The 72089-nt window shown below is 42.5% G+C and overlaps 1 protein-coding gene across 1 annotated transcript; it reads left to right on the forward strand.

Moving 5' to 3' along the window:
* The first annotated feature begins 5780 nt into the window (after positions 1-5780).
* RCBTB1 (RCC1 and BTB domain containing protein 1) lies at positions 5781-55763 on the forward strand. The gene is made up of 12 exons (XM_075851784.1): positions 5781-5914; positions 8965-9132; positions 20705-20855; positions 22129-22295; positions 23121-23279; positions 25249-25356; positions 27064-27203; positions 29973-30163; positions 30436-30562; positions 47624-47775; positions 49084-49214; positions 54232-55763. Exons 2-12 carry the CDS (start codon positions 9007-9009, stop codon positions 54370-54372), a joined length of 1593 nt encoding a protein of 530 aa, XP_075707899.1. The 5' UTR covers positions 5781-5914; positions 8965-9006; the 3' UTR covers positions 54373-55763.
* Positions 55764-72089: the final 16326 nt, after the last annotated feature.

Raw genomic sequence — 72089 nt, forward strand, 5'->3', positions numbered from 1 at the left:
GGCAAGGGTCAGCCTTCTCTGGTCCTGGCAGTTAGTGCTAGAGGTCAGCTGTAATACACAGCTGACACCTACAGTGTATGGAGCAGGCTCAGTACCCTCCACACTTTAGCTCCTGCAAAATGATGTACAGTGTTATCATGGTGCGTCAAAAGGTTAAATGAATTCTGCTACCACAAGAGGGAGCTCACTGTATACAAATGTAATATTGAGTTCAATAAGAGCTTTAGAAATCTCTATGCAGTGAGCTCCCTTTCGTGGCAGCTGCATGAAGACAGAATTTATCATGCAACTCTGTGGCTGTGTAAAAAGAAGCAGGCCGTTTGGAGCTCTGCATCACAAAAACAGAGTTTAACCCCTATAATGCTTTGTTTACATACACTATTTGGCAAAATAATATGTACACCTGACTATCATACCTACGAGCTTGTTGGGCATTCTATTCCAAAATCATGGCAGTTAATATGTAGTTGGGTCCCCTTTTGAAGCTATACAAGCCTCCATTCTTCTGGGAAAGCGTTCCACAAGATTTTGGAGTGTGTCTGTGGGAATTAGTGCCCATTCATCCAGAAGAGCATTTGTGAGGTCAGGCATTGATGTTAGACGAGAAAGATCTGGCTCTCAATCTGCATTCCAATTCATCCCAAAGGCGTTGGATGGGGTTGAGGTCAGAGCTCTGTGCAGCCACTCGAGTTCCTCCACACCAAACACATCACACCATATCTTTATGGACCTTGCTCTGTGCACAGGGGCACAGTCATACTGGAACAGAAAAAGGGCCAAACCCCAAAATGCTGTCACAAAGTTGAAAGCATACATATATGTAAAAATAAAACCTAGATTCGTCCATCAGACTGCCAGATAGTGATTTGTGATTTATCACTCCAGAGAACACGTTTCCACTGCTCTAGAGTCCAGCGGCAGCGTGCTTTACACCACTTCAGATGATGAATTGCTTTGTGCTTGGTGATCTTAGGCCCCATGCACACGAACGTGCCCGCAATCACGGCCCGCGATTGTGGGCACGGCCGGCCGCTGACTGACAGCCGCATTTTCGGGCCGTGCTCCCATACAAAATATGGGAGCACGGCCCGCAAAATGCGAAAGAACGGACATGTTCCATAATTCCCGGAACATTTCCACGGCACGGACACCCTTCCGTAGTGCTACGGAAAGGTGTCAGTGTTCAATGAAAGTGAATGGCTCTGTTTTTGCGGACCGCAATTGCGGTCCGCAAAAACGGAGGTTTTTTGCTGTCGTGTGCATGGGGCCTTAGGCTTGTGTGCAGCAGCTCGGCTATGGAGTCATTTCATGAAGCTCCCAACACACATTTTCTGTGCTGATGTTACTTCCAGATGGAGTTTGGAGCTCTAGTGAGCGATATAACAGAGGATAGGCGATTTTTATGCACCACTCAGCGGCCTGTTCTGTAGGTTTGCGTGGTCTACCGCTTCGTGGCTGAGCTGTTGTGAGTCCTGGATGCTTTACAATAATAGCACTTACATTTGACCGGGGCAGATCTAGCAGATTAGAAAGTTCCCAAACGGACTTGTAGCAAAGGTGTCATGCCATAACATTGCCAAGAGTAAAGTCACTTCTTTTAAATGGAAAGAAAATAAAGAGTAAAGAAAAAAGAAAGTCACTAAGCTCTTCAGTAGCACCCATATTACTACCAATGTATGTCTATGGAGATTTGATAGCTGTGTGCTTGATTTTATGCACCGGTTTGGGGAATAATTAGTAAAGTAAGTTATAATTTACCAAAAAGAGTCCAGCTACACTGGCACATGCACATTACACTTAGGCAGCCAAAGACAGTGCACCGCACTTTACTGTACATACGCAGCATACTGTCCTCTGCTTCAGACGCCCGATAGCGCTGTCAGGCTCATCTCAGTAAGTTAACTTACTAATTATTCCCCAAACATCCGTTTTAGAGGTCGGCTGGTTTGAAACACTAAACCCCATGTACACCACCACATGCTGACAGTTTACTGGCTCCAAACTTATGGACCGGTCCCTTTAACTGCTCTAGACACCAGTAGTATGACAGAAATATTACCACTAACCCCTAAACCACCTATGTGACGTAATTTATGTAGAAAGTTAGCAAAGTCCATATAGTTAGGGGAATTATTTCATCCCTTTTGCAGGCACCAATTCATCTGCAAAACCAACCACACGTTCATTACCTCACCCTCACCCGGGCGTAACTAGGAAACACTAGGCCCCATAAAAACGTTTGAGTGGGCCCCCCTCCCCAAGGTGCCACACACAGCCCATCCTTGTAGACAGTGCCCCCTGTAGACTGTGCCATACGCCCCCCCCCCCCGTAGACAGTGCCACACAGCCCCTCTGTATACTGTGCCATACAGCCCCCCATGTAGATAGTGCTATACAGCCCCCCATGTAGATTTCGCCATACAGCCCCCCCTGTGGACTGTGCCATACAGCCCACCCTGTAGACTGTGCCATACCGGCCCCCTTGTAGACTGTGCCATACCGGCCCCCTTATGCTGTGCCATACATCCCCCCGTAGACTGTGCCATACATGAGTAATTAGATTTTGCTGCAACTGAAAAAACACACAGGGGACTGTTTGGAAATATTGTCAGGTCATGTATTACCGCATGGTGGGGGTACAAGGGGTTAAAACTATCAGACAGGTTCCCAGTAAATATACAATGAATTGAAAACCATTCCATCTGCCCTGCAATTTTGTTATTATAAATATATTGTCACGTTGGGTTCATGGACCCACTGGGCCGTACCGCCTTGGCGGTATGGCAGCTGGCCAACAGGGCACAGGTAACAGTCTATAGTTCGTGTAGAGTACCTGTGGCAGCTCGGACAGTAGCAAGGCAGGCTCGGCTCGGATTAGGCAGCAGGCAGAGGTCAGGCGTGGTGTAGCAGGACAGGTGTGGTATGCAGCAAAGCACGACACTTGACCAGGATAGCACGGGATACAGGATACAGGTATGGGAAACACTGGGAACTGGAAGACACTAGGAGACCATTTGCATAGACATACTTTGGGTACGACACCGACGCTCAGGCATGGGAAGAAGGGGCTGGGCCCTTCTTATAGTCCAGGGTGCTCTGGGAGCAATCATCTCAATCTCCCACCTGTGTGCGCTTTGGCTTCTTAAGTCTGGACTGAGCTCACGAGGGCACCCTGGTGGTCACTGTGGAACAGGATGGCCGTATGTGCAGGCATCTCTGGAGAGAAGGGCGTCGAATAGATGGAAGGTGTTCGTGGTCAGCGACCACTGACGTTACATATATCCTATATAATTACAGCATCAGAAGCAAGCTCTGACTTATATACAGTACCAAGCTCACTAAATATATATATATATATATATATATATATACACACACACACCAGAACCAAGCTCAGTACATATATACAGCACCAGAACCAAGCTCAGTACATAAATAAAGCACCAGAACCAAGCTGAGTACATATATATATATATACACAGCACCAGAACCAAGCTCAGTACATATATACACAGCACCAGAACAAAGCTCAGTACATATATACACAGCACCAGAAACAAGCTCAGTACATATATACACAGCACCAGAACAACGCTCAGTACATATATACACAGCACCAGAACCAAGATCAGTACATATATACAGCTCCAGAACCGAGCTCAGTACATAAATACAAAACCAGAACCAAGCTCAGCACATAAATACAGCACCAGCACAAATACAGCTCAATTTAGTGCAACCCCTGTCGTATAGGTTGGTACGGTATAAAACTACAGCTCCCAGCATGGTCTGAACAATGGTAAGGATATGCTGGGAGTTGCTGTTTCACAATTAAGAAAAATCATACCACCCATCATCTCGCTGCAGATCATACAGTAACTACAGTACTGATTAGAGGCAGAATAAACATTTACATTTAGTGACTCTCCGGTGACGTCTTTTCAGATTCTAGTTGTTCGTTTTCTCTTTTCTTCCCCATCCGTTCCAGACCTATATGACGACGTCTCCCGGCCACAGCCCATTTCTGCAGTCTGCCGCTCAGATGTCTCCAGCTTCTCACTTTTCAAACATTTCTGCACCTATAACGAAGATAAAATTCTCATGGTGCCACACACTATGCCCTAAATATAATAGTTCCATACACTACACCTCTAATTATAACAGTGCCATACATTGTCCCTGATTATAAAAGCACCATACACTGTGTCCCTGATTATAATAGCACAATACACATTGTCCCTTCCCTGATTTTAATAGCACCATACACTGTGTCCCACACACACACAGTGCTCCTTGTAGATAGCGCCCTACATAGATCCCCCTGTAGATAGTGCCCTACATAGATCCCCCTGTAGATAGTTGCCCAGATACAGCCCCCTGTAGATAGTTGCCCAGACATAGCCCCCTGTAGATAGTTGCCCCACATATAGCCCCCTGTAGATAGTGCCCACATATAGCCCCTCCTGTAGATAGTACCCTACATATAGCCCCCCCCCCCCCCCGTAGATAGAAATCCACAAATAGCCCCCCTGTAGATAGTGCCTCACCTATAGCCCCCATAGATAGCACTCCACCTATAGCCCCCCTGTAGATAGTGCCCCACCTATAGCCCCCCTGTAGATAGTGCCCCACCTATAGCCCCTGTAAATAGTGCCCCACCTATAGCCCCCCTGTAGATAGTGCCCCACTTATAGCCCCCCTGTATAGTGCCCCAACTATATAGTTGCCCAACATATAGCACACCCCTGTAGATAGCTCCCCACATATAGCGCCCCCTGTATATAGAACTCCACATATAGCCTCCCCTGTAGATAATGGCCCACATATAGTCCCCTTGTAGACTGTGACTCACATATTGCTCCCCCTGTAGATAGTGCACTACATATAGCCCCCCTGTAGATAGTGCACTACATATAGCCCAACCCTTGTAGAGCTCCTCACATATAGCGCCCCCTATATATAGTGCCCCCACATATAGCTCCCCCTGTAGATAATGCCACAAACATTTTTTTAAAACAACAACTATATACTCAGCTTGATCCCGTCCCCCGTCCTGTGTCAACGCAGGTCCGCTAGAGGTGAACGACGCAAGCGGCGCGATGACCTCATCGCACCGCTTGCGTGATTGAAAGGAACTGATTGGCAGGGCAGAATTACTTGCCCCGCCAATCATGATCTTTCAACAACAGAAAAGGCCGCTAGCATCGTTGAAAGGCGCTGATTGGGGTGGTAAGTCATACTGCCCTGCCAATCAGCATCATTGTAAGGCGCTGAATAGATGGAACTTGCCTGGCCATTCAGCGCTTATGCATGGAATTGCATCTGCGTCCTATAGACGCAGGTACAATTAGTACAGGAGGGGGTGGTGGCTGGCTTCAGTGGCGCTGCCACACCCTCAGAGAGGCAGCAGGCCACCTAGGTGCGGCCCTGAGCCTATGGCAGAGCAGGGAGATACCTCCCTGCTCTGTCATAGTGTTCAATACCGTAGTATATGCGTCCGAAGGACGTAGATACCATTGAATGTGACGCCGCTACCGCTGTAGCGGAGCCTCATGCCATTAAACAGCCGCTACGGCACCAGTTACACTACTTATTCAGAACATCTGCCGCCAACACATTTGTTATATACAACAAGGCGAGAACATTGCAACCAATCAGTGACCTCTAGGAAGCCCAACACCAATTAGCGAACGGTATTTAAGCTGCTTTGCTAACGCCTCCTTCTTTCTCTGATAAAGCTTGAAGTGACTCACGTGACATGGCATTTGCTCCGCCCCAGTGGTTGTATCGTCAGAGACTACCCAACCAAGCGCTGCGCTCTCAGCACCGGGTGCATAGAACTTGTCGGTCGGCGAGAAACGTCATCACTCCTGAGGTGGTGGAAGGACTAGAGCCGGTCTCCCAGGGGCATGCGGTAAGGGGGTGTCTACTGTTCTTCCCCTAAATATGGAGGCACGGGGTTCAGTTTTAAGCAGAAATCATGCCAAACATAGTCAGGAAACGCTGAATCTTGTAGTACTACAGACGCGGGGGAGGCTAAATATGCTGTGTATAACTATTCTCCAGATTTCCTATTCACCACAAGTGTGCAAGTACCCTACAGCAGCACTTTATATTTAGATTTTATTTTATTTATTTTTTTCTATTTTTTTATTCTCAGTATGGATTTTTTTTTTTTTTTCCTGGGCACAGGTCGGCTATTGCTTTCTGTACCAGTGGTTGCGCTTTCTTATTTCCGGTGGTTGCGCTTTCACTTTAGTGGTTGCACTTTCACATCGTGAGTTAGGACTCCCAGATCCTCAGCCCCCACAACTGGAGCAGTGTTTGCATGTAGCGATTATCGTTCTGATTTGTCAGTCATGAGCGATTGTAACCTTTATTGCTAAATGGACAATGATGATAAACAAATGTGCTGATCATTGCTCAGAATCGTTTGTGTGTATGTGAAAATCGCTATTGTCAATGTTATGTGCCAGCGTTATTGTTTACTATGCATGTGGGTACAACTAAACTTGTTAGAATATGGCGACCGGTGAATGACGGTTGTACAGATGAGCGTGCCCGTCTCATACCCATATAGACGTTAAACCAGCAACTAACGTGTTTTGCAATTACATGTATACTGCCTGAAAGAGAACGTGTCCCCCCCCCCACCGAGCTGTCTTGGTAAATACTTGCATACCCCATAAAATAGTTCTGCGGCCTCTTAGATGTAAGTGTTAGTTCCTCTGTTCTAATTGACTAGATTGACAGGGTGTACATATACCACTTATGAAGGCTGGCGTTAGGAAAATTGTTTTTAAAAATAAAAACCACCGTTATCTACATTATAGCGCCGATCAGATTATGTAGGAGACAGGGCATTTATAATCTGGTGACAGAGCCTCTGTCACCAGATTATAAGTGTCCCATCTCCTAGATAATGTGATCGGCGCTATAATGTAGATAACAGCAGTGGTTTTTATTTAAAAAAATGATTTTTACCACTTTGCGTTTTAGATTTATGCTAATGAGTTGCTTAATGCCCAAGTGGACGTATTTTCACCCACTTGGGCGTTGTACAGGGGAGTGTATGACGCTGACCAATCAGAATCATGCACTCCTCTCCATTCATTTACACAGCACATAGGGATCCTGCTAGATCCTTATGTGCTGTCTTATACTAACACATTAACAATACTGAAGTGTTTACACAGTGAATAGACATTCCACGGGATGTCTATTCACAATCCCGGCACTTCGTTACTCTGTCGTTACTCTGTCAGTGGTAGTTACAGCAGAGGATGTGTAATCTCGCAAGATTACGCGGTAAATGACAGGTTACAACGAGATTACGCTTTGCTCTGCTGTAACTACCACAGAAACAGTAACGAAGTGCAGAGATTGTGAATAGACATCCCGTGGAATGTCTATTCACTGTCTAAACACTTCAGTATTATTAATGTGTAAGTATTAGGGTATGTTCACATGGCAGCGTCGATTACGGCTGAAATTACGGAGCTGTTTTCAGGAGAAAACCGCTCTGGAATTTCAGACGTAATGGCATATTGCAGCCGTTTTTCGCAGCGTCCATTACGGATGTAATTGGAGCTGTTTTTCTATGGAGTCAATGGAAAACTGCTCCATTTACGTCCGAAGAAGTGACAGGCACTTTGACGCGGGCATCTTTTGACAGCGTAAAAAAATGACCGTCGGCACAGAACATCGTAAAGCCCATTCAAATGAATGGGCAGATGTTTGCCGGCGCATTGGAGCCGTATTTTCGGATGTAATTCGAGGTTAAACCGCCCGAATTACGTCCGTAAATAGGGTGTGTGAACCCAGCCTAAGACAGCACATAAGGATCGAACAGGATCCCTATGCGCTGTGTAAATGAATGGAGAGGAGTGCCGATTGGTCAGCGTCATACACTCCCCTGTACAACGCCCACTTGGTCTAAAGTGAAATTACGCCCACTTGGGCATTAAGCAACTCATTAGCATAAATCTAAAAGTGGTAAAAATAGATCGTTTTTCTAAATAAAAAGCATTACGGTCACCTACATTATAGCGCCGATCTCCTTATGTAGGAGACAGGGCACTTATAATGTGGTGACAGAGCCTCTTTAAGCTGGGTTCAAATGTCAAAATTGTGATTGTTGCAAAATCCCGACAAATTGGCAAGTTTTTAAATAAAACATGACTGTCTCCAAGGGTTTAAATATCTGAACGATTTTGTTTATACCAAAAAGGAAGCTGTTCTAAAATCTGCTCCATAGGTCAGAATACTCCGGTTTCAATGGCTTTCTAGGTCTTTAGTGGTACACGCTAGATTCCGGGTATTTTTGCATCTGTGGGTTTAATAACATAATTACTGCGAAATTGTGCTAAAAAAAAATTTTCTTTCTAAGTTGTGGCATTTTGTTGCAATTTTTGCAGTAATGGCGGGAATAAACTGACTTGACTGCACGGTGCGAATATACCTCCGTAACATCTGCCTTTGCTTAAAAAGAGCATTAGGTGTACAGGAGTGGCAGCCGTGCCATGTGAAATTGCCTTCCTTGGGGGATCGCGCATCCCTGATCTAAGGACTCTATGGCACTTGATTGCACTTTCATACGTGTCCTATTTCCTAGTCCTACAGAAACCATGTGACTTGCTTCACGTAATTCGGATGCTGTATTACAAAGGTGTACAGAATGCATTGCTGTAAGGAGGTGCCATACGATGGGACTGTGGTTCATGAAATGGTACTATAGGAATAGTGTACTTCCGTACAGGCTCGTGAACGCTGCTCCGCCAAGTCCATGAGGCTTAAGGGTCTATTCACACGTTGCGGTTGAGCTTCGGTTAGAGCTGCATAAAAAAATGCATCTGAAAACCACATGTGTTTTTGGGATGCAGTTTTTTGAAAACGATACCACTGTTGTAATTCTTGGATTTATTTCAATACCTTTTGTGTTTTTTGTTTTTCATTTCTTGGTAGCTGTTAGGATTTCCTTCATTTAATGTAGAACGCTCGGAGAATATGGTGGATTTTGGGAAGTGGCCGTTGTTCACTTTGCTTTCACCGCAGGAGGTAGTATCTGTCAGACACGCGTGCGTGTTTGGTACATGTGCAAATGAAGTCATCTACACCACTGACCATGATGAGGTAAGTGTTTTCTGGCTCGTTCATGTAATGGCTGCTTTGCTTTTTGAAGTGTGTTGTAGTTAGAAGGGCACATATAGGCCTGAGTTGTACGGGCACCACGTTACACCTCTGTACGCTTGTATGGGCCCTTACTGGTCCTCTATTGTCCGATTTGATAAATGACATAAGTTTTTCTTTGTTTTTTTTTTTCTATATTGTCAAGTTTTGTCATTCCAGTTGCCTTCCCCTTTTCAAACTTGGTTGTTCCACACCTATAGTCCAAGGTTGATACTTTATTGTGCACATCGCCAGTTAAAAACTTTTAGTGTTAGTTTACACGCGACTGGCATAATACACTGCAATACTCTGTATTGCGATGTATTATGTAAACGATCGGTCAAGTGTCATAGGTGACTAAAAATGTAATGTTCGTCATGGTCAGAAAAATGTAAAAAATTAAGTGAAAAAATAGTCTTTTTTTATTAACATTTTAAAGTGCATGTAATTTGCATTCAGTGACCTGTACTATCCTGCATGGCGAATGCTGTAAAAGATTGATTTAAAACATTTTCATCCCAGTTCCAAAAAAAAAATAAGTCATTTGAGAAGTCCAATGTACTCCCAAATGGTACCAATGAGAACTTCAAGTCATACTGCCAAAAATAAAAAAAAATATTATGGTTCTCCGTATGTGGCAACACAAACAAATGATTTGTTTATTGTACAAAAGTTCTAAGGGTATCGCCATAATTGTAACAACCCATGGAAGTAAAAATAACATAATTTATCCTATATGTTGAATGCCATAAAACAAAGTCAGTATTACAATACAAGATACAGATGTCTTGTTATTTCTGAATTCGACATATATTGAGATGCATGGCGTGAGATGTTAAACATATTGAAGAAGGTATATCTCACAGATGCCATCTATCGTGCATAGCCAATGTTTTTTTCTTACTGGATGGCAGTGACTCACGCCATCCGTCAGCCATATTAGTCTCCCATGTTGGAGTGAAACATCACAAAAGTTTAACTGTAAAGTATGCATTTCTCTAACGCCTGTGTATACCTCTAGCCCCTCTACATATTCGGCAGCTGTGTACAGTTTTTAGATGTCCCTTTTTTACCTTTACTTTTTACTGACTTGTAATGGGAGTAGTAGGTTAATGCCTAAAGACCTAGATTACGTCTGTCATTGGAACTTTTTTATTGACCTAAGTCTTCTAGGCTTTTTATTGCTTTAACAACGTTTCATTAAATAGAAATATTCATGCATAAAATACAATGTCAATTATAGCAAGAGCCTAAAGCGAACCTTTCACCTGCCCATGCATGTGCATCATGTAATAGGCAGGGCTGCACAAACCCTGGGGCACTTTAAAATGTTGTCCTATCCTCCTCTGTTATTTAGATATCTGTGCCATTATGTTTGGCTCCCGATATTTAAATAACCCCCTGAACTTCTCAATGGGGCGTGTAACATCACTGACAGTGTCCAATCAGCTACGGGACTGCGTCACAGCAAGAGCTGGAGCGGAGAGCGCACACACAGCTTGGAGCCTTGCAAGCATGCGCAGGCACGCTCTCATTCTTCAGCTCTCGGCATACATGCGCAGCTCCGATGACGTTGCCAAAGATACTCCTGCCGCCATGGAACAGAAGAATTCACCTTCTCCTTCTGTTCCGTGGTGGTGTCGGGGCTGGGCATGCGTGCCTGCACACGCTCTTGCTCTCCTCTCTCCAGCTCTTGCTGTGACACTGTCCGTAGCTGATTGGACAGTGTCACAGCAATGTTACACGCCCCCTTGCCATTTACATGCCCCATTGACAGTTCAGGAGGGTTATTTAAATATCGGGCGCCAAATAGAACAACGATATATAAATAACAGATCAAGACAGGAAAAAAAAATGTATAGTGCCCCAGAGTTTGTGCAGCCCTGCCTATTAAATGCTTCACATGTATGGGCAGGTGAAAGATTCTCTTTAACCCCTTAAGGACGCAGCCTAGTTTGGGCCTTAAGGCTCAGAGCCCATTTTTCAAATCTGACATATTTCACTTTATGTGGTAATAACGTCGGAATGCTTAAACCTACTCAAGCGATTCTGAGATTGTTTTCTCGTGACACATTGGGCTTCATGTTCGTGGTAAAATTTGGTCGATATATTCAGTGTTTATTGGTGAAAAATTGCAAAATGTAGAGAAAATTTAGAAAAAATAGCATTTTTCAGAATTTAAATGCATCTGCTTGTAAAACAGACGGTTATACCACCCACAATAGTTACTAGTTCACATTTCCCATATGTCTACTTTAGATTGGCATCGTTTTTTGAACATTCTTTTATTTTTCTTGGACGTTACAAGGCTTAGAACATGAACAGCAATTTCTCATATTTTTAAGAAAATTTCAAAAGCCTTTTTTTTAAGGTACCTCTTGAGTTCTGAAGTGGCTTTGAGGGGCCTATGTATTAGAAACCCTGATAAAACACCCCATTTTAAAAACTAGACCCCTCAAAGTATTCAAAACAGCAATTATAAAGTTTTTTAACCCTTCAGGCATTTCACAAGAATTAAAGCAAAGTGGAGGTGAAATTTGCAAATTTCATTTTTCTTGCTAAATTTCAATTTTATTCATTTTTTTTTTCTGTAACACAGAAGGTTTTACCAGAGAAACACTACTAAATATGTATTGTCCAGATTCTGCAGTTTTTAGAAATGTCCCACATGTGGCCCTACTGCGCTCATGGACTAAAACACAAGCCCTAGAAGCAAAGAAGCACCTAGTGCATTTTGAGTCCTCTTTTTTATTAGAATATATTTTAGGCAGCATGCCAGGTTTGAAGAGGTGTTGAGGTGTCAAAACAGTAGGAATCCCCCAATAGTGACCCCATTTTGGAAACTACACCCCTCAAGGAATTCATTTAGGGTTGTTACCATTTTGACCGCACAGTTTTTTTTCACAGCACGTATTTGAATTGGGCTCTGAAATGAAAAAAATGTCATTTTTTCCAATAAAATGTCATTTGTGATCAAAATTTCTTATTTTCACAAGAAATAAAATACTCCATTTTGTTGCCCAATTTGTCCTGAGTGCGGCAATACCCCATTTGTGGTGATAAACTGCCGTTTGGGCCCATGGGAGGGCTCAGAAGGAAAGGAGCGCTATATGTTTGTTGGAGTCCAGATTTTGCTGGATTGGTTTTCGGGTGCCATGTCGCATTTGCAGAGCCTCAGAGGTATCAAAGCAATGGAAACCCACCAAAAGTGACCCCATTTTGGAAACTACACCCCTCAAGGAATTCATTTATGGTTGTTGTTAGCATTTTGACCACACTGTTTCTTCACAGAACTTATTTGAATTGGGCTGGGAATGAAAACAAAATTATTTTTTTCAAATAATATGTAGTTTTGGCTGAAAATTTCTTATTTTCACAAGAAACAAAATACCCCATTCTGTTGCGCAATTTGTTCTGAGTGCCGCAATACCCCATTTGTTGTGATAAACTGCCGTTTGGGCCCATGGGAGGGCTCAGAAGGAAAGGACCACCATTTGGCCTACTGGGGATTTTCTAGTGCGAAGTCATGTATGCAGAAGCCCCTGAGGTACCAGTACAGTTGAAACCCGCAAGAAGTGACCCCGTTTTAAAAACTACACCCTTAAGGCATTCATCTAGAGGTGTAGTGAGCATTTTGACCGTAGACATACAACCTATAAACTGTAATGTGGGTTCTCCCGGGTATGGCAATACCCTACATGTGGCTGTTAACAGCTGCCTGGACACACAGCAGGGCTCAGAGGGGAAAGACGAGGGGGGATAAACTGTGTGGAGTGCATCAGGGTAAGTAAAATTGGGGTAAATTATAAACCAAGGGATGTATGATAAATTTTAAAACACTTTCATACAGAGCTCTGGTTATTCGGGACACGTGTCACATTGATATATTGTGTCATCCATTATCGCCCTCTTATAGCAGACTTTGCACCTCTCTTGACTTTTTCCCTTCTTGCCAGTTTGGGGAACTTCTCCTGGAAAGTGTTGCCGCCCTGGTACGATGCGTGTGGGCTCGCTTCCAGAAGTACTGGGTGCCCCCCCTTCTTGGTCCCTAAAGATTAGGTTCTTGATAATCACCTCTTGAAATTCCAGGAAAGTTCCCGTCTGGCCTGCACATCGACGTAGCACGTACGCATTGTACAATGCCATCTGTATGATGTGCCCGTCTAGCTTCTTATACCACACTGCATGGCGCTGTAGGGCTTCAGGATTTGATCTTACAAGTCCATCCCTCCCATGTACCTATTGTAGTCCAGGATGCAGTCTGGTTTGGGGGTGGCCTTTCCTTCATATATCCTAAACCTGTAGGTATACCCTGATGCACTCTCACAGCTTATACATCTTCACGCCATACCTTGCCCTCTTACCCGGCAGGTACTTGCGGAATTGAACCCTCCCTTTAAAATGTACCAGGGACTCATCAATAGAAATACACGTCTCGGGGGTGAATGCTTGGGAAAACCGGGCACTGGAACGGTCTAATAGGGGTCTCCGTTTATCCAAACGGTCAAAACTGGGGTCATCTCGGGGTGGGCACGGCTCATTATCAGTATAATGTAAGAAATGAAGTATTGCCTCATTTATTTATTTTTTTAGGTTCCAGTTCAGTTCTGAAGTTGCTTTGAGGGGCCCATATATTAGAAACCCCTATCAAATACCCCATTTTAGAAACTAGACCCCTCAAAGTATTCACAACAGCATTTAGAAAGTTTATGAACCCTTTAGGTGTTTCACAGAAATTTAGAGCACAGTAGAGGTGAAATTTACATTTTTTTTTTTTGTCAGAAAATCCTCTTTATACCATTTTTTTTATAACACAAAAGGATGTATCAGAGAAACGCAACTCAATACTTATTGCCCAGATTCTGCAATTTTGAGAAATATCCCACATGTGGCCCTCGTGCGGTAATGGACTGAAGCACCGGCCTCCGAAGCAAAGGAGGACCTAGTGGATTTTGAGGCCTCTTTTTTATTAGGCACCATGTCCGGTTTGAAGAGGTCTTGTGGTGCCAAAACATTGGGAACCCCCCAAAAGTGACCCCAATTTGGAAACTAGACCCCTTGAGGAATCCATTGTAGTTTTCTTGGGGTGCATGCGGCTTTTTGATCAGCTTTTATTCTATTTTTAGGTGGCGTGGTGACTAAAAAACAGCAATTGTACGATTTTGTTTTTTTTTTTCTTTTTTTTTTTTACAGCGTTCACCGTGCGCTATAAATGACATGTTCACTTTATTCTGCGGGGCGATACGATTACGTCGATACCAGATGTTTATAGTTTTTTTTTATGTCTTATGGCGTTGGCACAATAAAATACGTTTTGTAAACAATCACTCACTTTTTGTGTTACCTTATTCTAAGAGCCAGAACTTTTTTATTTTTCCATCAATAAAGCCGTGCGTGGACTTATTTTTTGCGTAACGAACTGTAGTTTCGATCAGGACCATTTTTAGGTACATGTGACTTTTTGATCTCTTTTTTTTATTCCATTTTTTGGGAGGTGAAGTGACCAAAGAATTGGGATTGTGGTTCGGTTTATTATTTTACGGCGTTCACCGTGCGGGATAAATAACGGAATAATTTTGTAGTTCAGGCCGTTACGGACGCGGCGATACCAATTATGTATAGTTTATTTGTTTGTTTATATATTTTTATTAATAATAAAGGACTGATCAGGGAAAAAGGGGGATTTTTACTTTTAATACTTTTAAATCTTTTATTTTCTTATTTTTACACATCTTTTTTTAACTTTTTTTTTACTTTATTACTTTGTCCCACTAGGGGACTTGAGGGCAGGAGGCCCTGATCGCTATTCTAATACACTGCACTACATGCGTAGTGCAGTGTATTAGAACTGTCAGCTACTCACTGACAGCAAGCATAGTGGGTCCTGACGTTGTCAGGACCCACTAGGCTTCCGTCTATGGCATAGCCGGACGCCATTGTTTGGTGTCCGGTTGCCATAGTCACCATCGCCGGCCGCTGTCGCGTAGCAGGCCGGCGATGGCAGCTTAACCCCTAAAAAGCCGCGATCTCTATAGAACGCAGCTTTTAAGGGGTTAATCAGCGGGGACACAGCGATCGGTCCCCGCTGTAGGAGCTGTGACAGCTGCTGAACACAGCAGCGTCACAGCTCCTGTATGTGTCGGGAGGACGGCCGAAACGGCCGTTACTCCCGTGACGTACTATTACGGCATGGAGCGCGAACGATACAGCTGCCATGACGTAATAGTACGTCAAGGAGCGGGAAGGGGTTAAAGAACTTAACTTTCTCTTTAAACCCCAAATTTTCAGTCTATATGGTGGTTTCACTTGTAAAATGTGCCAAAAGGGGACTGAAATGACAATCTGGAAAATGCTATAACGATGACTCCTGGAATAGCTTGATTCCAGAAGTTGTGGTGCCAGAAAAAAGTGGCTCTGCAGGTTCAAGCAGAGTGAAATGTGTTAAGTGTATGACAGAACATGCTTTTGGCATACGCAAGGCTTATACGTGTATACATGGCTTTAGTGGACCTAGGGCTGAATCATTAGTGGGTACCAGTTTGTGCCCAATGCTTGACAGGTGGTACAGGTATAGTTGTGTGGGTTGCTATTAACAGTGAGCGAGTTTGACCTTTTTGGGTTTCAGATGGACCAAAAAACTCTGGTCCTTAACCCCTTCCCGCTCCTTGACGTACTATTACGTCATGGCAGCTGTATCGTTCGCGCTCCATGCCGTAATAGTACGTCTCGGGAGTAACGGCCGTTTCGGCCGTCCTCCCGACACATACAGGAGCTGTGACGCTGCTGTCTTGTTCAGCAGCTGTCACAGCTCCTACAGCGGGGACCGATCGCTGTGTCCCCGCTGATTAACCCCTTAAAGCCGCGTTCTATAGAGATCGCGGCTTTTTAGGGGTTAAGCTGCCATCGCCGGCCTGCTACGCGATAGCGGCCGGCGATGGTGACTATGGCAACCGGACACCAAACAATGGTGTCCGGCTATGCCATAGACGGAAGCTTAGTGGGTCCTGACAACGTCAGGACCCACTATGCTTGCTGTCAGTGAGTAGCTGACAGTTCTAATACACTACACTACGCATATAGTGCAGTGTATTAGAATAGCGATCAGGGCCTCCTGCCCTCATGTCCCCTAGTGGGACAAAGTAATAAAGTTAAAAAAAAGTTAAAAAAAGATGTGTAAAAATAAGAAAATAAAAGATTTAAAAGTAAAAATCCCCCCTTTTCCCTTATCAGTCCTTTGTTTATATATTTTTATTAATAATAAACAAACTACATAATTGGTATCGCCGCGTCCGTAACGGCCTGAACTACAAAATTATTTCGTTATCCCGCACTGTGAACGCCGTAAAATAAAATAATAATAAACCGAACCACAATCACAATTCTTTGGTCACTTCACCTCCCAAAAAATGGAATAAAAAGAGATCAAAAAGTCGCATGTACCTAAAAATGGTACTGATCGAAACTACAGTTCGTTACGCAAAAAATAAGTCCTCGCACGGCTTTATTGATTGAAAAATAAAAACTTTATGGCTCTTAGAATAAGGTGACACAAAAAGTGAATGATTGTTTACAAAACGTATATTGTGCAAACGCCATAAGACATAAAAAAAAAACTATAAACATCTGGTATCGCCGTAATCGTATCGCCCCGCAGAATAAAGTGAATATGTCATTTATAGCGCACGGTGAACGCTGTAAAAAAAAAAAGAAAAAAAAAACAATAGTAGAATTGCTGTTTTTTAGTCACCACGCCACCTAAAAATAGAATAAAAACTGATCAAAAAGCCGCATGCACCCCAAGAAAACTACAATGGATTCCTCAAGGGGTCTAGTTTCCAAATTGGGGTCACTTTTGGGGGGTTCCCAATGTTTTGGCACCACAAGACCTCTTCAAACCGGACATGGTGCCTAATAAAAAAGAGGCTTCAAAATCCACTAGGTCCTCCTTTGCTTCGGAGGCCGGTGCTTCAGTCCATTACCGCACTAGGGCCACATGTGGGATATTTCTCAAAACTGCAGAATCTGGGCAATACGTATTAAGTTGCGTTTCTCTGATAAATCCTTTTGTGTTATAAAAAAAATGGTATAAAGAGGATTTTCTGACAAAAAAAAATGTAAATTTCACCTCTACTTTGCTCTAAATTTCTGTGAAACACCTAAAGGGTTCATAAACTTTCTAAATGCTGTTGTGAATACTTTGAGGGGTCTAGTTTCTAAAATGGGGTATTTGATAGGGGTTTCTAATATATGGGCCCCTCAAAGCAACTTCAGAACTGAACTGGAAATTAAAAAATAAAATATAAATGAGGCAATACTTCGCTTCTTACATTATACTAATAATGAGCCGTGCCCACCCCGAGATGACCCCAGTTTTGACCGTTTGTATAAACGGAGACCCCTATTAGACCGTTCCAGTGCCCGGTTTTCCCAAGCATACACCCCCGAGAAGTGTATTTCTATTGATGAGTCCCTGGTACATTTTAAAGGGAGGGTTCAATTCCGCGAGTACCTGCCGGGTAAGAGGGCAAGGTATGGCGTGAAGATGTATAAGCTGTGAGAGTGCATCAGGGTATACCTACAGGTTTAGGATATATGAAGGAAAGGCCACCCCCAAACCAGACTGCTTCCTGGACTACAATAGGTACATGGGAGAGGTGGACTTGTCAGATCAAATCCTGAAGCCCTACAGCGCCATGCGGTGTGGTATAAGAAGCTGGCCGGGCACATCATACAGATGGCATTGTACAATGCGTACATGCTACGTCGATGTGCAGGCCAGACTGGAACTTTCCTGGAATTTCAAGAGGTGATTATCAAGAACCTAATCTTTAGGGACCAAGAAGGGGGGGCACCCAGTACTTCTGGAAGCGAGCCCACACGCATCGTACCAGGGCAACACTTTCCAGGAGAAGTTCCCCAAACTGGCAAGAAGGGAAAAAGTCAAAAGAGGTGCAAAGTCTGCTATAAGAGGGCGATAATGGATGACACAATATATCAATGTGACACGTGTCCCGAATAACCAGAGCTCTGTATGAAAGTGTTTTAAAATTTATCATACATCCCTTGGTTTATAATTTACCCCAATTTTACTTACCCTGATGCACTCCGCACAGCTTACCCCCCTCATCTTTCCCCTCTGAGCCCTGCTGTGTGTCCAGGCAGCTGTTAACAGCCACATGTAGGGTATTGCCATACCCGGGAGAACCCACATTACAGTTTATGGGGTGTAGGTCTCCGGTCAAAATGCTCACTACACCTCTAGATGAATGCCTTAAGGGTGTAGTTTTTAAAACGGGGTCACTTCTTGCGGGTTTCAACTGTACTGGTACCTCAGGGGCTTCTGCATACATGACTTCGCACTAGAAAATCCCCAGTAGGCCAAATGGTGGTCCTTTCCTTCTGAGCCCTCCCATGGGCCCAAACGGCAGTTTATCACAACAAATGGGGTATTGCGGCACTCAGAACAAATTTCGCAACAGAATGGGGTATTTTGTTTCTTGTGAAAATAAGAAATTTTCAGCCAAAACTACATATTTGAAAAAAATAATTTTGTTTTCATTCCCAGCCCAATTCAAATAAGTTCTGTGAAGAAACTATGGAGTCTAAATGGTCACATTACCCATAAATGAATTCCTTGAGGGGTGTAGTTTCCAAAATGGGGTCTCTTTTGGTGGGTTTCCATTGCTTTGATACCTCTGAGGCTCTGCAAATGCGACATGGCACCCGAAAACCAATCCAACAAAATCTGGACTCCAACAAACACATAGCGCTCCTTTCCTTCTGAGCCCTCCCATGGGCCCAAACGGCAGTTTATCACCACAAATGGGGTATTGCCACACTAAGGACAAATTGGGCAACAAAATGGGGTATTTTGTTCCCTGTGAAAATAAGAAATTTTGATCACAAATGACATTTTATTGGAAAAAATGACATTTTTTTCATTTCAGAGCCCAATTCAAATAAGTGCTGTGAAAAAAACTGTGCGGTCAAAATGGTAACAACAACCCTAAATGAATTCCTTGAGGGGTGTAGTTTCCAAAATGGGGTCACTATTGGGGGATTCCTACTGTTTTGACACCTCAACACCTCTTCAAACCTGGCATGCTGCCTAAAATATATTCTAATAAAAAAGAGGACTCAAAATGCACTAGGTGCTTCTTTGCTTCCAGGGCTTGTTTTAGTCCACGAGCGCAGTAGGGCCACATGTGGGACATTTCTAAAAACTGCAGAATCTGGACAATACATATTTAGTAGTGTTTCTCTGGTAAAACCTTCTTTGTTACAGAAAAAAAAATGAATAAAATTGAAATTCAGCAAGAAAAATGAAATTTGCAAATTTCACCTCCACTTTGCTTTAATTCCTGTGAAATGCCTGAAGGGTTAAACTTTCTAACTGCTGTTTTGAATACTTTGAGGGGTCTAGTTTTTAAAATGGGGTGTTTTATCAGGGTTTCTAATACATAGGCCCCACAAAGCCACTTCAGAACTCAAGAGGTAACTTTAAAAAAAGGCTTTTGAAATTTTCTTAAAAATATGAGAAATTGCTGTTTATGTTCTAAGCCTTGTAACGTCCAAGAAAAATAAGAATGTTCAAAAAACGATGCCAATCTAAAGTAGACATATGGGAAATGTGAACTAGTAACTATTTTGGGTGGTATAACCGTCTGTTTTACAAGCAGATGCATTTAAATTCTGAAAAATGCAATTTTTTCTAAATTTTCTCTAAATTTTGCAATTTTTCACCAATAAACACTGAATATATCGACCAAATTTTACCACGAACATGAAGCCCAATGTGTCACGAGAAAACAATCTCAGAATCGCTTGGGTAGGTTTAAGCATTCCGACGTTATTACCACATAAAGTGAAATATGTCAGATTTGAAAAATGGGCTCTGAGCCTTAAGGCCAAAACTAGGCTGCGTCCTTAAGGGGTTAAAGCAAGACACACACAGCTTCTATGGATGAGTTTATTAATACTGTTATTAAGGGTGGCTATATTGCCAGCTGAATATTTTGAAAAGGTTTAAAAATGTATTTACTTATATTTAATAAACTTAAAGGGGTTTTTCCCACAAAACCCATGTAATCCCCTATCCAGAGTGTAAGGCGATGTGTTATCACTGGGGGTCCGGGACCCCCAGCAAAGAGAACAGGGGACTGAAATTTCCCCGACGTGCTCCATGAGAATTGTGCACATGCTCGGCCAGTGCTCCATTTATTTCTATGGCACTTCTGGGACCTTTGTCTCCAGCAGCTTTATAGAAATGAATGGAGTGCTGGTCGCGCATGCACTCTGTTCTCATGGGGCACTTAAGGGGACTTTCGGTCCCCTGTTATCATTGCTGGGGGTCCCTGCGGTCGGACCCCAAGCGATCATACATGTACCCTGCGGATAGGGGATACATTTGTGGGAAAACCCCAAGGTCTCAACTTGTTGTTCACCACTTAGCATTGTAGTCTAGCTGTCCAAGAATATTTGAGAAAATTCTGCTGGTTGCTGAAACTACGTAACATTTTACTAATCTTGTTTCCAGGTATTTGCATTTGGGCAGAATTGCAGTAATTGTCTGGGAACTGGGGATAATCAAAGCACTATGACACCAAGAAGAATTGATGTCCTATGTGGCAAGAAAATAACTGGCATAAGTTATGGCAGTGGCCCACATGTTCTGGTCTGTACTGAAGGTAAGCGACAGTCAGTTAAGATCTCTTCTGCGCTTTGCCTCCAATACAATGCAGATTTCTTATATACATTGTATGTTTCTAAAATTTGTGTCCCTGCTATGACCAAATAGATTATATGCGTCTTGGTTGATGGAGGGTTTACTGTAGTTTTTGGTCTTAAAATTTGTAATTTCTTCTTGATTGCTGCTCCTCTATTAATGAAAGTTTAGACCACTAATGATTAGTGGGTATACATATTATGTGATCTAACGTTTAATGTATAGCAAGGTTGGACAATCCTTTCCCAGGTCTAGGAGGCAGCAAAATGAACTCGAGAGGTCCGCTTTACGAACTCTCGTTTAGCATGAATTTTTTTATTTTTTTTCCCCCTAGAATGCAATACAAAGAGGTATAATTTAGAATTCTTTATACATTTCTACCCTGTTGGTGTCTTTAACAAAACTTAGATTTGATCCAACTGGGAACCTTTCTTTTGCAAGCTAGGCTGCTTACACATGGCCATAATACAGGTGGATTTAAGATCAAGGCAGTCTGGTTCAGTAGAACCACAGGAGATCTGGGTATTGCAGCCCTAGTACAGAAGCTAAAATGTGGCAGCATTATAGCTGTTAGTGACCGGTCTTATCAATAGGTAGAAGGCAGTAAGCCCCTGGCAGCAGCCTGGTCTCTTTATAAATAAAAGGATCGAGCATCTTGAATTCCAGCAGCCCAATCGTTCTCTTCCCTGACATCTGCCGTTTGGGGGAGAGTTGGAACACATCAGATGGTTGGCCGGTACTGACTAAATCGTCAGGTTGGGCCGACACTCTAATGTGTATGGCCGTCTTTGTGCCAGCTGAAGCATTCACAGCAGATGGTAATAGAGAACCATTAATAGTGCATTCCTCCCGTATTTACATAAATACATGCCATCCCCCAAGTAGTCACACCAAATGCCTCCCTCGATTTCCCCCAGTAGTAACAGCAGTCAAAGCACCTGGATTTGTCCTGGCCTATATTCGTAAATATTCTGCGAAGTTACATGTGAGAACTTTAGCATTTACTTATGTTTTGTTCACGTTGTGACTTCCGTTCATAACAGATGGAGTTTGTCAATCTAAAGGCTGTACTACCGTTGCTTTCTCTCTTCTTGCTGTCAAGTGTGACAGAACGGCCTCTTGCAGCAGAGTGAATGTAGCCTTTGTGTTGAAAAATAAAACTACTTTTGTGCCACTGTCATTGTTGGTGCTTTGTAAGGTGTTGGTAATGCCAGCCTTTTTCATGTTTTATGTAGATGGTGCGCTTTATGCTTGGGGGCACAATGGTTACAACCAGCTTGGGAATGGTAATACTGTCCAAGGTACAGTCCCTGTTCAAATCTGCATTGATGCGCTGACCAAGAAAGTGTTGCAAGTGGCTTGTGGCTCCCATCACTCTATGGTTTTAACATCCGATGGAGAGGTAACGTTTAACGTCAAGATCCTAAGTGAACACAATGGTATTTTTAGTTATTAAATTAATTGCCTAAGTATTCTTTGGACAGAAACCATACTATCACAATATAGTTTAGCATTTGCTTGGTTAGTGATTTCATAAAAGGAGGAAAATATATTATTCTGTCCTCAAGGGCAAAATTGGCCATGACCTTAAGGGGTTAACCTCATTGTTTCTATTGAGAGAAATGATGGGGTCACTTATTATTGTGAGGCACGAGGTGTTATGAATTTTAAACCTCCATGTGCCTCATATTTGTAATTAAACCCATGTACCTCACACTTTAAACCAATGTTTCCCATTATGACTGTGGTACATGAAGGGGTTAATTACTATTAATGTGAGGCACATGGATCTTCAAAATTCATAACATCAGAAAATGTAAATTTAGTTGGTTTTTTTTTTTTGGGGGTTTTTCATTGTATCCAATCATAATTCTATACGAAGTTTCGGTATCCGTCTAAATTCTGGTATCGTGTGACGACCCTAGTGAGCACTAGGATGCTGTAGGTGGTTTTTCTATGGAAGATTTTCTACCCACCGTTACATTTTGTCCGTAAGCCCTTCACTACCAGTCCTCACCAGATACTGATCGCACTATAGGAGCATCTTACTGTGTTGGGCAGTTTGCAACCAAGTTAGAAGCCCTAGTTGACATGGCTATATAAAAGATGGGACTAAAGTAGGGTATTCATAGTTGTCTGCTCTTGCTGGGCTCCTGTCGGTTTACCTAAACTGTAATGCAATTCTGCGCGGTGCATTAAAGGTTTTTCTTTTCCCTCCACCAATTAGGTGTTTGCCTGGGGATACAATAACTGTGGACAAATTGGTTCTGGGACCACCGCAAATCAGCCAGTTCCTCGCAGAGTGTGTGCCCAGTTAAGCGCCAAAGTAGTTATTGCAGTTGCTGCTGGACCAACCTGTTCTATGGCAATAACAGACAATGGGCAGGTGAGTTCTAACCAATAGTAACCATATAGATGTCATTCTAGAAACGTATCATATTCAGGCTTTTATGTCTGTCAATACCTTGGGAAGATATAATGCTCGTAATAAACACCAGGGAGTGTTAAAGTATAGTAAACGTGGAGTGCTCTAAACTAAGGCAGAGCTCCATAAAATCAGTACTGCAAAGCTTTTACTGAAGAGCATCTATTGTGGAGATATTTCACGCAATGAACACAACACTATCTGAAATGGGCTGAGCCTGGTTTCAGCCTCCCCTTGTAGAGGTGCTATGAAGCAGGTCATGTGATCGCTCAGCAGGAAAGGCATGCACTACATAGCGTACAGCGCGCACGCTCCTATATTCCACAGCTTGGCTTAGTAGCTCAGTTTGTTTGTTTTTTTTGTTTTTTTTAATTAAATTGGATAATAATTCTTTAACTAGTGGTCTTTACATGGGTTTGCGTACCGCAATGCTAACCGCGTTCAAATGCCTATCAATAGGGTGCCTAGCAACCACTATCGTGACTTGGCTCTATACTGCAAAGTTGATTTTTCCACTTCTGCGTCCATTTCAGCGGGTATGCCTTGCCAATACAGCTAATCATGCCATTCTTAATCTCCACCTGCATTATTAAGCCGCTCTTTTTCAAACCTCATTCAGGCAGTGAACCTCTCTACTTCCAGAGTTGAAATCATTCATCATGTTAATGTATGAGGCCATATTTGTTTTTACCGTAAAATTGGTGGATCTGTCACCTGAATTTTCTGCCCTATGGAAGGATAGCATATTACAGGGACAAGTCTGCTTTCCTATTGGCCAAAGCAGCACACTAATATTGTGCAGTTTGGCAAATAGGAGTAATCACATTATAGCGTCACTTATGAGTTCAGTGTATTCATGAGGGGGAGTGCTCATCTCCTAAGTGACTACGCAATTATTTCATCACTCAAGGTGGAGGGAGAGCTAGTCATGAATACACCAGACTCATAATTCAGTCCACTATCTTTGATCGCTCCTTTTCTCCATATAACATTGTTTTGTTTCATATACAGTGAAGGAAATAAGTATTTGATCCCTTGCTGATTTTGTAAGTTTGCCTACTGTCAAAGACATGAACAGTCTAGAATTTTTAGGCTAGGTTAATTTTACCAGTGAGAGATAGATTATATATAAAAAAAAAAAAAAAAAAACAGAAAATCACTGTCACAATTATATATATTTATTTGCATTGTGCACAGAGAAATAAGTATTTGATCCCTTTGGCAAACAAGACTTAATACTTGGTGGCAAAACCCTTGTTGGCAAGCACAGCAGTCAGACTTTTTTTGTAGTTGATGATGAGGTTTGCACACATGTTAGATGGAATTTTGGCCCACTCCTCTTTGCAGATCATCTGTAAATCATTAAGATTTCGACAATGATTTTCTTTTTTTTTTTTTATATAATCTATCTCTCACTGGTAAAATTAACCTAGCCTAAAAATTCTAGACTGTTCATGTCTTTGACAGTGGGCAAACTTACAAAATCAGCAAGGGATCAAATACTTATTTCCTTCACTGTAATATGCTTCCTTTACATAGGGCAGCATATGCTACCTGGTGCTCATATACCTGGCAACTTTAGGCTCTGTTTAAATCACATTTGGGCTTTATGGTCCATGTACATTAAATGTAGATGGTGGTACCAGACGTATACCTATATAGTCTATTGGTACATTAGACATGTTGGGTGAGAATTTCCCAGTGTCTACACCAAATGCCCAAATGTGAGGTGAAACTAGCTTTAGTTTGTTCTTGAAGGATCTGTGCAATAATGGTCCGTTTCAGGAAAAGTCTGTTTTCTTGATCAGAAGTTACTGAAAAGCCAGCACTACTTGAAGAACCCATTAACGTATGTACAAGTTTCACAGTTGTAAAGAAATGTTATCAAATATGTTAACACATAAACCTGTTGCCTTTTTTTCCCACTCAGGTCTATGGCTGGGGATATAATGGTACTGGTCAACTTGGAGTTGGAGGTACTGGAAACCAACTAATTCCCTGTAAAGTAGTGTTTGTTCAGCAAGTGTGTATAGTTCAGGTGAGATGAATGCGTATTCATTAATGCTTTTAAGTCCTTGCAAAATATAGAAGGGATTATCCTTTTTTTAAAATTAATGCCCCCCCTAGACCTAATAACTGGTAGTACCACCCTTGTAAACCACTCAATGAAACGTTTTAGATAACTTTACGTCTCTTACATCAGTGTGGAGTCCTTTTGGTCCACTCTTTGCGGAATTGTTTTGATTTGGCTACATTGAAGAGTTTTTGATCATGAGCTGCCTGTTAAACATCTCAATGGGATTCAAGCCGGGACTTTGACTCGGCCACTCCAAAACCTTAATTGTTTTGAACCATTCAGAGGTGGACTTGTTTGTGTGCTTTGGATCACTCTCCTGCTGCATAACCCAACTGCGCTTGAGCTTTAAGTCAAACTGATGGCCGGACATTCTCCTTCAGGATTTTCTGATGGTACAGAATTCTTGTTCCATCAATTATGACACGTTGTCCAGGTCTTGCAGAAAAGCACCAGACCATTACACCACCACCATGTTTGACTGTTGCTATGATGTTACATCTGCCGTAACGCATTTCACCAGAAGAACACTGCTAAAAAGTTCAACCTGAATGATCAGTCGACAGATTATCCCAAATGTCCTGGGTCATCTAGATGTTTTTTTGGCAAATGTGAGACAAGCCTTTGTTATTTTTGGTCAGCAGCGGTTTACGCCTTGACAATTGATGCTATTATTGCCCAGTGTCTTACTGCGCAATCATGTTTATTTTCTTTCAATAAATGCATTTAAACTTTTTCATATAGGGCTGAATAGCAGTTTTCTTAAATGCATTTATCTGAAAAAAAATATTCGTTTTTCTTCTTGGGTTATCTTGGTCTGATTACGCTAAGTAAATTTTTGTTATAAACTTACACTATACAGTATAACAAGCCATGCACCAATAAAGGTATGTTCACACATGGCAGGAACGCACAGCATATCCGCCCTGTTTGTCGCAGGGAATTCTGGCCAAAATACCACACCAAATCATGGTGCAGTAATCCTGCACTGAATAAAAATAAGATACTTACCATGACGACCCATCCCTCTGATGCTGTGCAGCACTGGGATGGCGTTTCATCTCAGGTGACCACTTCAGCCTGTGACTGGCTGCAGTCGTCACATGGGATGACACGCCATTACGGGAGGCCAGTCTGGCCGAGGAAACACAGAATTGTGGGTAAGTATGACTTTTTTTTTTTTAATTTATTTATTTTTTTGTAATTTTTTCGTCTGAGTTGCTTTTTTTTCAGGCGGAATCGCTGCTTTTCTGCCGGAAACAAACACCGCATCTGCCATTTGTTGCGTTTTTTTTTACCTCTATTGAATTCACTGGGGAAAACCTGCAACAAATAAGCAGCGTTTATGCAAATACAATTGACATGCTGCTATAGAAAGCCTCGTCGAAAGATAGAACTTGTCCTATCTTTTGCTTTTTACAGACCTTGCCTCCCATACTTTATTTGGGAGCACTGGCCGAAAATGTGGATGGCTGTCGCCTGCCATGTCCGTAGTCGTGGACTGTGCTTACCACTGGCACGACTGATTACGGGCACAACAGTGTGCATGAGGCCTATGTTTTGGTATGTGTTCCTCCTTTTGGGCCTGAATCAGACAGTGTAGCTAGTCTTGTGCTCTTGGCTCTACAACTGCTTTTTCAACTTTTGTAAAGGTGTCTATATTGTTTGCAGGTTGTATGTGGCTACAGTCATAGTATGGGGCTGACTGATCAAGGTTATCTCTACTCCTGGGGAGCCAACACTAATGGGCAGCTGGGTATTGGAAACAAAAGCAACCAGCTTTCTCCAGTCATAGTTGAGACACGTGAAAGGTATAGTATACTAGAGTATATTTCATTTTCCTTGCTGCATAAGAAATCCTAGCGGGTACCTTTTTTCTTTTCCCAATCAGTCAACCGTTCTGACAACCACACATTTAAAGAGGACCTTTCACTACTTGGGAAGCCTCATGAAATAATAGGAAACCAAAACATTAAACTTTTCTCAAATCTAGATAATTAGAAAAAATGTTTGTGTCAAAAGCTCTTGCCCTTTAAGAGCCGAGGTAGACTTCAACTGCTCTTCACGTGCACCAGTACTCAGACTTCCTGCTTATGAGCTGGGAGAGCCAACTGAGAGGGGGAGCGGTTTGTGTGCAGCAGGTGTACACAGTGGAGATCTCTGCCATCTTTATGCAGGATGTTCTATGAGCATCAGGATAAGATTAATTCTGGTGTATTATGGAGTCTGAGGAGGAGTTGGCTATTTGTTAATCTGAAGTCTCTCACTTGAAGCAGCAGAGATACAAGGAAGCTAAATCCTGTCACCGCTTCTTTCCCACTTTCTTCTCAGTGTGGCTGCTGAATCTGTATATAGTGGGAAACTCCGATTAACTTCCTTACATGGCTGATAAAATGTCCTGTATGCAGTAAACTTGAAGCTCCTGGCTGTAGTAGAGCCAACTTTTCACCTAATTTGTTGTACATGAATTTGTTGCCTATTTGGAAGCGTTGGTGAATTCACCAGGTTTGAGATTTCCCCATTGTGTTCTATCAACCCTACAATTAAGAACTGAGAAACGGGTGAATCTATTAACTTGCCCCTACTCCTGGCCAGGTTTAAGCAAGAATCTGTTTTGATTCTCTATTGAATCAGTCCCCTCCCTTCCCCCAGTTGGTAACTCCCAGTGAAGAGGGAAGTCTCGCTAGTCAGAATCTCGAGATTTAAACTTCACTCTGCTGAAATGAGACCAGAGAAATATTGTCTTGTAATACTGGGAGAAATCCTGTTTTGTAAAGAGATGTGGAATTAGTCTTATTTACTCTAATATCACTTAAAGAGGCTCTGTCACCAGATTATAAAATCCCTATCTCCTATTGAATGTGATCGGCGCTGCAATATAGATAACTGTAAAGTTGTTTTTTGTTTTTTCATTTTTGCCCAAGTTATGAGCAAGTTTAGATTTATGCAAATTAGCTTTTCAATAGACAACTGGGCGTGTTTTCTCGTTTTACCAACTGGGCGTGTATTGTGTTTTTTTGACGTCACTTCCTCCCACAGGTCCTTCACCATCGCGTCGGACGAGAGAAGACACATCGGCCCCAGGCGTCCGAGAGGGTACAGTTTAATCTGCAGCAGCATAACCGTGTGCAGGTAGGCATAGTGAACTCCCTAGAGACGAGCATATTATTCTCTCGGACGGCTGGAGCCGATGTATCTTCTCTCGTCCGACGCGATGGTGAATGACCTGTGGGTGACGTCACGCTGTGTGTCTGTGCAATGAAAGAAGCTGGGTGGGAACAATGAGAAGTGTGACACTGATTGGTTGGCGTCATACACTTCTATTCACAACGCTCAGTTGGTAAAACGGGCAAACACGCCCAGTTGGTAAAAACACAATACACGCCCAGTTGGTAAAACGAGAAAACACACCCAGTTGTCTATTGAAAAGCTCATTTGCATAAATCTAATGCTCATAACTTGGGCAAAAATGATCGTTTTTAAAAAAAAACAACTTTACTGTTATATACATTGCAGCGCCGATCACATTCAATAGGAGATAGGGATTTTATAATCTGGTGACAGAGCCTCTTTAAGACTGGGTTCACACATCTCCTACTTGTTGCAGATTTTCAGTTAACGAATCTGCAACACCACTCACGAACCACATAAAAAATCTGCAGTGGATTCTAGGCAAGCGCTATGCGTTACAGAAATGTGCATAACTAACAAAATTCACATGTAACGGATGCAGATTTTACTGTTGAATTGAAGGTCGGTTTAACAGTGTTATAACGTTGCCAAATCGGATTGGTCCTCTTTAGGACCGATTCAGACAAACTCATGAATTGGCACTGCTCCTAATATTCGTGAAGGCTACTGCGTTTTATTGCGAGGGATGTATTGTATTCTAAATTAGTACTTAATGTAAATACTACTCATGAGCAGACCATGCCCTGAATAGATACTGATCAGGTGGAAGCATTAGAGCCAGCAGATATCATGCAAAGTCAGAGCTAACTTTTGGATGTTCGATCTGTGATGTGACTTATGATATGTTTGGCATGTCCTAAAGTGACAAAATTGGAACTACCCTTTAAGAATTCTATGTAAGGCTGGGTTCACACGACCTATTTTCAGGCGTAAACGAGGCGTATTATGCCGCGTTTTACGCCTGAAAATAGGGCTACAATACGTCTGCAAACATCTGCCCATTCATTTGAATGGGTTTGCCGACGTATTATGCGGACGACCTGTAATTTACGCGTCGTCGTTTGACAGCTGTCAAACGACGATGCGTAAATTGACTGCCTCGGCAAAGAAGTGCAGGGCACTTCTTTGCAACGTAATTTGAGCCGTTCTTCATTGAACTCAATGAAGAGCAGCTCAAGATATACGAGCGTCAGACGCCTCATATATTACGAGGAGGAGCATTTACGGCTGAAACGACGCAGCTGTTTTCTTCTGAAAACAGGCTAATTTCAGCCATAAATGCCTGCTATCGTGTGAACATACCCTAATAGTCTTTTAGGACTATGGTAAAATTTTCCTGACTTGATGTAACCAACAAACTAGTTTTAACATATGTATTTTTGTTGCAGAATAATAGAGATTGCAGCCTGTCACTCATCTCATACATCTGCTGCCAAGTCGCAAAGTGGACAAGTTTACATGTGGGGCCTCTGTCGGGGCCAGATTATTCTTGCCCCTCATGTCACAAACTTTACTAGTACAGATGATGTTTTTGCTTGCTTTTCAAACCCACCAGTCATGTGGCGGGTGCTCTCTGTAGGTAAGTCATGGCTGTTCTGACCACTAAATTTAAGCTTACATACCTGACATCCTGAAACTATCAAGACCTCAATCTTGATTTGGAAAGCGTAGCGTGAGCTGTTAATTTGCATGTAGGGATATTGTAATTTTTATCGCTGTAAAATTCCCTATTTGCACTTCTCTGATTACACCCAATGACCATATAATTTACATGCTAGAATAATGGTGATTGTTGGAGGATTTGGGATTAGATAAAGTATTAATATGGTTTCTGCTCCATGTTGAATCTAGAACCTGAAGACTTTCTAACTGTTGCGGAGTCACTGAAGAGAGCGTTTGATAGTGAAGAAACAGCAGACCTGAAATTCCGCGTGGAAGGAAAAGATATTCATGTTCACAAGGCAGTCTTGAAAATCAGGTAAGTTTTTATATAGGTCTTTAGTTATTCTAAAGTTGGATTTTATTTATAAAGGACTTTCATAGGAATTTTTATATAAGGATGAGCAGTAAACCTCTGTTCGTGTAGCTCGTTCAGCGAGGTTTTTTTTGTAAGTAATGCTACGGGACCGGTTTAAAGACTTCCTATGCTCTAAAGTGAAGTCCACCTTAATGGCCTGTTCACACCTGCGTTGGAGGCTCCGTTATTGGCCACAGTCAAAGATGAAGCTGAAAATACCAGAAACCATAGTGCAGCATGCTGCGCTATTTTCAGGTAAAACCATGGACACCCTGACTGAATCCCGCCGGAACCCACTAGTCCATGGGTTCCGTTGGGTGCTGATGGTGTCGGTCATACAACGTAAATGGTGCTTCTGGTATTTTCGTTCTGCCACGGAAGCACAATTGCAGGTGTGAACCGGGCCTCACTCTTTAACCCGTTGGTGACCGGCCCATCGTGTTTCTACGTCGGTCACTAACGGGCCTTATTCCGATGCCATAGACTTTTTACGTCGCGGCATCGGAATAAGTAAACAGAGCAGGGAGCTGTCAAATCTCCCTGCTTTCAGCTGCTAGAGGCAGCTGAGGGCTGGAAGCGTCCCTGCTCTGCCGGGTGAGATCGATATTAGTATCGATCTCACACGTTTAACCCCTCAGATGTGGTGCTCAATAGCGAGCACCGCATCTGAGTGGTTTTGGAGAGAGGGAGGGAGCTCCCTCTCTCTCCCACCGACACCCGGCGATACGATCGCCGAGTGTCTGTCTCTAATGGCAGCCGGGGGTCTAATAAAGGCCCCCAGGTCTGCCTGTCATGAATGCCTGCTAGGTCACGCCGCAGGCATGACCTAGCAGATGCCTGTCCGTGTTAAACGGACAGGCAGTAATACACTGCAATACAAAAGTATTGCAGTGTATTATAAATGCGATCGCAGAATCGCATATTATAGTCCCCTAGTGGAACTAGTAAAAAAGTGAAAAAAAAAAGTTTAATAAAGTTAATTAAAAAAAAAATGAAAAACCCAGCTTTTCCCCTTACACAATGCTTTACTATTAAAAAAATAAAGTTAAAGTTACACATATTTGGTATCGCCGCGTCCGTAACGACCCGACTATAAATCTATTACATTATTTAACCCGCACGGTGAACGCCGTAAAAAATTTAATAAACTATGGAAAAATTGCTGTTTTCTGTTAATCCTGACTTAAAAAAAAAATGTGATAAAAAGTGATCAAAAAGTCGCATCTACTCCAAAATGGTACCAATAAAAACTACAAGTCTTCCCGCAAAAAAAAAACCCTCATACAACCGCATCGGTGAAAAAATAAAAACGTTACGGCTCTTCAAATATGGAGACACAAAAACAAATAATTTTGAAAAAAAGCGTTTTTACTGTGTAAAAGTAGTAAAACATACAAAAACGATACAAATTTGGTATCGTTGCAATCGTAACAACCCGCTGAATAAAGTTAGTGTTATTTATATCACACGGTAAACAGCGTAGATTTAAGACGCGAAAAAGAGTGGCGAAATTTCAGGTTTTTTTTCTATTTCCCCCCCCCCCCAAATAAAAGTTAATCAATAAATAATGTCCCCCAAAATGGTGCGATTAAAAAATACAACTTGTCCCGCAAAAAACAAGACCTTATACAGCTATGTCGACGCAAAAATAAAAGTTATAGCTCTTGGAATGCGACGATGGAAAAACGTCAAAAATGGCTTGGTTATTAAGGTCCAAAATAGGCTGGTCATTAAGGGGTTAATAAAGATAATAAAATAGTTCTAAAATATAAATTTCTATAATAAACAAATTCTAAATGAGAAAAAAAACCTCAGATAAAATAAGGTTTATTAAGCTTAAAATAAAAAACTATTTTTCACTCTACAGTACCTGCTTATTTAACTTCATTCTTCTGCTCCTTTCTTCTTGTGTGGTGATGACCTGTCATAAAACCACAGCGGCCCATCACCACTCAGCATGTTGTCATTATGAACGACATGTCAACACTTGGCCTCAGAAGGAAGGAGCATCTGATAAGGCCAACTAATAGAGGCTTTACAATTGACTTGCCTAACAAAGTACAGAAAAAAATTAATTGTGTAGGATCTACCGCAATCTCCTGTTGTATCTGCATATCAGACGATAATGTGAGAGGATCACGTTGGTAAGTGTGATCTCGAACTGATCAAGATTTCCAGAATAAAAGGGCCATTCAAGTGATACTCTGGACAAAAAATATTTAAAGCGAACCTTTCACCTGACCATAAATGTGCAGCTGAGTGCACCATGTAATAGGCAGGGCTGCACAAACCTGGTCTCACTTTAAAAAAACAAAAAACAATTCTGTCCTCTTATTTAGATATCTATGCCGTTATGTTTGGTGCCCGATATGTAAATAAACCCTTGAACTGTCAATGGCGCGTGAAGATGGCAAGGGGGCGTGTTACTTGACACTGTCCAATCAGCTACGTACAGTGTAAGGGTAGGATCACACGCAATGAGCAAAAACGTCTGAAAATATGGAGCTGTTTTCAGGCGAAAACAGCTCCTGATTTTCAGACGTTTTTTTAACAACGCTTTTTTTGTGGTGGTTTTTTATGGTGTTTTTATGGACATTTTTGGAGCTGTTTTTCAATGGAGTCAATGAACGGCTCCAAAAATGTCCTAAGTGTCCTGCACTTTCGACGAGCCGTTCTTTTATGCGCCATATTTTGCCAGTGACTCTTAAAATAAAGGCTTGTGGGAACAGAACATCGTAATTTTTTTTGAGACCACTTTCATATTGCAGCAACCACAGTGATCCACTCATTTTTCTGGGAGAAGCCTTTTTTTGTCCAACACTTCACCCTCTGGCATTACATATGCAGCACATATATTACCAACCATGGTATCGTAGCTGCCAAAGCTGAAAAACACTAGGATTATAGCAAAAGACGTGAGCGTTTGGAGCAATAAGGGCGTGGCATTTATTATGCGTTACAAATTATGCTATAGTATAACCATAAAGAATAATATTATCAAGTAAAAGGTTCAAGCAGGATAGTCTGTCATGTCACCAGTAAAATAACACATCGTCCACCCAGCATAAGCTGGTTGACAACCCACAAGCTGTCGTGTCCTATCCAGCATCGCCTCCAAAACACTGCAATCTTTTCAATTCTGTTCAGCAAATAGACTTAAAAAACATCTAGCCTGATATTTGAAAGATGAATGAAATCGCTTCTATGCAGACCAGGAACAAACCCATCCAAATAAACATGTCGGTAAGATAGGCTTTCAATTGATAACTTTTCCATTCCTCTGTTTATCCTTTTTTGAATCTTCTCCATAAAACCAAAATCTGTTCCGGACCAAGCTAAGAGGAATAATCTCTAAGTAAAGAACACTATTGGAAAACACACTGCCCAACAAATGGGTGGTCTTCATCTCATTGAGCGAGGCCAAAGTACTCAACTTGCCAATATCGTTACCTCCAGCATGAATGAAAGGTATGACAGGAATACCCCAAATCTGCCTCTTAATTAGTAATGCCTTTTTAATAACCCATCTCCTCCCACTAATACCCCACCACAAAACTTAAAAGATGACACTATCCAGATCCAAGTTTGGTGTAACATGTGATATCCATCTCCTATGAGCCCAGAACATTAATTTCCAGAAATCCAGACTCTTTCCAGAACCATAAAAATAATCATTGCGACATTGTCTAGTCTGATGCATAACTTAAAGAGGCTCTGTCACCAGATTTTGCAGCCCCTATCTGCTATTGCAGCAGATAGGCGCTGCAATGTAGATTACAGTAACGTTTTTATTTTTAAAAAACGAGCATTTTTGGCCAAGTTATGACCATTTTCGTATTTATGCAAATGAGGCTTGCAAAAGTACAACTGGGCGTGTTGAAAAGTAAAAGTACAACTGGGCGTGTATTATGTGCGTACATCGGGGCGTGTTTACTACTATCACTAGCTGGGCGTTGTGTATAGAAGTGTCATCCACTTCTCTTCACAACGCCCAGCTTCTGGCAGTGCAGCACTGTGACGTCACTCACAGGTCCTGCATCGTGTCGGCACCAGAGGCTACACTTGATTCTGCAGCAGCATCAGCATTTGCAGGTAAGTAGCTACATCGACTTACCTGCAAACGCCGATGCTGCTGCAGAATCATCTGTAGCCTCTGGTGCCGACACGATGCAGGACCTGTGAGTGACGTCACAGTGCTGCACTGCCAGAAGCTGGGCGTTGTGAAGAGAAGTGGATGACACTTCTATACACAACGCCCAGCTAGTAAAAGTAGTAAACACGCCCCGATGTACGCACATAATACACGCCCAGTTGTACTTTTACTTTTCAACACGCCCAGTTGTACTTTTGCAAGCCTCATTTGCATAAATACGAAAATGGTCATAACTTGGCCAAAAATGCTCGTTTTTAAAAAATAAAAACGTTACTGTAATCTACATTGCAGCGCCTATCTGCTGCAATAGCAGATAGGGGTTGCAAAATCTGGTGACAGAGCCTCTTTAAATCTCTGCGACTCCCAATAGACCAAATCATGTTATCACTTATACATTTTAGTTGGCTAAACAAGCATTCAGATGACAGCTATTCCTCCCAACTACCCAATATACATGCACACTTGGCCATTGTGTATGTTTTCATGGCTCCTCTAATAACGAACAGACGGATCGGGCATGTTGAAATTCAACATGCCCAACCCTTCTCTCCCTGACATCTGCCGTTGGGAAGAGTAGGGACACCGCCATACACCTTACATAGTCGGCAGGTTACTGTTGAAATCAACATGTTCGGCTGACGTAACTCCAATGTGTATGGCCAGTTTAATTTAGAGGGCTCAGTGGCAGCCTTTATTCTAGAGAAAGGCACTACACCTAAATTCAATTGAAGCAAACATTTCCTCAGAATGCTATTACATTGAAAGCTTGTGACTGGCACTTCATGAGGCCTGTACAAGGTTCCCTTTTTTTTTTTTTTTTTTTTTTTTACAGGGCACAAAGCAGAACCTGATAACATGAAAAGGTTTATGGTTGACACTGAATAACTGGTCTAGTTTCGATCTTCTGATAAGTAACCAGCAACAAAAATACACACACACACACCCCTCTACTAAGTGAGCATTAGATAAACACACACACACACACACACACACACACACACACACACACCTCTACTAAGTGAGCATTAGATAAAAACAAACCCGTTAAGCATTTTATTCAGAGCCACCAGTTCCCCGATCCTAAAAGCGCCAAAAAAGCCACTGCAAGTTGCGATTTGAACGTCCATTGAGACAAACACTTCCTGAAGAACATCAACCAAACTAAAGTATCTGCTATCTTTAGAGGGTAATTAAACTTTCAGAAAACTTCTGATAGTGACATGTTGGAAGCTTTGATCAGTGGCGGTATGCACACTTATACCCCCACTGATCCCTGAAATGAAGCGATAGAAGTGCTCGGGTGAGCACTAACTCTTGGTTTCTGATCAACTTATCTCGGAAACGGTGTACGGACTCCATAGTAAGTCTGTGGGCCCATGCAAACTACTCGGCTTTGTGAGAAAAGCCAATCAGAAACTAAGCGGATCAGCACTCAAGCGCTCCTGCCGCTTCGTTTTAGCTATCAGTGGGGGTTTCCGATCAAAACTATGACATGCCAGAAGTTTTCTGAACGTTCAGTTACCCTTTAACTATAGAATCTTTAATTTATACATTTTTAACATCTTTTTCACCTGAAACAAGCTAAGCACAGGTCTGAAATTAAACAATTTCTGAAAGAAAACAAGGCCTGCTAAAGTTCTGAATATAGATAAATGAGTAATCCTTCATATTACAAATAAGCGTATGTTCACACGGCCTATTTTCAGACTTGATTTGGGCGTTTTACGCCTCAAATTACATCTGAAAAAACACCCCTAATACGCCTACAAGCCTCTGCCCATTGCTTTCAATGGGTTTTACGATGTTCTGTTCCCACGAGCCTTTATTTTACGAGTCGCTGTCAAAATACGGCGCGTAAATGATGGCTCATCAAAAGAAGTGCAGGACACTTCTTGGGACATTTTTGGAGGTGTTTTTCATTGACTCTATTGAAAACCGCTCCAAAAACGGCAGTGAAAAAGCGAGTGGCTTAAAAAAACGTCTGAAAATCAGGAGCTATTTTCTCTTGAAAATGGCTCCGTATTTTGAGAATTTTTTTTCTGTGTGAACATTCCCTAAGAGAGCCATATTAGTCTACCCAAGGCTTTCACCACCATTCTCTCGCTGATAAAATTACCACTTATGAATTTAAAATGAACACTTTAAAACTTCTTAAAGGGAATGTCGCATATTAAACTCTTTTTTTTTTTTTTTTTTGTCAGTTACTTATTTCTATTAAGTTTTTTTGCTGTGTTTTTTTTCTTCCACATGGTGGAAAGTATTAAAAATTAAATGATTTGACATGTTTTCCTATGTTGGCCACCAGAGGGAGCACTTCCCAGAATTACAGCCAGGTGAATAAGGCAAAGCAACCTGACTCACAGCTGTCGTAAATGTGGGAGGGAATCTCACCCCCCCACACTCAGCACTGCTGCGCACCCACTGCTCTACCTACAGTCAGCACTGCTACACTCACTCACTCCAGCGACAGGAGAGGGCGGCCCGTAGGGGGTCATGAGAGCGGGACAGACACACACCTTACCTGTAGTGCAGCTGGTCTTCATAATGGTGCCTGCTATCTCCCTACATACCAGCTTCTCTGCTGTGTGACTGTGCTGTGCAGACGCAGGTCAGAGCTGTATGACAGAAGCAATGAACGGCTGCCGTTCATTGTGCATTTTGCTGCCGTATTCCATCTGTGTATGTGTCGTTAATCGACACATACAGAGCTGAAAAAAAAATGGCAGCCCCCATAGAGAAGTTAACGTGTGAATACATTAAAAAAGTGACAACACAAATAAAATTTTTGTTTACATTATATTAAAAGCAATATAATAAAAAATAAAATCATGACGCCTTCCCTTTAACGCCAACAAATTGAGCCATTTCTTACGATCCACTTCTACTAGTCCCATAGGTGCCTTGGACGATCCAATCCTTCCTAATCTGGTGAGCGCATTGGCTATCTTATTCTTTGTACTATTCAAATGCTTGGCTTTCAACTATTTAGAACACTTTACACAATACCAAAAACCTCAATCTGACCATATCAGATTTTGAAGAGTGTTTAGAGCAGACAACACCCCTTTATTATCTGTTAGGGCTTATTCACACAGACATGTCCGTTTTGCGTGCGCAAAAGGTCCGTGTGTCATCATATGGTGCGTGGCTGTGTGATTTTCGCGCAGCCGGCATCAATATGACACTGTTTTTATGTTTACAAACAGAAAAGCACGAGGTGCTTTTCTGTTCATGAATTTTTTACTACTGTAGCGTGCGGCACCCAGAAGTGCTTCCGTGTGCCGTGCGCGATTTGCTCGCACCCATTGACTTCAATGGGTGCATGCTGCGCGAAACACGAGCAAATATAGGACATGTCGTGCGTTTCACGCAGCACATACGCTGCGTGAAATTCACTGACAGTCTGAACGGCCCCATTAACTAACATAGGTCTGTGCGATGCGCGTGATTGCCACGCACGTAGCACGGACTTATTAGAAGTTCGTGTGAATAAGGCCTTAGTCAATCTCCTATTACAAAATAATTGATCCCACAAAGCGAAGGACACCACCCTTCATGCCTCATGCCAAACCTCATTCTAAAATGCACCAAAGCCCATTGCTCGAAAGCCTGTGTTCGTGAACAGGTCAATAGATTCAGCTTCCACAACCTGAGACTGCCGTAATGAATGACAATTAAATTATTTCAAAAATCCCAACCAAGTTCTCATTTCTTCCTTTTTTTTTTAAATATCCTTTTTATTGTCAATTTTCACATTTTCTTACAAACATTTAAAAGTTACATCATGAGTGCGCAGCACTTAAAGGGAATCTGTCACCAGCATTTCACCTATTAAACCAGCAATACCTGGTGGTAGTGGGGGACAAATCATTTCTATCTAACCTATAATTGTCTTTTTAGTCGGCTCTGTAGCTTTAGTATTCAGTTTTTTAGTGTTCCCACACTGTATGATAATGAGCATAAAAAGGGTCAAATCTTCATTTGAAAAGAGTCAAATCTTCGTTTGAAAAGAGTCATATCTTCATTCCTCAAGTCTTTCCGGGCTTACCCCGCCTCCTTACTTTTGATTGACCGCTCCTCCCCTTCCCCCAGCACACTAATTTCCTGCGCTTGTGCATTGATGTCCTCTTCTGGTGTGTGCACACAAAGGGACCCTGGATTATTGCGATAAAAAGGGAAATGTTTGCAGACCGTTATTTACAGTTGGAGGAGGAGTTTAGGAGAGGGGATAACGGCAATGATCTTTTGATAGCAGCGGCCAGTGAGGGATAAGTAAAGCTCAATAGGTGAAATGCTGGTGACAGGTTCCCTTTAACTGTCATTGAATTAACTTTGAATTAAATTCAACATAACGTAACATATAAACATGACATAAGTGTCGATCTTCATATGGACCGAAAACATGACTTCCCCCGACACGACTTAGGTCATCAATGAGTATCTACTTATCATTTATCCCCCAACTAGTTCAAAGTTGCAACCCCCCCTAAAGTGCCTGCCGAGAGCTGTGTGCAGTACCACTTTGTGTACTGGAAAGGCTTAACAATTTCCGCTATTTCGGCTGCTGTACATTGCGATTCTATGAATATTTGCCACTTATAGCTTCTTTGTTCCCGTTTCCTTCCGCCTTTCCACCTCCACCCTCTCAAGAACTAATAACTGTTTCAGCCGTGACACAATCCGTTCTAACCCCGGCGTGTCTGCCTCCAACCATTTACTCAGCAGGCATCTCAAGGCTACCAGTAAAATCGTGTGCACCAGCGCTGGAGGTGATCTCACTCCTCGAGCACCCTCTTCCTCTGGCGGCCGCGCCTGATGGAATAGTAGCGCTTGAGGCGTCAGTGGGAGGTTCGCTTTCCAATGATCCTCAATATATTTTTGTACCATCCCCCAAAATCGTTTCGTATGTACGCACCCCCACACTCCATGCCATAAATTCGTCAGAGGTGTATTGCATTTGGGGCAACACGTAATGCGGTCGGAAGGATTGTGAAGGCAGAATATTAAAGCCATATATAGCTGAATGCATCAACTTAAAATAGGTTTCCCTCCAGCTCTCATTTATAACACTCTTCCGTACCGTCTCCCAACCCCCCAGTATGATCTCTCCTATACCTGGATCTTGGGTCCACCGTTCCCAGATTTTGAAACTAACCCTTGATTGCGGACTAACAAAACCATCTCAGTGCTCTATACAACCCTGAAATGGTCTCCCGCCCAGTTGTTGGACCGATGACCTCATCTAGAGTGTGCGAGGTAGCTTCCTTACTCAAATCCCTGAGCCTGGAGGTGCAAAATGCTCGTACCTGAAGTATTTGTAAAAAATTGACCCTACCTTCTATGGGTCTGAGTTTAGTGGTAATTTCCTCCCCAGTTAACCACCTCCTTTCCTCTATGTGCATAAGATCCCCTGCGTTGTCAATGCCTACTCCCGGTAAAAATTCCGGGTGTCCACTCAACGGCATATATTTCGATACCAGGTTAGGTAACCCAAACTGCTTACGTACCACTTTCCAAGCTAGGACTGTATCTCTCAATACAATGGAGGTTTTGAGACTGCACGGAAGAGAAGCAACTCTACAATGTAACAAAGCTTTCAGGTTCCAGGGTGAGGCATACTCCCCCTCCAGATCCAAGTTGGAATAATTGCTCGTTTCGTGAAGCCAATCTACTACATGACGAAAAAGACAGGCCACGTTATAACCCCTGACATTCGGAAAGTTCACACCCCCTTCTTGTTTGCCCATCATGAGCTTGGTAAGTGCGATGCGAGGCCTTTTTCCTGCTCATATAAATTTAGTGAATGAGGCCGTCAGTTTAGAGACATCCACATGCTTCAATAAGAGAGGGATTGTTTGAAAGGGGTATAGCAATCTGGGGAAGCTAACCATCTTAATCAGGTGGCACCTTCCCAGGAGGTACAACGGCAATTGGCCCCATCTAGTGAGTTCCGCTTGTATTTTTTTAATTAACGGGGGATAATTTAGGCCATACAGTGTCCGGCACCCTCCCTATTCTGATACCCAGATAAGTAATGCAATGTTCAACTGGGGATATCCCACACCTCAAGGATTGCCAAAAGGTCTTGGGCAATGGCCTGCCCAACTCCAGCAGTTCGCTTTTAGCTAGGTTGACTTTATATCCCGAGCATTGCCCAAATTCCTGCAAAAATTGAAAAACCGTCCTTAAATGTTCTTGAGGATTTAAAATAAAAAGTATAACGTCATCAGCAAACAGGGCTAACTTCACTGCCCGAGACCCTACTTGAATGCCTCTGAACATATCCGATTCCTCCAGAAATCTAGCCATAGGTTCCAATGTGAGATTGAATAACAGGGGCGACAGGGGACAACCCTGTCGTGTTCCTTTTATGTAATTGGAAGGGATCCGACAGGAACCCTGAGGAGTGAACACGTGCCTGCGGGTTATTGTAGACACCCTTCAGGAAGACCCGGAAGTCTCCCTGAACGTTCATTTTGTCCAGCACCATCCCCAGCCATTCCCATTGTATGTTATCAAAGGCTTTCTCTGCGTCTAACGCTAATAGTGCCAGGTACCTGGCTGGGGATCGTGCCTGACTGTTTCTAGCACCGTCAACACTTTGCGTAGATTCGTCACTGCTGCCCTGCCCTTTACAAATCCTACTTGGGATTTTCCCACCAGTGTGGGTAGATACATAGCCAGCCTATTGGCCAAAATTTTTGTGAGCAATTTCTGATCTTGGTCTATCAGTGAAATGGGACGGTACGACCCCGGGTCAAGAGGATTCTTCCCCTTCTTGGGTAACACCTTTTTTATATGCGCTACTTTGGCCTCTGCTGGTAAAGCACCCGTCCTTAGTAAAATATTATAGTAGGGCTGATTTCTTCTCTCAGATTTAAAAAACTCTTCTGTGAATCCATCCGGGGCCTTTCCGTTAGATTAGGTCTTAATGGTGCTCCGAACTTCCTCTAATGTAATCTCTGCGCTCAAGTGACCGTTCTGCTCCTGAGTGAGCCCTGGCAGCTTCACCTTCTCCAAAAATTCCCTCCCTTTTTGGAGATCTATGGGTGTTTCTGAGTAAAGGGCTTGGTAGTATTTACTTAATATGTTTTTTTTTTTTTTTGGGGTCTGAGGTAGAAGTTCCATTAGATTCGTTAAGTGTTGAAATGTGTGACGGTGCATACCTCCCCTTCGCTAATAAGTTGCCCGCTTTATTGCCGAAACGCATTAGATCGGCACCAAATTGGGACCGGTAAAAACTCTCTTTTGTCTAACCACTGATCAAACTGTCGCTTGGCTTCCCTCCATTTCTCCCCCAATGGCGGTGATGGAGAATGTAGAAATGCTGTGTATGCACACAGTAATCTGTCGCTCGCTGCTTTGTATCCTTCGGTCGTTTTGCGTTTAAGATTAGACATAAATTGCATAACTTTCCCCCTTATTACCACTTTGGCTGTACGCCAATACAATGACGGTTCTGAACGATGCGATACATTATCCCTATCAAATTCCATCCACCACCCCTTAAGCTTCTGTATAAAGCCCTCATCCTTTGCCAGAAAGGCGGGAAACCTCCAGATAAAATCCGTTCCTCTAGCTACTGTGTCGGCCAAGGTAATGGTAACCGGGGCATGGTCCGAAATAACTAGATATTCAATCGCCGCTTCACGTAATCGTCGCGATAATGCGTCATTAACTAGCAAGTAATCAATACGCGACCATGACTGATGAACATGGGAGAAATGTGTATATTCCCGCGCATCTGGGTGTAGACTCCTCCACGCATCTATTAGGGCCGTGTGTCTTAAAGTCGGGCAAGATCCTATCTCTATTTCTCTGCGAACTACTCCCTGCGCTCCTATCTTCCCTTGAAGACCTCAGTGTTAAGGTCTCCCCCCAGAATCAAAAACCTAGTGCGATCCTGCTGGAGTTGGGTTTCCAAATGACCAAAAAACCCTGTGTTAATCGTATTTGGGCCATACACATTATGAATACTGATAGTTTCCCCTGCATGCTCCATCACTAGATGGATCCAACGGCCCTCGTCGTCCCGTTCCTGGGACACCAGCGTAAACGCAAAATTTTTATGTATCAAAATTATAACTCCCTCCTTACCCTCCCTTGCCGACGAGCCAAAAACCTGACCCACCCAGAATTTTTGCAAATACTTAAACTCTGGCTCTGTAAGGTGAGTTTCCTGTAATAGGGCCACATCTGGGTGCAATTGTTTCATGTGTCGCAAAAGTTTGGTCCGTTTCTGTGGGGATCTCAGCCCTTTAACGTTCCAAGAGACTATTTTCATGTTAGGCCGTGCATAAGATGAGCTAAAATGCCTAAAAGTCGTGATAGGTTCGGGGAGTCAGATCCGCCTTTTTCCAAGAGCCATGTATAAACATTAATAACATAACCAGAACCAAACTCCATGTCAAGGCCATCCGGCCCTTATCTAACACCATAAAATCACCTACGGCAAGGGTTATCAGCCCCTTAATACCCACTGGTGTAAGTGACTTCACTTTTTTCTGTTGTGTCAAAACACGCCCCTCCCTCCCCCTCCCCCCCCAGACCTGCATATATGTCTCCTTCAATGAGGAAGCAGCACCTGCCCTTACCACCTCATTACCCCTTTGTCACCTGTGCACACATTTATACATTCTCATACCGTCGGTTTAACAACCTAGAGTCCGTTTGGATTATATCCTCACATAACCACATAAATCTTGTTTCGCCTCTAGGTTTCCCTGCCTCCTTTTCCCAGATCTCCTACCGCAACTTCCCCCAGTATACCATCTGTGGCAGATATAACTAATCCCTTGCGTAGGGGAGGCATTGTATCATTCCCGGTCGATCCCGCCCACAAGGAAAAATCTCAGAACCTGATCTAACTCCCTCACTAATCTCCTGTAGCGAGAATGCAGGGAAATATCAAAAATGCATACATTTCAACATTGTAACAATACATTAGGTCAGCTGTTGACCGGTACAAAGTGCCGTATAAGACCGCCAAATATCGCCCTCAAAACTTTCAAATTATCTGCAAACCTATCTGTAGCCGGTCGGAATCTGCAATTGGTCTACAGCGTCCACAAAATCATCACATCAGCTTAAATAAAACTTCGTTCGTCAATCAGGAGACGTAGATTGGGTGCGGTCCCGCGATCGCCTCTGCGGCTTCGGAGAGTCCCCTCCATTTCCGGCTCGACCCACCCCCCGGGATCTTCCTGGTGTGGGCATTAAAGCTTCTGCCCAGGTTCGCTCTATATTTTGTCGGTTCCGTTTGGCTTCTCTTGACTTGCGATTTGGACTGTATGCTGGACTGTGACGCTCCTCTTCTTGCTGGGGTCTGTTCCTGCAAAGCTCTGTAAGTGCGTCCTCCGCTTCCTGTGGCGTGGTGAAAACCTTGTTCCGCCCGTTCTCTTGAAACACCCGTAAGATGGCTGGGTACTGCAGGTTAAAGCGTATTTTCGCTTGGAACAGCGCGGTGCAGATCTTGCTGAAGGCCCGCCTTCGTTTTGCAACCTCCGCAGAGAAATCCCCAAAAAGTAGCACTTTCATGCCCATTATTTCCAAAGGACGTGATCTGCTGCGGAAAGCTTTCATGAGTGCCACCTTGTCATTGTAATCCAACAGTTTAAAGATTACTTGTCTGGGACGACGCGAACTGTGGTCATCTGTTGCTGGGAGGTTTCTGGGGTCCGGCCCCACTCTGTGTGCCCTCTCCACCCGGCAGGGACGGGGAAGACCTAAAGCTGCTAGCAATGTCCTCTCACATAGTCGCTGTAAATCAGAAGATATCACCGCTTCCTTCAGCCCCACCAGTCGCAGGTTGCTCCTCCTGGAGCGGTTCTCCAGATCCTCCACCTTGTCCCCCAACTGCGTAGTAACAGACAGCACCCCTTTCAGTTTGGATTGCAGACGCTCATTTTCATCCTCCAGCAGCGTCATACGCTGTTCTAACTCATCAGCTCTGGTAGTGACTTGTGCCAGCTCCACCTGCACGCGGTTTAGGGAATCTTGCACCGTTTTTTCCAGCGCCTTTTGCAGTTCTGGCGCTATCTGTTTGGCTACTTCACGGGCCAGGGCTACATAATCAATGGCTGCAGGATGAGAGGACATTATGTGTTCTGCCGGGCTTGAAAGCTGGGACTGATGGTGTTGCAGCTCATCTTCCTGTGTGTATAGCAGGGTCGCAGTGGCGGGAAGCCCTGCCATCTTACCTCCCTTTACCACGGCCGCGGCTGAATCTTCCATGACTGGCTTCTGCGCGCTTCTGAGGAGGTACCTGTCCATACAGGCACCACCGGGTAGGTTTCCGTGTGCAGGGCTGGTGGCTTCACCGCTGATTGTTGTCGCCGAAGCGACTATTGCGATCAAACAGGCTGGACGGGAGCGGGAGCTCAGTCACTCGCGTCCTGCAGCGCCGGAACCGGAAGTCCCAATTTCTTCCTTTAACCCCTTCCCGTCTTAAAGAGGCTCTGTCACCAGATTTTCAAACCCCTATCTCCTATTGCAGCAGATCGGCGCTGCAATGTAGATAACAGTAACGTTTTGTTTTTTTCAAAAACGAGCGTTTTTGGCCAAGTTATGACCATTTTTATATTTATGCAAATGAGCCTTTCTTATGTACAACTGGGCGTGTATTGTGTGTGTACATCTGGGCGTTTTACTTGTTTTACTAGCTGGGCGTTGTGAATAGAAGTGTATGATGCTGACAAATCAGCATCATCCACTTCTCTTCGTTACCACCCAGCTTCTGGCAGTGCACAGACACACAGCGTGTCCTCGTGAGATCACGCTGTGACATCACTCACTTCCTCCCACAGGAACTTCATCGCATCAAATGAGCGAGGACACGCTGTGTCTGTGCACTGCCAGAAGCTGGGTGGTAACGAAGAGAAGTGGATGATGCTGATTCGTCAGCATCATACACTTCTATTCACAACGCCCAGCTAGTAAAACAAGTAAACACACCCACTTGTACACACACAATACACGCCCAGTTGTACATAAGAAAGGCTCATTTGCATAAATATAAAAATGGTCATAACTTGGCCAAAAATGCTCGTTTTTGAAAAAAAAAAAAACACGTTACTGTTATCTACATTGCAGCGCCGATCTGCTGCAATAGGAGATAGGGGTTTGAAAATCTGGTGACAGAGCCTCTTTAAACAACTTTCAGATTTTAACTGTTTTTTTTTCTCCCCACCTTCCAAAAGCAATAACCTTTTCATTTTTCTGTCAATATAGTCCTGAGGGCTTTATTTTTGCAGGACACTGTAGTTTTTCGAAGCGCCATTTATTGTCATAAGGTACTAGGAAACATGAAAAAAGTTATTTGTGGGGTAGAAAATGAAAAGATTCCTGCTTTTTGCGCTTCGTTTTTACGGAATTCACTGTGCAATTAAAATAGGTTAACTTTATTCTACGGGCAATACGATTACGGTGATACCAAATATACATCGTTTTTTTTTACTTGTAAAAGTAGTAAAACATAGAAAAAAACTAAGTAAAATTTTTTTTATTTTGTCATCAAATTCCGAGAGCCATAACTTTCTTTATTTTTCCGTCGCTTTAGTATGAGGGCTTATTTTTTGCGGGATAAGCTGTCGTTTTTAATGCTACCATTTTGGGGTACGTGTGAGGTTTTGATCACTTTTTATTAATTTTTTTTGTGGGAGATGAGGTAACCAAAAAATAGCGATTCTGGCATTTAAATGTTTTACATCTTTCACCGTGCAGGTTAAATAATAATATATTGGAATAGTTCAGACTTCTACGGATGCGGCGATACCAATTAAGTTTTATATTTTATTTTTTTACTATGCTCTATGGGAAAAATGGGAGTTTTTTTTTTTTTTTTTTTATACGTTTAATTTATGTTACATAAACAACTTTATTTGACTAAATTTTAACTTTTTTTTTAAATTTTATGTATTTTTTTTATTAGTCCCCCCTAAGGGACTTCAACCAGCAATAGTTGGATCGTTTGCACTATATACTGCAATACTAATGCATTGCAGCATATCGTCTTTCTGATGAGGGGTTAATAGAAGCCCAAAGATGGCAGACCGGGGGGCCTTCATTAGGCCCCCAGGCTGCCATCGCCACCCTGCATTGCGGAGGGTGCGATGAGCTGCTAGAAGGGTCACCCCCCCCCCCTCTTTTTAACTATTTAAATGCAGCAGTTGCTGTTGACCACAGCATTTAACGGGTTAAACTATCCCACGCGTTATGGTGAAGTATTGGCTATAACATACAGCTGACACCCGCTTGCTCCATACTCCCCACCCGGCTATGACTATGCCATACGTCTGTCGGGAAGGGGTTAAAGTTCTAGAGTCTTATGTGCTAAAGGGGACTTCAAACCCCTGGTTGACCTGTATAATCTCCTGGCAAAAAACTCTGCCCATTAGGTTTACTCTTAAAAAAAAAAAATAAAAAAAAAAAGTCAACAATCACAATAATTTGCATCTCCCAATCTCTATCATTGATCACATCCTAACCAGAGTCAAACAAATGCTGTCCAACTTCTCCTGTGGTAATCCAAATTCTATAGCTCCTAAAAAAAAATTGTGATTCCCAGAAAATCTAAGCAATTACAAGGCTCTGTTCTCTTGTCGGGCTACTCTCGGAGCCTCATTACAAATTCCGGCAGATATAACTGGAGAAATGAAGTATGCCGCATTATTCTTCCTGTAAAATCATCGAACACCACAATGGAACCCGACAGACCCCATTATAAGTCAGTGGGGTCCACCAGATGCTGGTGGTATTGGTCCATTGATATCCAGCACTGCTTTGTGGCTTCTATTATAAATGGAAGCCAAGACTCAGATGAGAACAGGTCTAATGGGTGTTTATATGTAACAATGCTTTTCTGTTTGCAGATGTGAACACTTCCGCACAATGTTCCAGTCTCACTGGAATGAAAACTCAAAAGAAGTCATAGAAATTAACCAGTTTTCATATCCTGTATACTTTGCCTTCTTACAGTACTTATATACAGATAATGTGGACCTGCCACCAGAAGATGCAATAGGTACGAAAATGGGTAAAAGCACATACCTGGCACAAGCAAAACTTTTACTGCACCTCCTGGCACGTACCTCTGATATGAATCCTCTGAAGGAGTGTTTCTATCTTGTTATGGCATATCGCTGGCATGTGATATAACGTAATTGGTGAGGGTGCAACCTCTGGGAATGGCACTCTGTAGTTCCCCACTCAGCTGCTGTCTGGGAGAATCACTGCACAGGGAAAATCTGAAGAAGCGCATTTTGAGATTTGGTGGGGATCCCACCAGACAAACCGCCACTAATTACATCCTAGCAATGTGCCATCACTTATTACTATAAGGGCAACGTATGGGGATCTTCTGTGTGATTTGTCCCCTGACCAGCTCAGAACATATTGGGATTATGCAAAAAAAATTTTTAAATTAGCATAATTAATAAGTTACCAGAATTTATCCAGATGACAGTAAGAAAGAGGAGTCATTGATCACCTTGGTTTGTTGCAGTCTTTATTCACTAGTGCTCATAATGATCCATTTTAACCTAATTTCAAACTGTTGCTTTACTGTTTTCAACAGCCAGATATTACCCGCATTTACCACTTTAAAACAAGCGCCGATTGTCATTACATCTTGTCGATCAGCTCTCGTTGCTCCCTTTAAACGGAGCAATGATAGTTTAGTATGGGGATGAACAATCGGTACTACGATGGCTCCTTCCTATGCATTGGCAACAGGTCGGCATCCCATCTCCCTGTTTACATAAGATGTGCTGCAGACAACGATATTTTGTGCTGTATAAAAGATGCGATCAGCCGATAAAGGATCGTTTCCCCGTTTATCGGCTGATTGTTGCCCTGTTTACATAGGGCAAACTAGCTTTTATATGAACGCTTGTTTCTGATCTTTGCCCTAACTGTTAGAAAAAAAGTATTTCTAGAATATTTGATGCTTAACTTTGGCCCAACTTGCCGGAGATATCTACCTATCAATTATTTTTTTCAAACCATGGACTAACAATCAGTGGTTTGAAAAATGATTGAAATATCCATCAGATCTAGGGCAATCACTGATCCTTGCTGCTGCCAGAAAGGAGCCTGGCCTGGCTGGAGTGATCGTGGTTTCCTAGCAAGAGTGGTGTGATAGGCATCACTAGTTAATGGAATTATTGATGCGAGCACCATTTTGTAGTAATTGGTCCGTGTAAACAGGCCTTTAGTCCAGTGTTTAGCAGCTTGTCGTAGAAAATTCCCACCTTGTGCAGTTACAACACAATGAACTAAATACTAGCCCAAAGAATGTATATAAACTTACGTTTCTGCTCTTTACACCCAGGACTTCTAGATCTTGCAACATCCTACTGTGAATACAGACTAAAAAAATTGTGTCAGCATATCATCAAGAGAGGGATAACGGTGGAAAATGCCTTTCTATTACACTCTGCTGCAGTTCGGTATGAGGCAAAGGTAAACCTTCCAGCCTGAATGGCTTTGTTCTTAGACCAGGTTCCCATGTAGCATAAACGCTACGGAATTATGTGTGTAAATTCCACAGCATTTACAGTAGCGGCAAAGTGGATGAGATTCAGAAAATCTCATGCCCATGTTGCGGAAAGAAACTGCACCCTGGGGGTATGTTCACATGCACTGTTTTCAGACGTAATTCAAGCGTTTTACGCCTCATTACGCCTGAAAAAACTGCTCCATTACGCCTACAAGCATCTGCCCATTGCTTTCAATGGGTTTTACGATGTTCTGTTCCCACTAGGTGTTTTACGTGTCACTGTCAAAAGACTGCGCGTAAAAAGACACCTGCGAAAAGTGCTTGTCAGTACTTGGGACGTTTTTGGAGCCGTTTTTCATTGACTCCATTGATTGCTCCAATAACGTCCGTAAAATACGCCGCGAAAAACACGAGTAGTTACAAAAACGTCTGAAAATCAGGAGCGGTGTTCGCCTGAAAACGGCTCCGTATTTTCAGACTTATTTTGCGAAGCGTGTGAACATACCCTAAAAGTTAATAAATTGACCTTCGGTGCGGAATTTAAATCTGCATGTCAATTTATGCTGAGTTTTCTGTTGCAGGTTTTCCCCATTGCTTTCTGTTGCGGGTTTTACATCCCCACTAAATTCAAGTGTTGCGACTTTTGCAGCGGAATCGCAGAGACTCCGCTGCAAAAATCACAAATCGGGGGGGAAAAAAAAAAAAATCCTACCCAGAACTCCCTGCAGTCCAGCCCCTGGGATGACATTTCATCCCACGTGACTGCTGCAGCCAATTAGAGGCTGCAGCGTCACATGTCTGCAACACCATCTTAGGAGACCGGACTACACGCAGAAGTGTAAACGAGTTTGGTTTTTTTTTCAGCGCTGCTTTCCGCAGTGGAAATTCTGCCAAAAAAACACCATAATGTGGTGCAGTTTTACGAATGCAACGTGCTGCAGGTGCCAAGTCTGATACGCTGTGTAGTTTTTATGCAGCGTATCCGACCCTTGGGAACCCAGCCATAGAGTGCAGCTTTTACTAGTATTGTCTGAAACCAGCAGTGGGTCCTAAACAGAGGGAGAGCCTAAGGACTACTACCTTTTGGTGGTATTATCTTTTTTAAATGACTTTTTAGTGATAAGAATTTACTTTTAGAACAGAAAAAAAAATCACTTTTTCTGTAGGTATCAATCCTTACACGCCGCATAAATTTATTCTGAACCGAATAAGTCCGTAAGCTGCAATGGTGGCTCAGCTGACAGCGGCTCCTGAGCGATATTCTAAGCTCAGTTCTGATAAAGTCAGTGGATCCAGAAGTGAGCTTAGATTGCTGCTGTCAGCTGTGCCGTCAGCGCAGCACACTGACCGATTTGGCTCAGAACGGCTTTCCGCAGCTTCTATGCACTGATACATAGAAGCTGCAGAAGTGAAACAGTGAAAATATTTTTAGTGAAAGCTACAGTGTTTTTTTTAATTTATCTCTAGACACATTGTTTGTTTTCATTGAAATGCATTTAATGTTGAGGGTCCATAAACTTTAAGCCTATATACAAGACTTTTCTAACTATCTGCAAAAGTTTTAAGTTTGTGTTCTATGCCAGGCTTCCTGCTCAGAAGGCGCAGCGTTAGTAAGGTGCCCTGGATGTCAAACCCAAAGATCAGCAGATTTGTTTGTGCTGAGTAATGTACAGATTGTAGAGTCCTTTGTTTTTATTCAGGCAGCTGACCCTTGAGACTTCTTCCATACAGAATAAAAAATGTGTAGCTCACAGCATACTGTTTTATTGGTGCAGTCTGCAGTGCTGCACTAAAATATTTGGGGTAAGTTATTACAACTAGCAATTAATATGCCAGTCTTAATAAGAAACAAGCTGGTTTAAGAGGCCCCCCCTTAATAAATTTGTCGCATCTTCGGCTATTTGTGTACCTGAATGAAATCTGTCCATGTGCTTCTGAGTAGGGCTGGGCAATTAATCGAAAAATAACTGAAACCGAAATTCAGCGCAGATAACGACATCTCATTTAGTTTCTTTCCTGTTCAGTTATTACATGCAGCCCGGCCTCTGCCGTCAGTAACTGTATTCTATACAATTAGAATTGCTGATATAAGAATCGCTGAAATGTTAATCACATGAGGCATCATACAGTTAGACGTTTGGAATAGCCAATGGCAGAGCGGGGTTATCATATGAGCTCAGTCAGTTACAGCAGCTGCAGGCTGGCTGCTGAGGCAGATATACAGGCACACCCACCAAACCACCTGGTGGGCCCTGCATGTGCCAAGAGTGGTCCCCACCCCCCACACGAGTAGCGCACGGCATTTGCCATCGCTGCAGTATTTACAGTTAGTCCACTATCACTTTGTTTTGGTCAGCCAATGCCGCTCACCCCCCCCCCCCCCCCCCCCGATGGTCCCTATGCCCTTCTGCTTTTGCTGCTCACCCCACCTCCCCCAGACGGTCACCATGCTCTCTGCTGCCGTCACCGCTTACCCTTCCTCCCCCCAGACGGTCACCATCCTCTCTGCTGCCATGGCGATTCACCGCCCCTCCTCCCAGTCTGTCCCCATGCTTTCAGCTTTGTTAAAAAAAAGGCAGAAAGCATGGGGACTGTCGGGGGGAGGGGGAGCTGTCATTGTGCACCTCAGCCAAGTGTTAGTGGAATGGTATACTTCTGTATATAATATATACCCCCTGAGCCTGCCTGCTGTATGTATCGTATTTTTCGGACTAGAAGACGCACCCAGGTATTACACAACAGAAAGTAGGATATATATATATATATATATATATATATATATATATATATATATATTAGTATATGTATATTAGTATATGTGAGGGCTTTTTTTTTTTTTTGCGGGACAAGCTGTAGTTTTTACTCGCTCCATTTTTTTGAAAAGTTTTTTTTTTTTTTTTTTTTTTGTTTAACTTAAAGAGGCTCTGTCACCAGATTCTGAAATCCCTATCTCCTATTGCATGTGATCGGCGCCTCAATGTAGATAACAGTAACGTGTTTGTTTTTTTTAAAAACGTTCATTTTTGGACAAGTTATGAGCTATTTTTTATATATATATATATATATATATATATGTGCAAATGAGGTTTGAAATGTCCAACTGGGCGTGTATTGTGTTTTTAACTGGGCGTGTTTACGTGTATGACGCTGACCAATCAGTGACCAGTCAGCATCATACACATCTCCATTGATTTACACAGCAGCGAGGTGCAGCCACATACACAGATTAACGTTAATAAAGTGTCCTGATAATGAATACACATGATCATCCAGCCTGGACGTCATGTGTATTCATTATCAGGACACTTCTGAATCTTTTCTGAGATTTGCAGCACGGGAAACGAAATCTCGCGAGAAAAGATTCAGAAGTGTCAGGATTTTGAATACACATGACGTCCAGGCTGGAGGTCATGTGTATTCATTATCAGGACACTTGATTAACGTTAATCTCTGTGTATGTGGCTGCACATCGCTGCTGTGTAAATGAATGTAGAGGAGTGTATGATGCTGACTGGTCACTGATTGGTCAGCGTCATACACGTAAACACGCCCAGTTAAAAACACAATACACGCCCAGTTGGACGTAACGAAAAAAAAAACGCCCAGTTGTCCATTTCAAACCTCATCTGTGTATATGTATATGTGTGTGTATGTGTGTATATATATATATATATATATATATATATATATATATATATATATATTGCTCATAACTTGGCCAAAAATGAATGTTTTTAAAAAAAAAAAACAAAAAAAAAAAACTTTACTGTTATCTACATTGCAGTGCCGATCACATGCAATAGGAGATAGGGATTTCAGACTCTGGAGACAGAGCCTCTTTAATATCTTTTTACACTCCTGAATTTTTTATATATATATATATATATATATATATATATTTTTTATTTTTTTACACTTTATTAGTTCCCCTAGGGAACTTGAACCAGCGGTCATTAGATCACTGGTACCATACACTGCAATACAGGGATGAGTTACGGAAACAGCGTAAATCGCTGAGCTACGCTGTTTCCGTAACTCCCATAGTAGTGAATGCCAGGTAGAGAAGCAGCGTAGCTGAGTAAGATACAACTGGGTTTAGTGGGCCCCGTTCTAGAGATAGGTGTGGGACCCACAACTATCTAACATTTATGACACATCCTGTGGAGATGTCATAAATGTCCTTCATGGAAAGACCCCTATAAATGCCGCAGTCGCTATTGACCGCGGCATTTAACTAGTTAAATGGCCAGGAACAGCACCATCAACTATTTACTCTTGCTATAAACTGCGTCTTATAGTCCGAAAAATACTATGTATACGGTCCATATATACTACATTACGTATCCTGCTCATGTATGTCTGCTATATGCACATGTATATACATGAGTAGGGTGTCTAATGCATTATATACTGGCCAACGGTCGTAGATGGTATATCATATCTATCTAGCAAGTATTGTGGTTGTGACTTATTTTTTATTTTTTTTTATATAAGGCAATGAATGACTTCTGACGACATTAGACGCCATCAAGCATTGTATACTTTATTTCAATTGTTCTAAATATTAAATACATAACCATAAATTCATCTGGGGTTTCCTTCAAATATTTTAAAATCGCAAAGTGGAAAATTCAATCTGAGGCCCCATGCACACTACCATAAAATCGCCCGTAATTACAGGCTCATTAATTTCTATGGCCGACTGACACCTTACTGTATGTCTACGGGAGGGTGTCCGTGCAGTAGAAACCTGCCCAAAAAAATAGGACATGTCGGGTTTCTTTTTATTTTTTATTGACCGTGCTCCTATAATTTATAATGTATAATGCAATTACGGGCAAGGTAGTGTGCATGAAGCCTACGTTTGTTTTGTTTTTGGTCGTGTTGAAACACATCGATGATATGAGTAGTGGGTATTTGGGGTGCGGTGCCTTGAAGTGTGAATTGAAATTTTTTTTTTTTTTTGTTCTCTCCTATTAGGATTTGGAAGACTTTTGCTTCAGATTTTGTGTCAACCATCTAACAGAAGTGACGCAGACCATGGCATTTTGGCAGATGGATAGCATGCTGCTTAAGGACTTCATTGTGATGGCCGGACAATGTGGGGGATTTAAGAACTGACATTGGTTCTCTGTGGGGCATATGTGTATTTTAAATCCTGTATTGGGCATTAATTTAACCATATCAAAAGTAATTAAATGGCACAAGTATGTTAACTATTTAAATGAAGGAATAGACTAAAACTTGCATTTTAGTTCTTTTACAGCTTCCTCAATATTTCTAATTATATGCCTACATGTGATCTTATTCTTACAGAAAAATCTCTATGGAGACAATATTTTATCTTCAATCGTAATACTTTTCTTAGTTTGCGCTTTAATTGACTGTCTCCTAGATTACATTGTAGATCTTAAAAGATACTATAGGGGAACTCCACCTTCATTGCATTGTATAGCATGTGCTGTTTTGGTTTATGCTTTTGGATACGACAGATGAGGTAGGCAAAATCTCTTCATAGTTTGGAAAACGTATTCAACTTGGTGGCAAAAAATGCTGACTGAAAAATGATTTATTCTTTGGGAAATTGCCACTTCCAGTGTTCCATCCATTCACTCCGCTCTTAGATTGTAGATTTGTAATGTTTGTACTATAAGTGTTTGTTTTGTTTGCTTTTCATGTTTGTGGTCTGTTGCACAACCTTCCTTAAAGACGTCCGGGCATACTGACCAATGTGCCCAGGGGCTGGTACCAGCCTTTCCCACTGCCTTGTACAATAAATGATCAGTTTCATTTTTGCATATTATATTTATGTATTTTAACAAAAGATTAAAGATATTTTTGGATGTTTGTCATCACCCACTTTTAAAAAAAAAGTTATGGATGATTTAAGAACCAAAAGTGCACCTTGTGCTGCTTTATAAGCCTGTGTACAAACAGTAGAGTCAGTTATATTGTGGTGTGAAATTTTCTCCACTCATGAGATCATGTCTATTGGGATCAATGGTTTAGCCCCTTTAAAGGGATTTTTTCCCCCCCCCTCCCCCCCCCCCCAACTGGTTAAGATCGCCCACTTTTAATTACAATATTCAGGAATTCGGATTTTAAGAGTGGGGGCCCCTGTGTGGCTAATAGATGAGACCTAGAGTGGTTTAAAACAAAACAAAAACATGTATCTGGCGCATATGTATTATAAAGACAACGTATTGATTTCAATGATCAGCATGTAATTCCTCATCTCTCCTGTGGTGGAGCTTCTGGGGAATTGAACAGTTACAGCTCTGTTTCCACAGCATTTACAGCTGATCACTGGGGGTCACCGCAGCAGTACTCCCTGCAATCTGCTTATCGAGGGGCCTTTTTAGCACACAGGTTGTCAGATGCAGACAACCTCTATATTATAGCTGCTTCTATGCAAAATGATCATGTATTAACAAGCAGTGTTTATCATAGCTTTCATTTACTTATATATGCTAATATATTTTGTGACAAAAATAAAATGTGTACTTATTTTAGTTTTTGTTTTGTCTTATTTGCTTTAAAGTATAGACTGACTCTTAGAACAGTTTTTATGTAAGAGGCCCAATCAGAACTTTCATGTTAAAATGTATTCTTGATTGCTGAATTTAGATTGACACTTTTTAGAACCAATGTTGTGCAGAACATCCAGAGGTGCATTGCGGGGGATGTTTATCAAAACTGGTATAAAGCCATAACCAATCATGTTTCTGCTTTCATTTAGCAAAGGTCATCTGAAAAATGTGACATTTCACCACGCTTCCTTAGCACCAGTTATGATGCATTTGCCTTGGTAGCTTTATCAAATGGAGGGAGAATAAAACCATCTCAAATAGAATTCCCAGTTCTAAACATTATCAAATGTGACTGGTAATTACAGTCGTGGACAAAATTGTTGGTACCCTTCCATTTAAAGAGAGAAAAACCCACTGGTCACTGAAATAACTTGAAACTGACAAAAGTAACATTAGTTGATTTTAGGTAAAATTAGATATTGTTAATCCGAGATTGCTTTTGCATTGTGGTTCAACAGACAATTAAAAAAACAAACAAAAAAAACCTCATGAAACTGGCCTGGACAATGATGGTACCCTTAACTTAATATTTTAGGAGGAGCTGAAACGAGACAGCTGGAGCAGTGTCCTCCCGAGGAGTGGCCCAAAATACCTGTGGATCGGGGCAGAAGTGTCATTGAGAGTTACAGAAATTTGTTTGCAGTGATTGCCTCAAAAGGTTGTGCAACAAAATATTAAGTTAAGGGTACCATCATTTTTGTGAAGGCGAGGTTCCTTTGCTTTTCAATTGGTTTTCGACAAAACTAATGTCTGATTTACAGAAGTCATTTAAAATTTACTGAAAATAAATTGTCAGTTTCACGTTTTTCTGTGACCATTGTTGGTTTTTCTCTAATGGAGCAATTTTGTCCACGACTGTATACTTGACTTGCAACTAGTTTGCAATCTGGCAGTAAGGTTCTTAATTTGATCTTCTCAATAATAAATTTTACCTCTCGTCCCTGCAAAAAACATAAGTATGTTCTTTTACGGCACATTCTGGTAGAGATGTTAAACTTTTTTTCCCCAACCTAATTTCTGTGTGAAGAAATATTTAGTATTCAAGGAAATCTCTGGAATATCGCAAAATGGCATTCAAGAGCACCGTTTAACCCCTTCAGGACTGAGCCGGTTTTGGCCTGGAGGACAGCCAATTTCAATTCTCATGTCCCTTTATCTGGTAATAACTTGAGAATGCTTTTACCTATCCAACTGATTCTGAGATTGTTTTTGCGTGACATATTGGTCGATAAATTAAAATTTAAAGTACAAACAGTGTGCAAAAATTAGCATTTTTCTAAATTTAAATGTATCTGCTTGTAAGACCGTAACTATTTTGTGGTATTACTATTTCATATATCCCATGTGTGCATGGTTTTGTTTTTTTAACATTTATTTTTCCAGGATGTTACAAGGCTTCAAACTTTAGCAGCAATTTGTTATATTTTCAAGAAAATTTCAAAAGGCTTTTTTTTGTTTTTTTTTTTCTTCCAGGTTCAGTTCTGAAGTTATATATATATATATATATATAGGCCCTCAAAGTCCCCATAAAGGACCCATTTTTGAAACCCGCACTCCTCAAAGTATCAAACAGCATTCCGAAAGTATTCTAACCCTTTACTCTGCTTTAATTCCTGATAAACACTTAGAGGTGAAATTTACAATCTTCATTAATTTTTTTTTTTTAATTCATTTGTATGATTTATTTACTTATTTTTTTCATTTTTTCTGTAACACCGAAGGTTTTACCCGAGAAATGCAACTCAATATTTATTGTCCAGATTCTGCAGTTTTTAGAAACCTCCCACGTGGCCCTTGTATGCTACTGGACTGAAACACAGGTCTCAGAAGCAAAGGAGCACCGAGTGGATTTTGGGGTCTTCTGATTATTATATTTTAGGCACCATGTCAGGTTTGAAGAGGTTTTGTGGTGCCAAAACATTAAAAAGAACAAAAGTGACCATTTTTGTTTTTTTCTTTATCAAAGATTTTTATTTTTGAAAATATAAAAAAACATAACAGCATACACATTGTTTCATAAATTTGCAAAATTCGCATGCAATGCAATATAACTTCAATATTGCATAAAATATACAGATACATAGAAACAGCAGTAGGAGGTAGCCTCCTAATCAGTAAGCAGAAGCTAAATAAGAATGCAATGAGAATAACAGTATCATAAGTGCAGCAGGAGTAGTGCATTATTTAGGGAAACCAGTCCCCACAGTTGGATAAGAATTGTCGCATATAAGTGCACATTATACTTTAGACTAACACAGACACAAGACAACAAGGGGAAACACATACGGACATAGCACGCAAAAAGTAGGATTATATAGGTGCTCAAAAGAGGCCATCCAGCCAGAGAGGTAGATCATTACCACCCCGGAATCCAGACCACACTGCCCAAGTGCCGACAAAGAGCGCAGATTTACCCTGATCAGCAGACATCAACTCCTCCATCCTCATAATTCCGTTCACCTCCGTTACCCATTCCTTCAAAGAAGGTACAATGCTGGACTTCCAATGACGAGGGATCACTGTTCTTGCTGCGGTCAAAAAAATGCCGAAAGACACCCTTTTTGAGGTGTGTGAGTGATCCAGGATCCATGGAAAGTAAGCCAATGGAGGCCAAAGTCTGGACCTCAGTATGAAAAAGTTTGTTACCAAGATCAAAAATTTTTCCCCAAAGGGGACGAAGCTGGGGACAGTCCCACCAAATGTGCAGCATGGTTCCAGGAGCCTCCCCACACCTCCAGCACGCATCAGATACATTAGTGAATATCCTATGCAGCAAAGAAGAATCGCATGGGTACGCTTCGTTTCTCTGATCACTGTATATGTGTGTGTGTGGCATCATTTTTTAATCTTGTAATGTAATAATATTTTCGTGATTTTAACATATGTTCCTTTTTCTTCCTAGTTTATCAGACATAGACATGTATGAAACAACATTCGACATTCAGTGATGCATCAATCTTGCAATGAAAGACATTATATTAAAATGATGTGTTATATCAATTTGTATATATAAAGCAAGCTTCCTTAATTATATGTTTGCTAATCCTTATAGTAGTTTATATATGGCAGCGTAAAATAATGAAATGTACAGATTTTTAATGAATAATAATTTTTAAATTCAATGAATGTTTGCACTATTGCACTTTAGTCATTAAAATATACTTTAATGTATTCTTAATGTTGGCACTAATTTGTTTTATATACACTTTTTTTAACATAATTTCTATATATTTTTTCACTTGACTATGTGCATATGACCTATGTACATATATATACATTGTATAATAATAATTGTCTATCACCATATATGTATTTATTATTATTCTTATAATCACTTTGCACATGATATATTATGTGTTTCTTGTATGTGTAGGAATGGCACGTGTATATGCATGTATATATTTTTTCTTGGAATATACAATACTTATTTATTTATTTTTTTCACCATGTTACACTAAATATAAAATATATGTATATATATTCTTTATGCACAGCACACTTTGTGGGAATATGGTTTAGTCCATGTTTATTCATTATTATATTTTTTGTGTTCCATATATAAAAACTATTATGTAACGTAAAGCAATGTGTTTTAATGTAATCTATTGTACATTCCCTTTAACATTCTGTGTTGTATATCAAAAGAATCTTCTCTTGTGTTAAACATATTTACATATTTTCATAGATCGTTATGGTAAGGGATATACTTACAAATATTGCATGTGCAATTTTCATTAAACGATGTGTAATAATTCTTCTCCATATGTACAAATCGTATTTGGTTGATTCATCATTAACATACCTCAATCAAGTGCGCATGCGTGGGCGTCCCTAGCAACTCACTAGGAGTCGGCATCTTGAAGTGCACGTGATGAAGGGCGCCGCTGTGATATCATCACGCGGCGCACTCATCGCGTATCACATGATGCCCACACCATGTGAGGTTTGTCTACCGACAAACGCGGACAGGACGCCAACAGCTGATTGAGGTAGATATATGGTGTAATACTTTCACCTGGCCAATCGGTCTCTGATTGGTCTCTATGTTAGATAAATAGGAGGGATATACTTGTAGGTGCCACCCCCAGATGAAGGCGGAAGCCGAAACGCGTTGGGGCCGGTCGCCATTCTCTGAATCTCAGCCACATGGGTTAGTACTCTGTTATTCATCGCTCGCTGTTCTTGTTGCTCTATATATATATATTAATTACCCTGAGTATTTACTAATGTATGAGCTCTATTTCGGATGTAATATTCCTCATTGGTCTTGTTACAACTTTAACTCCAATGTATGGTACTAACATCCTTCCTATCCATTCCTAAACAGTAGAACACCTCATTTCGTAGCCAGTATATCTTACCATATTCACACCATGCTATATGCATTTTCGTCTTGAGGTGTAATCCATTAAGTTCATAACAATGACTTCTTTTGGTGAATAATTGACTCTTGTTTGGCAGCCATGCTTTTATTTGTGATTCATTTTTAGAAACTTATATTTACTACCTGTATAATTTTGTTGTGTAATAAAAAGATTATATATTTATACATTCTGACTTATAGACTCCATGATCCTTTCTTTGCTTGGTTAAATATAAGTGCACATTATACTTTAGACTAACAGACACAAGACAACAAGGGGAAACACATACGGACATAGCACGCAAAAAGTAGGATTATATAGGTGTTCAAAAGAGGCCATCCAGCCAGAGAGGTAGATCATTACCACCCCGGAATCCAGACCACACTGCCCAAGTGCCGACAAAGAGCTCAGATTTACCCTGATCAGCAGACAGCAACTCCTCCATCCTCATAATTCCGTTCACCTCCGTTACCCATTCCTTCAAAGAAGGTACAATGCTGGACTTCCAATGACTAGGGATCACTGTTCTTGCTGTGGTCAAAAAATGCTGAAAGACACCCTTTTTGAGGTGTGGGAGTGATCCAGGAACCATGGAAAGTAAGCCAATTGAGGCCAAAGTCTGGACCTCCAGTATGAAAAAGTTTGTTACCAAGATCAAAAATTTTTCCCCAAAAGGGACGAAGCTGGGGACAGTCCCACCAAATGTGCAGCATGGTTCCAGGAGCCTCCCCCACACCTCCAGCATGCATCAGATACATTAGGGAATATCCTATGCAGCAAAGAAGGACAGCGGGACCATCTGGTGAGAATCTTAATTTTTTTCCTGGATGAAGCACAAGGTCGGTAAATTATGCGCCAGGAAGAAAGATGTGCCCCACAGAGTGTCGAGTCCCCAGTTCCTCATCCCATGCGGTAGTGAATGTCAGCTGAGAGTAATCATATTTAGGTAGAAGGATCCCGTGTAAATAGGACAACACATGAGAGGGGGCAGCAGTCAACAACAAATAGTGCTCCAGAGGAGTCTTATCCTGCAGCAATACAAGATGGTCGCCCATGGAAGAAAGATAGGAGCGCAACTGAAAATAGGACCACCAAACTGAACGTCTCCCCGGGCAGGCCTCAGAGACAACAGTCTGTGACAAAATTGCACCTTCAGGTGTAAGGGTATGTGCACACACACTAATTACGTCCGTAATTGACGGACTTATTTTGGCCGCAAGTACCGGACCGAACACCGTGCAGGGAGCCGGGCTCCTAGCATCATACTTATGTACGATGCTAGGAGTCCCTGCCTCTCTGCAGGACAACTGTCCCGTACTTTAATCGTGTTTTCAGTACGGGACAGTAGTTCCACGGAGAGGCAGGGACTCCTAGCATCGTGCATAAGTATGATGCTAGGAGCCCGGCTCCCTGCACGGAGTTCGGTCCACTACTTGCGGCCGAAATACGTCCGTCAATTACGGACGTAATTAGTGTGTGTGCACATACCCTAAGAGTCTTAGCCAAGAAACCACCGTCCTGTCTCTCCCAACAGAGGAATGTGTCCACACCCACCGCCGGAGGAAAGGAAGGAAGGGTCATCAAAAAGAGGAGTTAGAGGACTTGGACGGTGAACAAGGTCCACCGCAGCAATGATCCGCTCCCAGACTACAAGAAACTGACGTGTGAGGGAAGGCAGAGAAGATGAAGGTCGCTGGAGAGCAGACAACCAAGGCAGAGACGACAGTGCTAGGGGAGACATAGCCTTCTCAATGCGCACCCATTGCTTACCCGCACCTGAGCGGAACCAGTCTACCAATCGCATGAGGACCGCAGCTTGGTGGTAGCGTTTAAAATCCGGCAAGCCTGCCCCCCCCCCTCCACTTTCGGCCGACTAAGGACAGCAAAACTAACACGAGGCTTAGAGGAGGCCCAAACAAATTTAGTTATGGCCCTATGTAAGGGATTATGGGATTGGCAGTATGATGTTAAATGAAGGGTCTTGTTAGTGTTGTCCCGCGCGTCTCTACCACGTACAAACCCCACCTGGTCATCTGTGACCAGGTCAGGTAAGAAAGGCGAGAGTCGAGAGGCAAGCAACGTTGCGAAAATCTTAACGTCTACATTTATCAATGATATTGGTCGGAAATTTGCGCACGACGTCGGATCCTTGCCCGGTTTTGGTAAAAGGGTAATATGGGCCTCAAGGGACTGAGGTGCAAAGGGACACGAAGACACGGAATTAAAAACTTTAGTCAAGAATGGAGCCAATTGATCCTTAAATGTCTTGTAGAATTTATTATTAAACCCATCGGGTCCCGGACTTTTGCCCAAGGGAGTCTCCAATAGCACGCTCCACTTCCGTTTCCAAAAAATCTTCCTCAAGTCCCAAGGCCTCCCCGTCCCCCAGTGACGGCAACGCAGTGTCATGCACATAACGGTCTATTTTATCCCGCAACGCATCCGCCTGCATATCCTGAAAATGGCCTTTAAGATTATATAATGCCGAGTAATACTGTCTGAAGCAATCAGTGATGCCCACCGGATCATGAACCTCACCGCCCGAGGGAGAAGTAATTTTAGGGATATACGACGCCTGGGTGCGAGGATGTAGTATCCGTGCCAGAGACCTACCACATTTGTCTGCAAATTCGTACGAATGTTTTCGCATCCGGACCCTGAATCGAGCGTGTGACTGGTCTATCAGAGCACAAAACGAAAAGATTCCACAGCACTAGACTGCAAGTGGGTGCACGCCTCAATTAGACCTGGTCTAATTTTCTGCTTGAAAAAAGTCCAGTTGGACTGAAACGTCGCATGGGTGAATAAATAGCTCTTGCTCTTTTTGCAAGTGCTGCCTCTGTCCATTTTTTGTCTGGTCTATCAGAGAACGCAAGGATTCTCTCGCTGTAGTAAGTTCCGCAAATATCTGTGAGGACAGAACACGCTTATGACGGGATTCAAGGTCCCGTATCTGAGTAAAGAGCCGCGCAATAGCTACCCCTTTTTCCCACTTCAAGCGTGCCCCATGTTGGATCAGAACTCCCCTAACTACACACTTCAGCGCCTCCCACTCTAATGGTGTGGTGTCATGTGTATGCACCTCAAAAAAGCCGGTTAGCGAGTCCTTAAGGGCTGACACACACACTAAATTATCGTTACGTTTCCAAGATTGGAAATTGGGTACCGAGCTAGGAAACGTGAGTGTCAGAAATACGGGGGCATGATCCGACCAAACCATAGGGCCCACCTCAGAGGTAGGATGCCAGGTAAGCAAATGGTGGCTAATAAGAAAGGCGTCCAGCCGACTGTACATATTATGTAGCGGGGAGAAGTAAGTATATTCTCTTACCTGAGGATGCAGAATCCTCCACACGTCAATCAATTGCATGGAATGCATCACCGTTTTCAAGGTTCCCAAGTGGGACTTCGGAACAGCAGACCTGCCCGAGAAGGTGTCAAGTCTGGAATCGAACGTCAGGTTAAAATCACCGCCCACAATCAAGACTCCCTCCGTGAACTCCTCCAATTTCCGCAAATACGCGCAGCACACCCGAGCCTGATCCTGATTGGGGAGGTACACATTAGCCAAGGTGAACAGCTTATTCCGAATGGACAGTTTAAGAAACACATACCGACTACCCGGGTCAACCAGGACGTCTACCAGTTTATGTGAGAGTGACTTGTGAATACATATACTAGCGCCCTTGGACTTGGATTCCGGGTTGGCACTGTGGAACCAGACTGGATAATAACGATTTGTAAACTGTGGAGTGTGGCCCACCTGAAAATGAGTCTCCTGTAAAAACAGGATATTTACACGCTCTTTGTGCATGTTGTACAATATCTGCGAGCGTTTTTCCGGGACATTAAGCCCTCTAGCATTAAAGGTACAGACTTTCAACTGTGCCATCTCCAACGCACGTAGGACTAGCAAGTCAAGAAATGTGCTACAACAATGAAGAGAAGGACAAGACAGACAAGGAAGGGAGACACGACAACAAGGACAAACAAGCGGGTGAAACAAGCACCCACTCCTTGATCTAATCAAGGAGAAACAATCCAATATACACCGGATATAACCAGTGAGTCCCTAAGAGGAGAAGTGTCAGGACAAGGTCTAGCCAGCGCCCCGCACCCCCCAACCCAGCAAATTTTATATAGCAAATAACGATATAACAGAAAAGAAAGGAAAACCAAGGCACTTAGTATGATACCCAAAAATAATTAAAGAGTATACATTGTTAGTAGGGACCTAAAGAAACCCCAGCAGAGAACACCCCTTAATACATTCATTGTCAGCATAAATGTACATACAGGTTAGCAATAAAAGAAAATAATAAAAATAAACATTCACAATTGTGGCGTATTAACAGCAATCAACCAACATCAGTAGCCACCAGGTCTCCAACAGCAATTACCTAGAACATAATGCAGACCCACACAGCCATGTCCACATGAACCTCCGAATATAATTGCCTCAGCTGATAAACACAATAACCATTGCAATTAAGCTCTGACAGCAGGCTGCAATTTGGAGACATTAAAAGGGCATCACATCGGCTCCGCAGGACGACCATCGTGATGCCTCATAGGAGAAGCAGGAGAACGACCTCGCCTGCGTGATCGTGGACGCGGCGGCGGGATGGGAACATAAGGCCAATCAGGGAGAGAAACTCTAGGCAAACGGAGAGCAGCGCAGAAATCCGGAACATCCCCCGGGTCACGAACACTCAGCAGTGCCCCGTCCCTGCGAACCTGCAACTGAAAGGGGTGACCCCAGGAATAGGAGATCTCATGTTCTCTCAAGACATCCAGCAAAGGACGTAGCACTCTGCGCTTGTCCAGAGTCATCCTGGACAAATCAGATAGCAGCTGGATCTTGACTCCCTGTAATAAAACCTCGCCTTTATCTCGGGCCTTCCACATGATATGCTCCTTAAGAGAAAATAAATGGACACGGCATAGCACATCTCTAGGCCTATCAGGATCCGGGTTACGCAGGCCTAGAGTCCTGTGAGCTCTATCCAGCTCCAGAGGATCATCAGCAGGGCGCCCTAATAATGTATTAAACAGAGACTGTAAAGCAGGGATGAGTTGACCCGGAGAGATATCCTCAGGGATGCCCCGAAGCCGAATATTGTTACGGCGATTCCGATTCTCGTGATCCTCAGCAAGGTTAAATAATGCGTGAATCTGATGAGAGTGTTGATCCAATCGGTCGGCATGTGAAACTTGTTGCTGTGTAATAACGGAAACATCGCTTTCCAACCGCTGTACTTGATCGGACAATTGAGATAGATTGGTGGTAAGAGATTGTATCTCTGATTTATACGTCGTCTCAAGACGGTTTACATAACGCTCTATGTCCTGTTTAGTGGGCAATGCTGATAACTGTTGTCTCAAGCCCTGTAAATCATCCCCTAGGACAGCAGAACCCCCTATGTGAGAGGAGGGATGAACAGCCAAATCTCTGGGAGAGGTAGAAGGCAGCAATGCAGGCCCCAGCACATGAGGGGAAGATAAGGGAGAAACCCGGTCGCCATGACAGGCACCACGTGGCGAGCAGTCCTGCGCAGGCAGCACCATCACAGCCCCAGAAGAGCTCGGCGCCATCCCATTCAGCAGGGAGAGAAAGTGCCCCTGAGAACCCGAGATCGAGGGGAAGGTACAAGCGGTACCTGATGCAGCAGCGCTGGCCGCAGATGACAGCCCCTCTGGAAGCAAAGTCCCGGCGCCATCTCGTTTCCCCTCCAGCGGCGCCATCTTAGATGATGGTCCAGCAGCAGCGTCGGTCAGGAATCGCTGGATGGAGCCGGCTGAAGACATCTGCCGTGTACAGTAAGGAGTCCCCGTGGAGGCCTTGGATTTCCTGACCATCATGTTGATAAAATGTTGCGTATTAATGTGCTTATGATCGGGTTAGGGAAGTGCAGGAACGGAGCTCTCAAGCAGCACGTCTGGTCAGTGCCATGTCCAAGCCACGCCCCCAGTGACCCCATTTTGGAAGCTACACCCCTCAAGGAATTTATCTAGGGGTATAGGTTGCATTTTGACACCAGACTAGTTCAAATAGATTTAGCAAAAAAAAACAACTGGTATATTTATCTGGGGATATAGTTCGCATTTTGACACCAGTGGTGTAGCTTCCGAAATGGGGTCACCTTTTGTTCTTTTTACTGTTTTGGCAGCACAAGACTTCTTCAAACCGGACATGGTGCCTAAAATATAATCTAATCAGAAGACTCCAAAATCCACTCTGTGCTCCTTCTTGCTTCTGAGCTCTGCTGTGGGTCCAAACAGTTAGCACATATGGCGTATTGCTGTAGTCTGGAGAAATTCATTTACAAATGTTGGGGTGCTTTTTCTCCTTTATTGCTTGTAAAAATGTATGTTTTTTTTCAGAAAAAAAAATTTTCATCTTCAGACTAATTCAAATAGATTTAGCAAAAAAACCGAAGATGAACATTTTTTTTCTGAGGAAAACATACATTTTTACAAGCAATAAAGGAGAAAAAAGCACCCCAACATTTGTAAAGGTGTTTCTCCAGACTATTACCACATATGGCGTATTGCCATAAACTGCTGTATGGACCCACAGCGGGGCTCCAAAGGGAAGGAGCGCTATTTGGCTTTCGGAGCTCAAGTTTAGCTGAAATGGTTTTCTGGTGTCATTGCATTTGCAAAGCACCTGACGAACCACATGAGTGGACCCCCCCCCCCCCCCCCCCCAAAAGTGAACCCGATTTAGGAAACTACACCACTTAAGGAATCCATCTAGGATTCTAGTGAGCATTTAGACCCCACAGGTCTTTTGCAGACTTAGGCCTCATTTACACGAGCGTATTATACGCGCGTGCGACGCGCGTGCTTTTCACGCGTGTCGTACGCACCTATAATAGTCTATGGGGCTGTTTAGACGATGCGTGAATTTTGCGCTGCGTGAGTGCGTTGCGTAAAACTCACGACATGTTCTATATTCTTGCGTTTTTCACGCAACACGCACCCATTGACTTCAATGGGTGCGTGAAAACAACGCATGCCACACTGACGGTCCTGCGTTGCATGCGCGAAAATCACGCAAGAGCTGTCAAAAGGATGAATGTAAACAGAAAAGCACCACGTGCTTTTCTGGTTACAAACATCCAAACGGAGTGTCAAATTAGAGATGAGCGCACCGAACTTCACCGGGTTCGGCCGAACTCGTTTTAACCGAACCCGGCAAAAAATGTTCGGGTACGCGACGTCAGGAGACAGTCACTGCCCACGGTGCTCAAAGACTTAAACTGTTTCAGCACCATGGACAGTGACTTTCGATCACAATATACATATACGTGTAAAAAAAAACAGAAGTTCTGACTTACCGATAAGTCCCGGCTCCTTCCTCCAGTCCGACCTCCCGGGATGACAATTCAGGCCAAGTGACAGCTGCAGCCAATCACAGGCCAAGCACAGGCTGCAGCCAATCACAGGCTGCAGCGGTCTTATGGCCTGCCGCGTCATCCTGGGAGGTGGGGCCGGATGACAAGAGAGGGACGCGTCACCAAGGCAACGGCCGGGAGACCGGACTGGAGGAAGCAGGCAGTTCATGGTAAGTGTGAACGTCTTTTTTTATTCACAGGTTGCTGTATATTGTGTTCGGTATTCACTGTCGAGGGTGCTGAAAGAGTTACTGCCGATCAGTTAGCTCTTTCAGCACCTTGGACAGTGACGGGCGTCGACTACCTCATCTCTATGATGGCGGCTGCGCGAAAATCACGCAGCCGCGCATCATACACGGATGACACACGGAGCTGTCAATTGCCTTTTGCGCACGCAAAACGCAGCGTTTTTTTGCGCGCGCAAAACGCACACGCTCGTGTAAATGAGGCCTTAGGCTGTGAAAATGAATATCAACATTATTTCTACTAAAAGGAAAAAGCACCCCAACATTTGTAAAGCAATTTCTCCCGAGTACGGCTATACCCCACATGTGGTCATAAATGTTTTGTGTTTTTCTTAAATAGAAATGAATTAACCCTTTCCGGACTGATCCATTTCTTTCCCTCCCCGCTTTCCAAGAGCCATAACTTTTTTTTTTTCTTCCATCAATAGAGTGGTGTGAGGGATTATTTCTTGCGGGAGGAGTTGTAGTTTCTATTGACATCATTTTAAAGTACCATGTAATGTACTGGGAAACTGAAAAAAATAATTCTTTGCAGGCAGAAATTGGAAAAAACGGATTCCTCGATTGGTTTTTGGGGTTTGTTCTTTAATGCTTTCACCGTGCAATAAAAATGACCACTTTAAAAAAAAAAATCTGCGACTCCATTCAATTACGGTGATACCAAATTTATATTGTGTGGTTTTCTTGTTTTGTTTTTTTTTCCCTTTACTACTTTTACAAAGTAAAAACTTTGTTAAAAAAAATAAAAATGTTTCACCACATTGCAAGAGGCATAACTTTTTTTTATTTTTTGGTCGAGTGAGAGGTGAGGGCTTATTTTTTGCGGGACGAGCTGTTTTTTTATTTATATTTTATTTTTTTTGGTAAACTTTTTGAGAACTTTTTATTTTATTTTATTTTTTAAATTCTTTATTGCAAGTTCAATAATGGTGTATTGTAATAGTTTAGAGTTTTACAGACTCGTTTTAGCGAAAAATGGGAAGTTTTGTATTTTTGGGACTTTATATATAAACTTTTTTTTTACACTTTATTAGTCCCCCTATGGGCCTTGAACCAGCGATCATTAGATCGCTGCTACAATACACTGCAATACTAATGTATTGCAGTTTATTGTAATTTTTACAGGCTCCTGTAACAGCACAATCGCTGTTCCTATCCATTAGTCCCGGGTGTCAGCTGTAATACACAGCTGACACCCGCAGCGTATGGCACAGGCTTGGCGCATGACCCCGCTTCATATGTCACCCCAAGCACCACAACATGCTATTAAAGAGGCTCTGTCACCAGATTTTGCAACCCCTATCTGCTATTGCAGCAGGTAGGCGCTGCAATGTAGATTACAGTAACGTTTTTATTTTTAAAAAACGAGCATTTTTGGCCAAGTTATGACCATTTTTGTAGTTATGCAAATGAGGCTTGCAAAAGTCCAAGTGGGTGTGTTTAAAAGTAAAAGTCCAAGTGGGCGTGTATTATGTGCGTACATCGGGGCGTTTTTAATACTTTTACTAGCTGGGCGTTCTGATGAGAAGTATCATCCACTTCTCTTCAGAACGCCCAGCTTCTGGCAGTGCAGATCTGTGACGTCACTCACAGGTCCTGCATCGTGTCGGCCACATCGGCACCAGAGGCTACAGTTGATTCTGCAGCAGCATCAGCGTTTGCAGGTAAGTAGCTACATCGACTTACCTGCTAACGCCGATGCTGCTGCAGAATCAACTGAAGCCTCTGGTGCCGATGCAGGACCTGTGAGTGACGTCACAGATCTGCACTGCCGGAAGCTGGGCGTTCTGAAGAGAAGTGGATGATACTTCTCTTCAGAGCGCCCAGCTAGTAAAAGTATTAAAAACGCCCCGATGTACGCACATAATACACGCAACCACTTGGACTTTTACTTTTAAACACACCCACTTGGACTTTTGCAAGCCTCATTTGCATAACTACAAAAATGGTCATAACTTGGCCAAAAATGCTTGTTTTTTAAAAATAAAAACGTTACTGTAATCTACATTGCAGCGCCTATCTGCTGCAATAGCAGATAGGGGTTGCAAAATCTGGTGACAGAGCCTCTAAGTCGTGGTGCACAAAGGGGTTAATGTGCAGCAGATGGTGCAGAGTGAAAATTTAAATTTTTCACTGAAGTGCCATTTTAGTGCACAATATGTTGCACCCAGTTTGTGCCACTGAAGACGAATACCTCCTAAATATTAATCTGGTTCTCCCAGGTATGGCGATGCCATATATGTGGGCGTAAACTGCTGTTTGGGCACGCTGTAGGGCTCAGAAGTGAGGGAGCTCCGTTTGGCTTTTGGAGTGCAGAATTGGCTTGGTGGTTCTGTTTGGAGTTTTACTGGTATTTCTGTTTATAATGTGGGGGCATATGTATGCTGTGTGGAGTACATCAGGGTGTACTCTGCACAGCTTGCATATATCAGGGCATAATAAGAGGGTATAATCATGCAGTAAATACATAATTTATAGATGTGGCTAGTGTCTCACTGATAAGCAGTGCCTAATCTTATCCACTTTTGGATCACTCTGCACATTTTGCGTCGCCATGTTCTGAGAGCCAGAACTTTTTAAAATAAAAATTCTTCAACGGAGCTGTGTGCTTATTTGTTGCGGGACGGTCTGTCGTTTTCATTGGTACCATTTTGGGATACATGAGATTTTTGATCACTTTTTTTTATTTTTTTTTTCTTCCATTTTTTTTGCAAACTAGGTGACCAAAAACCATAAATTCTGACCATGGTTTTTTTTTCCGTTTTTTTTTACAGCGTTCACCCTGGGCTATAAATGACCATTTTACTTTATTCTGCAGGTTGATACGATTACGGCGATACCATATGTATATAGTTTTTATGTTTTGCTGTGTTTGTGCAATAAAATCACTTTATAAAATTATAATTTATTATTTTTGTCCCCATATTCTGAGAGACTTAACTTATTTTTTTATATTTCAGTCAAAACAGCTGTGTAAGGACTTTTTTTTTACTGGATGGGTTATAGTTTTTATTGGTACTATTTTGGGGTACGCGTGACTTTTTTTAGCACTCTTTATTATATATATATATATTTTTTTTATATATTTTTTTTTGGGGAGGGGTGGTGACCAAAAAACTGATTCTGGCGTTTATTGTTTTTACGTATTTTTTTTGCGGTGTTCACTGCGCGGGAAAAAAAATAACAGTTTGGGTTGTTACAAACATGGCAAGACCAAATATGTTAACTTTTTTTAACGTGTCAATTTTTTTTCCTATAATAGACTTCTAGGAAAACTCTTTTCGTAACAACTGTTTTTGTAATTTTTTTATTTTTGTCGTCTCACTAGGGGGCTTTAAGACTTGCAGCTCTGATTGCTGCTAGAATACATTACACTACCTATATAGTGTAATGTATTCTGTCACTGTGACGTGGCTGTCACTCTGACAGAAAGCTTATTAGGACCAGCTTCAGGCTGGTCCTCTTAGGTTTCCATACATGGCAGCCTAGAGGCCATTGCCTGGCCCCCGGTTGCCATGGCAACCATCAGCAGCACCCACGATTTCATGTGGGGGCTGCCAATCTTCTCTAAACTCAAATGTGGGGATTGCAATCGACCTCCGCTTCTAAGGGGTTAATTGCCTAAATCAGCAGCGATGGGCCATTGATTGGCAACCGGGAATGCAGGGCAGACACACTGCACAGTAAACCACCGCTGGGGTGTAGTGCCGCACAGTGGTTAACTGTCAAAGTCCAGACGTAACTGCACGGCAAGCTGCGCAAGGGGTTGTACGAGATTAGGAAAGTCTGATTTTTGTTTTTTCGAGAAATGGGGCCACTTATATTAATGTGCTGTGTCTTGTATTACAGCCCAATTTTGCTGGATTCCTCTTAGCAGAGAGCATGGTGGGAGTTAGGCCTTATTCAGACGAACGGGAAATACGTCCGTGCAACGCGCGTGATTTTCATGCGTGTTGCACTGACCTATGAGTCTATGGGGCCGTGCAGACATGTGCGTGATTTTTACGCAACGTTGGTCCGTTGCAAAAAAGTCACGACATGTCCGGTCTTTTGGCGTTTTTCACGTATCACGAGACCATTGAAGTCAATGGGTGCGTGAAAACAACGCATGCCACACGGAAGCACTTCCGTACGCACAGCGTTTTTCACGCAAGACTTGTTAAGTCTATGTAAAGTGGGTTTTCACTTGTTGACCACATGTGCATAGTTGAAACCGACAACTGCTGCGATGCCTCGTGC

This window comes from Rhinoderma darwinii, chromosome 2, assembly GCF_050947455.1.
Source record: "Rhinoderma darwinii isolate aRhiDar2 chromosome 2, aRhiDar2.hap1, whole genome shotgun sequence".
Classification (NCBI taxonomy): Eukaryota; Metazoa; Chordata; class Amphibia; order Anura; family Rhinodermatidae; genus Rhinoderma; species Rhinoderma darwinii.

What these genes read in the sequence shown, in the direction of transcription:
- RCBTB1 (XM_075851784.1), top strand. Translation starts at nt 9,007, where the DNA reads ATGGTGGATTTTGGGAAGTGGCCGTTGTTCACTTTGCTTTCACCGCAG. An exon ending in CAATAACAGACAATGGGCAG is followed by an intron (nt 23,280 to 25,248) that starts GTGAGTTCTAAC and finishes TTTCCCACTCAG; the next exon opens with GTCTATGGCTGGGGATATAA. An exon ending in CAGTTCGGTATGAGGCAAAG is followed by an intron (nt 49,215 to 54,231) that starts GTAAACCTTCCA and finishes CTCTCCTATTAG; the next exon opens with GATTTGGAAGACTTTTGCTT.